Raw genomic sequence first — 72,089 nt, 5'->3', positions numbered from 1 at the left:
TATGTTTCAATCTTTTCATTTACCATGTTTGCCAGCAATGTTTGTAGAGCTATTTCAGAACTCTCCTCTGGATTATTCATTATCTGTCCTGTCCCCTGATTATCATGAGTGGGAGTTGAGATACCTGGACTTGCCATTTTCTTGTTTTTCAGCTTACTCTGCCCATTTGGGATGAAAGTAACACCAGTTTTGTCCTAGAACACTATCTTAAGGCAAGCATCAACCAGTCTGTACATGCACAGTCAAAAGTCTGCAGGTACAATCTAGTTCAACAGATATATCTATTCAACATCAAACAACTATATATTAATGGGATATGAACCACAAAGGAGAATTTGGCAATCTAGAAATTATTAGATTTTGGAAGAGATGTGGGTAAAAATAGGGATAGAGAGATGTGAGAAGGTACAGGGAGAGTTAACTTAACTAAGTCCTAATCTCAAAGCAAGAAATAGGTTGGATAGGATGAGAGTAAATAGAGAGAAAAAAAGAAAGAGAAAGAGAAAAAAGAGAACAAAAAAATTGAAAATTAAAAATTAAAAATGCAATGCTTAAAAATTATGCAGAATGAAAATGTAATATGCAGAGAAGAACGTAAATATAATGCGTGAAGGGGAGGGAGATAAAAGAGCTGTGAAAAACTTAAAAATAAAAATACTTAAAAAATTATATAGGTATAAAGAGGTAGTACTTCTATTAAGGAATTTAAGTCTAAGAGGTTTTGAATTGAGTAATAAATTTGTGGATTAAATTTGTACACAATGGGGGATAAGGTGCAATAATCAACTGCGGGTATATCTGAGGATGTACAGAACAGTAATTAAGTCACATAAAGGAGAACCAAAGAGAAGAAGAGGTGAAAAGAATGAGAAAGTAAGAAAAAAGATCAGAAGTTCAGTCGAGCTACACAAAAAACAAAAAATATTTTAAAAAATTTTCAAAAGAAAACAAAAAAGAAAGAAAACACACACACACACACCCCAAAAATAAAAATTATAAGAGCAAGAAAACAAAAGTTACTACAAAATAATTTTTTTCAAAATGGTAAAAATTAAAAAAAAGTTTTAGAAAAAAAATTTTTTATTAAAGGTAAAAAAAAAAAGAAAAGGAAAAAAGAGTTCTTTGATTTTTTGGGGAGAGGTTAGCCATTTATTTATTAGAAATATAAATGGGAGAAAAAGTTCTAAGTCACCCTGAGCAGAATCACTTACTTCCAATAAGTGACCAAATGGAGATCTATGGAACTATGGTTCAAATGGTAAAGAAGGCATGAGTGAAAAAGTAGGGGACATTATAGGCCTTGAGTTGAATCATGCATAAAGTAAATTAATTAATATCAGAAGAAACATGTAATGAATACTAGAAGAGAAAAGAAATGAGTGCCATTGTGTCCATATTTTTTTAATATGTGATTCTGTAAAAGAAGTTTAGAATCCATTAAATCAATGTATTAAAAACCATAAGTAATGCTTCCTTATCAAATTAAATCTTGAAATGTGACACATGAAATTGTTCAAGTTCAGAGATTTTCAGAAGTGATAACATTACAATAAATAATCTTACATATATTTACTATACTAAAATCTGTGTGTCAAATTAATAAAACGTGATTAATCAATGATAAAATAACAAGTACTTTAAGGGGATAACTTTTATGCACTACAGACTTTAATCTTAGAAAAAAATTAAAAAGCCATATATTGTAATCATGAATCAAAGTGTATTTTCTGTAACATATACAAGTCATTGCTAAGTTATATTAGGGAAGTAGTGTGAGAAGGAAGAAAAATACAGAGAAGGAGATGGAGAGAGACAAAGAAAAAGACAGACCAGAAGAGAGGAAAAGGTCCCACAAAAGAGACTCAGGATAATTTCAAAAGGAGAATGTGTAAGTAGAAATAAATCTCTAAGAATGATATTAAAATATGCATAGTTGTGAGGAGAAAAATATTAATGAAATGGTTTGGAGGACCCTGAAACACGGTTATGTGCAGACTGGAAGGTAATATGCATAAAATTCAGAAAAGTTATTGAAAAAGACAGTACTGAAAAGACATTAAGAAGAGGGGATGATAGGATTAAGCAAAGATTAAATAGAAGGAACTAAAAATATAGAAGCAAAATTTCATTTTAAATGGTGACCACCATCATGTGTGTCTACCAGTGCAAAGAAAACACACAAATGACCCTTATTCTTTGAAATAAAAATTCCATAATATAAACTACTACAAGAAGAGATGATTACTGTAGATTTAGATCAGATCGTCTGTACACTAATCAACCTGAGTTTAATCATAAGAATGCATATTTCTCATACTATGTTTTTATCCCTAAAACGATATGGAGAAATTTTATTTGGCATTAACAAGATGTTGTAGCACTTTGGAACAAATATACAGCCTAGAAGCCCTGCACTAGAGGCCAAGATGAAGAAAAACTCCACTGCCACCACGACTTTCCCCTTGGCACTGTGGTAGACAGGCAGGAAGGTGAGCCACACACTGCAGAACACCAGCATGCTGAAGGTCAGAAACTTGGCTTCATTGAAGGTGTCAGGCAGGTTCCTGGCCAGAAAAGCCACAGTGAAGCTGGCTATGACCAGGGAACCCAGGTATCCCAAGACACAGTAGAAGGCAGTGATGGAGCCCTTGTTGCACAGAATGATGATAAGGCCATGTTCAGCATATGCATCTGTGTCAATGAATGGAGGAGAGGTTCCCAGCTTGAGTCCACAGAGGGTCACCTGGATCAAAGTGCAGATGGGGATGATGAAGTTAGGAGCCCCAGATACCAGCAGCCACCTTATCCTTCTCCCTGGAGAAGTGGCCTTGAAGGCCAGAACCACAGTCACCGTTTTAGCCAACACTGTGGAAACAGCCACAGTGAACACAACCCCAAATGTGATCGGCTGTAGGATGCAGGTGACTGTGTTGGGATGGCCAAGAAAGAGCAAAGAACAGAGGAAACAAAATGAGGGAGATGAGCAAGATGTAGCTGAGAGTCCGGTTATTGGCCTTGACAATGGCATTGTCTTTGTGTTTCACAAACACTCCAAGAACAACAACAGTTAGCATAGAGAAGGAAAGAGCCATGCATGCCAGAGCCATGCCCAAGGGATCTCCAAAAGCCAGGAAACTTGCAGCTTTTAAGAGGCACTGGTTTCTCTCTGTGTTGGCATACTGAAGATCTGGACACTTCACACATTGCTCCATATCTGGTGAGAAGTGTAAACTACCATTAGTTCTTGTTGTGAACTTCTTTTGCTTCAAATAATTTAAGAAATTTTTCACCTTGTTAGTGTTTCTAAGATAACACAATTTACTTTCATAATAGCATTTTTGATACTTTTAAATCACAACCACCTTCTATTTCCATCTTCTTTTTAGTTAAGGTTTTTATTCAATTTTTTTCCTTCAATGACTCTCACACATATTGATAAAGTATGCATTGGGGTATTATAATATTTGAAACAAAATTTTCTCTGTAAGGAGAAATACAACTTTTGAATTAATTTGTTTGGGTTGAGGACATCTAGGGTAGGAGGAACAATTTCTTAATAAGTCATAGAATTACCTGTGACATTAGCAATCTCATTCTCTGGGCAAAGAGTACAATCAAAGCAACAGGTAGTCCTCTCATCTTGACGAGATTTCCTAAATCCAGGACCACAACTCTTACTGCAGGTAGAGTGAAGAGTCTGAGGAAAATCATGGATGTGTCAATAACTGTTCAGACTTCCACTTAACACTTCACAGAGTCGATTGTTTTTTAATGGATTATTAAACAAAATGTTCCTATGCAGATAAGTGCAGTGAACTAATTGAATTGTGTTATAGAGTCAATACTCCATGATTTGCAGATGCTTATGTGCTAAAACCTTGATTTCAAGCCTGTTGAATCATTGTGAAGTATGGGATTTTTAAAAGGTGGATATAGTGGTGAGAAAGTAATACCTAGTGTACAGCCCTATGGGATTTCCTTGAATTCCTGTCATAACTTGCCTCCTATTCATCTGTAATATGGAGAATAGAAGAAGCAAGACCTCCTTTATGTAGTGTTATCTGAACTTCAGGCCCATGGTATCTTCTTCATTTTCCCATGGCCATGGGGTAGTAATATTCTCAGAGGTGCATTCGAGGATTCCTTTCACCAGTGATGGTTAAGTAGCATGCCAATTATCCATTAAATCAATCTACACAGAATGGAACAAAAGAAACCTTTCAACCCTGGAAAGCAACTCACAGGTACTTTATCGTTGTGTTATAACTCATGATCTTGGTCCCAGATTTGAGCTTTTTTGCTGAAAGTTAGCACTTTAGTACTGGAAACAGAGCTAACTTCCAGATTGTTAGTGGTTAAATGGAATTATCAGTCTCACTGATTTTCCTGTTTGGGCTGATTTTAAACCATGATATTCAGATCTCCACTTCCTGAGTAGCTAGGACTATGGGAGCAAGTTGCTAAAACTCAGCCTGGTATTCACTTAAAGAGAGATTTTTGCTGATTTGTGTGTCCTTAAAAATTATTAGGATTAGATCCAATCCATCTCTGTAGTTCCTATGGCCCACTCTACCAAATCTTCAGATAAAGACAGTTGGTTGCCATGTACAGCATATGGAGAAAACTCTCCTACTTTCACTGCAAGTTCAAGGCCTTCTGGAAAGTTCCAAATATTCAGAATGTCATACTCTGGCTCCAATTTGCTTTTCTCATCCCCAATCACTTGATCTCCAGCAGCATTATAAAACTGGTTGTTTTTCAGGAAAAGGTACAGCTAAAAGAGAGACATTTTATGGTGAAGTACATCCCAGAGTTAAGACAGAAAACATGAAGTAAGAAAGCTCCTGATTCAATGTGGTAGCTATTAACATCCCAACCTCATTCTTCAATGAAATAGAAGAAGCAATCCAAAAATTCACATGGAACGATAAAGTCCTCCAATAGCAAAACAATCCTTAACAGAAAGAACAGTGATGGAGGAATGTGAATATCAAATTTCAAACTCTACTACAAAGCCATAGTAATCAACACAGCTTGGTACTGACACAAGAACAGACCTGATGACCAAGGAAATAGAACTGAACATAGGAATAAAGTCACCTATCTATAACCACTTTATTTTCAATAAGGGAGCTAAAAAACTAGAATGGAAGAAAGACGGCCCTTCAGTAAATGGTGCTGACAAAACTGGTTAAACATCTGTAGAAAACTAAAGCAAGATCTTTATATATCATCCTGCACCAAGTCATCTCCAAATGGAACAAAGACTTCCAAGTAAAGCAGACAGCCTTAAAACTTTACAGGAGGGAATAGGAGAACCTCTAGGCTTCCACGCATGAGCCAAAATTTTCCTAATAAGGACACAGAAACAGAAGAAATCAAAGAATGATTAGACAAATGGGATTACCTTAAATTACTGAGCTTCTTCGTGGCCCAAGGACAGGCTAGAAAGATCAATAGAAAACCCCATGGCTTGCGAGATCTTCAATAGCAAGGACCTAACATCTAACCAATACTCAGAACAAAAAATATTAAATCCCCCAACAACAAATCCTCAAAGAAACAACTGCCTCATTAAAAAATGGGCTAAAGACTTAAAGAGTGCCTTCTCTGAAGAGGAAATAAGAATGTTCAATAGACACATGAAGAAATCATCTTGCCATTAAAAATAATGCAAATCAAAACAACATTGAGATTCCACCTTACCCAAATTTTAATAGCTAAATTCAAGAAAACTAATAACTTCAGATGGTGGAGAGGATGTGGCCAAAAGGGAACCTTGGTGCACTGTTGGTGGGAGTGTAAACTTTTCAACCCCTTTGGAAAGCACTATGGCGTTTCCTCAAATGAATCACATAGAGCTCCCCTATGACCCAGTAATCCCACTTTTAGGCATTTACCCAAACAATAATAAACAAGGCCATAGTAAAATTACGAGTGCAACTATTGCAACATTATTCACCCTAGCTAAGATATGGAACCAACCCAGACTCCCCTCAAGTAAATGTGATATATGAAGGAGTTCCGGGAAGATGGTGGAAGAGAAGCTAGAGGCTAAACAAGCTCTCGCATAGAAATCAGTTTTAGCTTGTTCAACCACTTTGGAAAGCAGTATGGAGGTTCCTCAAAAGACTTCACATAGATCTCCCCTATGATCCAGCAATCCCACTTTTGGGCATTTACCCAAATGTGTACAAACAAGACCACACTAAAGCTACCAGCACAACTATGTTTATTGCAGCATTATTTACCATAGCTAAGATATGGAACCAACCCAGATGCCCCTCAGTAGATGAATGGATCAAGAAAATGTGGTATATATACACAATGGAATTCTATGCCTCCATCAGAAAGAATGACATTTCCCCATTTGTTAGGAAATGGAAAGGCTTGGAAAAAATTATATTAAGTGAAGTAAGCCAGGCCCAAAGAAGCATAGGTCCCATGGTTTCCCTTATTTGCAATATCTAGTATAGGTATGAGTCAAGCGGAAAAGGCCAGATAATGTGATGTTAGGAAAATGAACCCTTAAATATGTATTTTAATGTTTTCGTTTCTTTCATGCATGTGTTTCTAATGCATTTATAAGATTATTTCTTTGTTGCTTTGTATGTCCCTCCCCCACAGTGTAACCCCCGCTTTCACTATATTTGATGTCAGTATATCATGTGGAGGAGATGGGGACAAACAAGTCGTTTAAGGATTCAGGTGGACCTGTTGCAACAATGAGAAGTACAAAATGTCATGTCAAAACCAGCTTTACAATTTCGGTGTGTGGGGGGAGGGGGGTATAATTGGGTGGGGGGAGGGGGGTAAAATTGGGTGGGGGGAGGGGGGAGGCAGGGAAGGGAAGTGAAGGGTAAACAAAGGAGGAGGCTGCAATGCTTGGTAAGAAATGTATGCATTATCCTGCCCATGTAATTGTAGCCCCTCTGTACAGTATGTTCTCAAATAAAATAAAATACAATTTAAAAAAAAAAAAAAAAAAGAAATCAGTTTTAGTGTTCCAGAGAACAGTCCTAGGCCAGAGAATTACACCAAGTGTGCCATCACTGTACAGAGTGTTTGTCCAGAGTGGGAAAATCCAGGCAAGGAGACAGATCTGAGCATTTACCAGCAGCCTTGGCTGTGGTCACAGTGGCAGCAGCGGCGGCTGTGGCTGTAGCCACCATACCTGCAACAAGGAACATCCGGGACAAAGGCACTAGACACAGCGGATGAGCAGATTCTACTCAACACCAGCAAGAACTGACAAGGAGCAGATATCTTCATCCTGCAGATTGCAGACCAGAGAAGACCCAGGAAACAACACTCTGGCCGCATGAGTAGAACCCTGACATCCTCACTCCTTCTCAGGGAGCAGAGGAAGGAAGGCTATGCATCCCCACCCCACTACCAGAGATCTCCATCTTTAATACTGACAAAGGCCCAGCTGAGCTGCTAGCTTCTACTCAGGCCTTTGGAGAAAACAAAGGAGTCATTTAGCAGCTCACAGGAATCTGTCCAGACCTGCCAGGCTCAACTCCACCCAGGAAAAAGTCACTCAGTCCAGGCAGAGAAAGATCCACCCCCGAGGAGTGGCTTTCTTCACTGGGTAAACAGAGCCAGAGGCTGCCTCTCCCTATAGCAGCCTAGAAAAGCAATTGAAATTCAGTAAACATAAACCCTGAGAAAGGCTCCAGGCTGGGCTCTGCGAGTGTCTCAGAAGCTAGCCCCTCAGGGAAAAGCTACTGTTTGCTGAAAGGCTTCAACTCTACCCAGAACCAAGCCTCATCTCAGCATCTCCAAAATACAGGAAACAGCCATTTCTCTCTTGTGATATTCAAAGCAGATCTCCTTCCCACTGAACTATCCTGGGAGGAGGATCACAAAATCCTGAGTAAAGCAGAGAAATTTTCTGCCTGCGCAAACAAACTGACTTAAGTAACAAATCAAGCCACAGGAAAACCAAACACCACAAGCAGACCAGAGGCTCAACCAAGGGACTGGTTATGGACACAAGGGAGATACAGAATCTTCCCATTCCAACCCCCCCCAACCCCCGCAAAAAAAAAAATCAAAGAACTTTCTTTTTTCCATACCTTATTTTTAAATTTTTGTTTTAATTTTTAATTTAAAAAATTTGTTTTCTATTGTTTTTTCTTTTCTTTCTCATATAATTTTATTTGAGGTGTATATGTGTGTGTGCATTCTTTTGTCTCTACTGACCTTTTGACCCTTTTTTCTTTCTTTTCTCTTCGTTCTTTTCTGTGTGACTTAATTGCTGTTCTGCTCATCCTCAGATAGACCTATCATCGAATATTAGATCTTATCCCTCATTGTGTACACACTTAATCCAAAACTTTATTACTAAATTCAAAACATTTTAGACTTAAATTCCTTAATAGCAGTATTACCTCTTCTACCCATATAATATTTTAAACATTTTTATGTTTTAGATTATCATATCTCCTTTCTGTCCCTCCCTTCTTCGCATTCCATCCCCATTCTACTATAAATACTACTTCTTCAAACTTGCAGTTTTTAAGGGTTTCACGTTTTAATTTAAATTTTTTGTTTTTCCATTTTTTCTTGTCTCTTTTTTTCTTCTTTTTTTGTCTTTTTTTCTCTCTCTGCTATCATTCTGTCCAATCCATTTCCCTCTGTGAGATTAGCACTTGGTTAATTCTACTCTCTCCTCACCTTTCCACATCCCTCTAATCCTATTTTTGCCCACATTCTCCCTAAACCTAATTTTGGTTGTCAAATTCTTCGTTGCTGTTCTTAGGAAATTAAGACATAGTTGTTTGATGTTGAATAGATTGTATCTCTTGAACTAGATTGTATCTGCAGACTTTTGACTGTGCAATTATGGACTTTGGTTGATGCTTGTCTTAAAATAGTGTTCAAGAACAAAACTGGTGTTACTCCCAAATGGGCAGAACAATCTAGAAAAACACAAGAAAAATGGCAAGCCCGGGGATCTCAACTCCCACTCATGACAATCAGGGGACACAACAGGTAATGAATAATCCAGAGGAGAGTTTCCAAAAAGCCCTACAAATACTGCAGGTAAATGGGGTAAATGAAAAGAATGACAACGTGCAAAGGTCTCAGTGTGAACATGATAGGGAGAGAGAGGAAGCAAACCAAAGATCAATACAGGAGTCTCATGAGCGTGAGGAAGCTCTTCAAAGATTGATACAGGAATTTCCTGAGCAGATTGAGAACATTCAAAGATAAATAAAGGAATTGCGTGAGCAGGTTGAGATCAGTCAAAGAGATAGACAGCAATTGCATGAGAACCCAGTTGCCACAGCCCCCAAGAAGGTGGATAAAATGGCAGGAACTTCCAAATACCTCTTAGTCCTATCTCTTAACATTAATGGGCTTAACTCTTCAATTAAGCGACCAAGACTGTCTAACTGGATTAAAAAGCAAGATCCTTCTATCATCTGCCTTCAGGAGACACACCTTCCCCATAAAACCAAACACATTTTGAATGTGAAAGACTGGAACAAAATCTACCAAGCAAATGACCCCCATAAACAGGCAGAAGTTGCAATCCTAATATCAGATAAAATAGAATTCAAATTAAAATTAGTTAGAAGAGATAAAGAAGGTCCTTACGTACTAATTAAGGGATCACATCTTCAGGAGGATATTACAATTGTAAATCCCTATTCGCCAAACAATGGAGCACCCAAATTTATCCAAGAAACACTACTTTCTCTCAAATCTCATATAGATCCAAAGACATTAATTGTTGAGGAATTTAACACACCACTGTCTCCACTAGATAGATCAACTCAGCAAAAACTCAACAGAGAAATCGCATTCCTAAACAACTGCATAGATCAACTAGATTTAACAGACATCTACCGAATATTTCACCCAACAGCATCAGAATACACATTCTTCTCAGCAGCACATGGAAAATTTTACAAAATAGACCACATTTTAGGTCACAAAGCAAATTGTCCAAAATCAGAAGCATTGAAGTTATACTTTGCATTCTCTCAGACCACGGGGGAATAAAATTAGAACTCAACATCAAAAGCCACCAAAGAAATTCCTGTAACACATGGAGGCTGAACAACACACTGCTGAAGCACGAGTGAGTCATGGAAGAGATTAGAAAGGAAATTCAAATGTTCATGCTATTCAACAAAAATGAGCACACAAATTACCAGCTCCTCTGGGACACAACAAAGGCAGTACTCAGGGGCAAGTTTATAGCTCTGATTTCCTACATCAACAATTGGAGAGATCTGAAACCAACAATTTAAAGAGAAATCTGAGCTACCTTGAAAAAGAGCAGCAAGCTAAACCCGAATCCAGTAGACGGAAAGAAATAATTAAAATTAAATCAGAATTAAATGAATTAGAATCCAAAAAAAAAATAGACAGTATCAACCAAAAGTTGGTTCTTCGAAAAAATTAACAAAATAGTCAGACCATTAGCAGATCTTATCAGGAAAAGAAGAGAACACATCCAAATAAATAAACTCAGAAATGAGAATGGAAATATCACCACAGAAACAACCAAGATTAGAACATTATAAGGAAATACATCTCAAATTTTTATGTTAATAAGTTTGAGAACTTGGCAGAAATGGACCTTTTCCTAGCAAATATCCACATGTCACATCTAAACCAAGATGAGTTAAACCATCTTAAGAAGCCCATATTAAGCATTGAAATAGAAACAGCAATAAGAGACTTCCGATCTAAAAAAAGTCCAGGACCAGATGGTTTTACAGCAGAATTCTACAATGCCTTTAAAGCAGAGTACACACCAATACTCCTCCAACTCTTCAATGAAATTGAAAGAGAAAGTTGACTATCACACTCATTCTACGAAGCCATCATAACCCTCATCCCAAAACCAGGCAGGGACTCATCAAAGAAAGAGAACTATAGACCCATTTCTTTGATGAACATTGATGCAAAACATCTTAACAAAATTTTGGCCAATCGACTTCAACAATTAATCCAAAAAATCATACACCACGATCAAACAGGATTCATTTCAGGGATGCACACCTGGTTCAATATGCATAAATCACTTAACATAATTCATCACATCAACAAGAGCAAGGATAAGAAAAACATGGTTATCTGAATAGATGCAGAAAAAGCATTCGACAAGATCCGACACCCCTTTATGATGAAGGTTCTGCAGAGCTTCTACATGGCAAAGGTCATAGCTAGCAAGATCAATAGAAAGCCCATGGATTGGGAGATCTTTACTAGCCATACAACAGACAAGGGTCTCATATCTAAAATATACCTGGACTTAAAAAATTAAATCCCCCAAAAACAAATCTTTAAACAAACAACTGCCCAATAAATAATTGGGCTAAAGACTTAAAGAGAAACTTCTCTGAAGAAGAAAGAAGGATGGCCAATAGACACATGAAGAAATGCTCAACCTCCCTAGCCATAAAAGAAATGCAAATCAAAACAACATTGAAATACCACCTCACCGCAGTTAGAATGGCTAAAATCAAGAACTCTAATAACAACAGATGCTGGAGGGTTTGTGGACAGAAGAAAATCTTACTGCATGGTTGGTGGGAGTGTAAACTTGTTCAACTACTTTGGAAAACAGTATGGAGGTTCCTCAAAAGACTTCACATAGAGCTCCCCTATGACCCAGCAATCCCACTTTTGGGAATTTACCCAAATGATCACAAACAAGACTATACTGAAACTACCAGCACAACTATGTTTATTGCAGCATTATTTACCATAGCTAAGATATGGAAACAACCCAGATGCCCCTAAGTAGATCAAGAAAATATGGTATATATACACAATGGAATTATATGCCTCCATCAGACAGAATGACATTGCCCCATTTGTTATGAAATGGAAAGACTTGGAAAAAATTATATTAAGTGAAGTAAGCCAGGCCCAAAGAAATGTAGGTCCCACGATTTCAAGTATTTCCAATAACTAGTATACATCTAGGATAATCTTAGCAGACAAGCAGAAATGTCAAAAGGTATGTACATATGAATATACAATATGATGCTAAGCGAATTTTACCCCAAGGTAGAGACACGAGGTTTTATGTTTGTTGATGTTGTTTCATCTTTGTTTATGTTATTTTTGTACTATGTGATTATTTTTGCTTCATTCCTATGTTTGTCCCACATGTTATAACCCCTGTTTTCATTGTAATTGTTTCCAGTGCCCTGCATCTTGTATATGCATTTCTCTAATATGGGGAGAGGAAGGAAAATAATAAAATAATGAAATAAGGATACAGGTAGACCCATTGTAACAATGAGATGTGCAAGAAACTATGTTGAAAACGAACTTAACTTAGCGGTGCAGGGACTGATGGGTAGAAACAAAGAAGATAACAATGCTTGATAGGAAATGTAACCAGTCTGTACAGAGTAGTCTGTACAGTCTGTACAGAGTATCTTTGCAAAAAAAAATATATTAAGAAAGAAACCAAGACACGTATGTCTTATGATTAAAAACACTTATGTAAATGTGTGTATGTATACATATACAAATACATGGATATATGCAGAAATTTAGAAATTCATAGATTAAGAATCCTCTCAACAAGAGTCTTTGTTAATGGTGTTTGCCTCCGAAGTAGAAGAAATTACCTGTGTAGGAGAAGGCACTGTTCCTTTGCTATTTCTGATTATGTGAACTTCTGTTTGAAGAAGAAGCATCTCATGGAGAGCCTGGACCACAGCATACACAGTTTTGTATATATTATAGCTGTATCCAGACATAGTCATGTCAAAAATATGCCCAAGCAACCAATCCAAAGAGGCGTCATGAGGACAGTTGTCCAATGTTACACTGTCAGACTCAGCATCTGAGCAATTAAATGACAGATACCACAGCCTAGCAAGGAAAATGTCTTCTGGGTATTTGGAAGGATTGACTACCTTGACAAAATCTGTGAATCCAGAAACATCTACATGATGGTGTGTAAAAATAAGAGGTACATGCAATAAGCCTAGCACGAAATATCTCGTTTTCATGGTGAAATCCCACTGTAAATTCATGACACAAACTTTGCCTTGCATTAACATTTGCTCAAGAGTCATCATTATTATTATTAGGGAATCTTTATCAACATATATGATGAGGACACTTGCTGAAGAATTATTGATCTTGATATAAGCTGCCATGACTCTTAAAAAATGTGATATGTATTGGCATGAGACAACTAGCTCATAGGCTACACAAACCCTGTTTTTGGCCATCTCTTCTTCCAATTCAGCCAGAAACCATGAAACATTCTCATCCTGTGAGGTCAACAGCCCCACCCAGTTCCAGTTGAAGTGAAGCAGTAAGGAGACAATGGCTATGGCCATTGATGTGTCCTGTGGGACCATCTGATACAGAGCAGAAAACTTGTTATGGTCACTCAGGGCATGATCAAAAGGCCCAAAGGTAAACTGAAGGGAAAGAAAATTCATGAATGAGGAGATTTCCATGCAACACTATCTCAGGCTTGAAGTATGCTAAGAACAAGTTGAAGCAGGAAGAAGATTGTTTTTGTTGTTTCTAAAATCATAATTTAATTATTTATAAAATGTCTGTTGATCTTTATCAATATTTCTATCAACACTTTCCATCTATATCAACCCAAACCATCCTTGACGTTCCTAATTCCATTTCCAAATATGTACAGTGAACATTAAGTTGTTTTTCCCACCTGTCCATTTTTTTATTCATCTGTCTGTTTCCCTTAACATCTAATCCAATCAGAAAAAGTGTAATTCATTTTTCTAGTATTCTTTTTTATACTGTTAGTAGATCAGAAAAGTGAAACCATGGTCTTCCATTCCTAAGTATAGTATATTTTAGTCAGATTGATCATGTATGTATGTAAATGGCCATGTGCATATTCTATATTTACTTCACATTAATATTCATATTTTTGATGTAACTTTCCCATATGAGTCAACACATTTACCCTTTCTTATTCTGATGCTGATTTTCTTCATTCAACATGTATCTTCCCGTGTTGGTGTGTGTGTGTGTGTGTGTGTGTGTGTGTGTGTGTGTGTGTGTGTGTGTGTGTGTGAGTGTTTATGTACATACCAGTAGAGGTATACAAACACATGGCCCCTTGCACTGTCTTGGCTTTTTTCCCTCTAGACTGGTACTCTACCATTTGAGGAACATATCACTTTGTGCTCCCTGTTGGTTAATTGAAGATATAAGTTTTCTGAGTAGCCTAGCTTAAATGTGTGAACCATGAATACCTTGCTCAACATATCTGCACACTGCAAAGTCATCTTCCAGTTCCTAATTTATTAAAGAAATTTATTAATAATAATTTGTCTGCTTGAACTCTTCCAATTTTCTTTTCCAAACAGTGGACTATATATATCTCACTCTCTTTAAGTGTTTATTCTTTGATATCACATAATTTAATATTTTTATGAATTGAGTTTCTTCCTTTCCTCCTCTTTTAGCTCCTGAAACGGCACCAAATTAGACATTTTTATAAACTTCCACACCTCCCACCCTCACCTGTGGAAATCTGTAGAGTCCTAGCAATGTCCCGATCTGGTCAGATGTTATTCCTGAGGGTCCTATAAGTACTGCTGTAGATCTCCTGTCTCTCATACAAGAGTAGTTTGGAATCTTGTATTTTTCAAAGAGCCAAATGAAGGGATTCTTAAACAGTGTCCAAGCTCTGAATTCAACATCATAGATATCAAGTCCCAGAGTCATGTTATGTAAAAGAACAGGGTTTTTGTTGATTTCCTCAATAGCAAAAGCCAAAGCTAAAACAAACTGATAGTTCTTGAAGATCCTACATAATGAGCATAGAAAGTGATAAGTATTTCAAAACAGGTGACTTTGCTGGGTTGAATGCTTGCTTCTTTGCTAATGAACATATTATATTAGGCTTAATTAGGAAAAAAATCTGAACATGTAGTGTTTTATGCCTGTATATTGAACTAGGTAAGACATGAGGGGAATTTGTCATGAATGCGATTCAGAAACTTATTTAAGATGAGAGAGAGATAGAATGAGAGAAACAGCACGTTTCCCACCCACTACTACATGGATCACTGGAAAAAGCAGTAGTCCTTCAAATTAGGTTTTCTTGAGATAACAAATATTTTCTTGCCTTTATCTTAGAGCGACTAGGTCCATCTTTGTGATAAATAAGTTTATGTTATGTGTTGATGTGGCAAGCTAGTCTAACTATCAAATGTTCAATTTAAGAGCAACTTTTATAAACAAGTGTTAGTTATGAAAGATTCAATACCAAAGTCTTCTCACAGTTCCAACATATTGAACAGCTCTTCCTGCAATATCAACCCGAACAAGAGCTCAAATAAAGGCGAGGGAAGTTTATTTTTATATATGTACCAAAACAAAAGGAATGCATCCAACTCCAATGAAATCATTATGGTGAGGGGAACCTCAAATACAGTGGATGAGGAGAGAATTGTAAGGAAGCTTTACATTGCAATCTCACTTCCAAGCCCACCAAGGTAAAATACAGTGACGACTACTCTCTTACCAATATATTTAAATTGAGATACTAAAAAACTAACAAACCAGTAGAACAGAAGAAAGAGGGATCAAAAAAATATTTTAGTTTCTTTCTCTGTGTCCTGTCTGTGTGTGTAAGGATGTGTTGTGTGTGTGCATCTTGTATAGAAATTAATATATTGAAATCAACGGGCATTGTTTTAAAAGGAAACAATGGAGGCATGATGGAAACACAAATAAAAGTATTAACTTGTTCCACATGTAGTATAAATATATTTGAAGCAATCATAATGAAAGCCTATCATGTGAGTAAAATCTTGGAAACAGAAGAAAATAGTGAGCTTGAAGGAAAGTTTATTGTACATACACATATGGAGGAATAAACTATAAGTAAGAATGAACATGTGTGAAAATGTTTCGTAAAAGTGGACAAAGCATTTTCCAAAAAGCAAATAATACTGATTTCCGCATGCAGCAAATGGTTAGGAATGCCCAAAGTGTAAATGCCTGTTCTAAAAAGCAATGACAGAATTTCAAATTCCTAGCATTGACAAGGATAAAAGGGAATTTACCTAAATATGAAAGGATCATCAAATCTTTGATCTAAAATCTACACCAAGCTGTCACAAGTTATCACAAGTTAAATATAAATAAATGGTAGATTCTTTACACTAGATCAAAATTTGGAGACAAAGCACATAGCTCTGCCCACCTTTCCCAAACTGCTGATTCGTCAGTACAGTTTGTAAGAGTCAGGAGAATACATTAGTATTACATGTTTTATAGTATCGACACTATTTACAGTATTGATGATAAAAATATTGAATTTTTCACCAGGAATATTTTATGGAAAATAGATATTCTTTGGTAATGAAAGAAGGATTAAGATGTACCCAGACAAGCACAGTTAAAGAATGTAACTCCTGCAGACATTTCCTACAAGAACTATTAAAATAAAATTTTCAGACAAAATGACAGAACTATTAATGAGCAAGAAAAAGATCTAAGAATATATACCCTGTAACCTCTCAATACAATAAACATAGAGTTCAACAGGAAAATGCATCACAGAAAAGACTCAAACTCGTGGAAAATGAACGATTTATTACTGAGTAATCAGTAGCTCTTCAAACATTTAAGAAAAGAAAAATTTTCAATTTTCTCCAACTTCTTGACGTTCAGAGCTATAAATTTTCCTCTGACTACTGCCTTTCCTATGTCCCATACGAAACTTAAATCTCACTGAATGATGTAACCCAGGCTCTGAGAAAAGCAGGAAAACAAAATTCTATATTGTCAGAAACAGACAATAAAATAGACAGAATAAAACAAAGTAAACAATAAAATAAACAATAAAATAGACAGAAATAGATAATAATATAAATCAGAAATCAACAAATTAGAATAAAAATCCACCGAAAGGATGATCACAGCAAAAAGCTGGTCCTTTAAAAGTTAAGAAAATTGACAGACCCTTAGCAACTTCGACTAAGAATACAAAAAACGACACACAAATTAATAAAATCGCAGATGAAAATGGGAATATGATTACAGAACTATGAAGGTTTCACATTATTATTAGAGAATACTCCACAAACCTTCATGCAACTAAATTCAAGAATCTGGGAGAAAAAGAAGCTTAACCAAGGAGATTTACCTTAACTAAATTGACCCATAACAAATAATGCAATTGAAATAGCAATAAAGAATCTCTCATCCAAGGAAAGATTAGTACCAGATAGATTTAGAGCAGTACCCTATAAGGTCTGCAAAGGGGAACTCACTCTCTTACTCCACCAATGCTTCAATGAAATAGAAAGGGAAAGATCGCTACCAAGCTCATTCTATGAAGCAAACATAACACTCATCCCAAAACCAGATAAGAACTCATAATATAAAAGAGAACTATACATCCATTAATTTGATAGACATTGATGCAAAACTTCTCAACAAATTTCTAGCAAAGCAAGTTCAGTAACTAACCAAAAAAAATCACACTTTTTTATCAAATGGAATTCATTCCAGGATTGCAAACCTGGTTCAATTTATGCAAGTCAATTAATGTAATTCATCACATCACCAGAAGTAAGGATAAGAACCACATGATCATCTCAATAGATGCAGAGATGTCATTTGACAAAAGTAAGCACTTTTTAATAAATCCTCTGGGGAAGCTAAAAACACATGGGAGGTTGCTTAATAAAATAAATGCTCTATATGACAACTTAGTGCCCGCATTATATGTAATGGGAAAACCTTTAAACCATTCCTTCTAGAATCAGGAACAAGACAAGGATGCCCACTCTTTCCATTTCTATTCAGCATAGTTCTGGAATTGCGTCCAAGAGTAAATACGGAAGTGGAACACATAAAGGGGATCCAAATAGAAGAAAAAGTGAAGCTATCCCTATTTGGCGATGATATGATCCTCTATTTAAAGAATCCTATGGATTCCTATCCCAAACTACTTGATTTGATTTAAAACTTTGGCAAAGTTCTGAAACTTCATGCAATCCCATTTGTCCAACCTTTCCTTGATTTGTTGTGTTTCTGGGTCTCTATTAAAAAAATTTTGGCCTGTGCCAAGGAGACCTAGGGTTTCTCCTATTCCATCCTGTAATGTTTTCAGAGTGACAGCTTTGACTCCGAGGTCTTTGATCCATTTGGAGTTGATTCTGGTGCAGGGTGATATATAAGGATCTAGCTTTAGTTTTCTACAAGTAGTTAACCAATTTTGCCAGCACCATTTACTGAAGAGGCTGTCTTTCTTCCATTCTATTATTTTAGCTCCTTTATCAAAGATTAGATGGCTATAGGTCTGTAGGTTCATTTCTGGGTTCTCAATTCTATTCCATTGGTCCTGAGGTCTGTTCTTGACCAGTACCAAGCTGTTTTGATTACTATGGCTTAATAATAGAGTTTGAAATTTGGTATTGATATTCCTCCAGCAGTGTTCTTTCTGTTGAGGATTGTTTTTGCTATTCGGGGTCTTTTATTGTTCCATATGAATTTTTGGATTGCCTCTTCTATTTCCTTGAAGAATGAGGTTGGAATTTCGATGGGTATCGCATTGAATTTGTAGATAGCCTTGAGAAGTATTGCCATTTTCACAATGTTGATCTTTCCAATCCAGGAGCATGGAAGTTTTTGCCACTTTCTAAGTTCTGCTTTGATTTCCTTTAGGAAATGGAAAAACTTGGAAAAAATATATTAAGTGAAGTAATCCAGGCCCAAAGAAACATAGGTTCCATCGTTTCCTTTATTTGCAATATCTAGTATATGTCTGAGTCAAGCAGAATAGGTCAGATAAGGTGATGTTAGGGAAATGAACCCTAAGATATGTATTCAAATGATTTTTTTCTTTTATTGGATTGTTTCTTACACATTTATAAGATTATTTCTTTGTTGCTTTGTATGTCCTTCCCCCACAGAATAACCCCTGCTTTCACTGTATTTGATATAGGTTTAATTTGTGGAGGGGAAGGAGAAAAACAAATCGTTTAAATAGGGATACAGGTGGACCCATTGCAACAATGATATGTACAAGTCCTTATGTTGAAAATGAACTTTACAGCTTTGGTCGGGGGGAGGTGGAATGGGGAGGATTGAGTGAGGGGCAGGGGACGGATGGGAAGGGAAGGGAAGGGGAAACAAAGAAGGAGGCTCCAATGCTTGATAAGAAATGTACTCATTATCTTGCCCATGTAATTGTAACCCCTCTGTACAGTATTTTCACAATAACAAAAAGCAAAAAAAACTTTGGCAAAGTAGTGGGTTATAAAATCAACCTACAGAAATCAGTTGCTTTCCTGTGTGCCAACAATGTTGGAATCAGAAAGAAACATCATTTGCAATAGCCTCACAAAAATAATATACTTTGGAATTTACTTCATCAAAAATGGGAAAGGTCTGTATTGTGAAAACTTTAAGACTCTGAATTAGAAATTGAAGCATACTTAATGAAATGGGAAAACATCCTGTGCTCTTGATTTGGAAGAATTAATAGTTTTAAATTGCAATTTGCACAGAGGAATCTATGAATTAAATGCAATACCCATTAAAATCCCAGACACTTTCTTCCAAGTAAGAGATATCAATCCAAAAATTCATATGGAATTTGGAAAGACCCAGGACAACCAAATCAATCCATAGCAAGAAGAACTTGGAAGAATATCAGTATCAATTTTCAAGCTTCAGTAAAAACCATAGTAAGAAAAATAGATTAGTACTGTCGCAATAATAGGCCTCAGGAAAATACAATGAAATAGAAAACACAGAAACAATCCCACAAACATATAGCCACCTAATATTTAATAAAGGAGCCAAAAAACACAGCTTGGTAGAAAGGTATCTTCTCATATAAATGGTGGTAGAAAAATAGAGTATCTATATTAAGAAAAGTGCAACTAGCTACACATATATCACCTTGAATCAGAATCAACTCTTAAGTGGATAAAGGACCTAAACTTAAGGCTGGTTATGCTACAAATATTTCAGAAAGGGTAAGGGAAATCCTAGGCCCTCCAGACATGGGGGAAAACTTCCTAAACAAAGATCCAGAATCACAACAAATCAAAGAAAGCCTGGTTAAATGGGATTGTACCAAGTAAGCAGTTTCTGCCTAGCAAGGGTCATAGCTAAACAAGATAAATAGCCCACACATTGGGAGAACATCTTCATTTGCTACACAACAGATAAAAGCCTCATATCTAAATTATACATAGAGATAAAAAATTCACCCTGCCAAAGAAACCTCCACAAATCAACTACCCAATCAATAATTGGGCTAGAGACTTAAACAGAGACCTCTCAAAGCAAGAAAATGTATGGCCAACAGACACTTGAACAAGTGTTCAACATCTTTAGTCATAAAAGAAGGGAAAATCAAAATAACATTGAGATTCTACCTCACTCCAGTTAGAATAGCTTTTATCAGGAAAACTAACAACAAATGTTGGCAAATGTGTCCAAAATAGAATCCTATGAAACTGTTGGTGGGAATGTAAACTTATTCAACCACTCTGGAAAGCAGTATGGAGGGTCCTTCAAAGATTGAAAATAGAGTTTCTCTATGATCCAACAATTCCACTCCTGGACATTGATCCAAGGGGTCACAAACCAGGTCACACTAAAGCCAAAATCACAGCTATGTTTATTGCAGCATTGTTACCATAGCAAAGATATGGAATCAATGTGGACGTCCCTCAGTGGAAAATAGAACAAGAAAATGTAGTATATATACACAATGGAATGCTACTCATCCAGCAGAAAAAATGATACTATACCATTCATCAGGAAAGGAAGACTTCAAAAAATTATATTAAGCCACATAAGCCACAGCCAGAAAAATATAAGCTACAGCTTTTCCCTCATTTTCTGTAATTCGGATATGTCTATAAATCTACAATTAAACACACTGAGTAAATTGAACATATATATATATATTTTTTTTTTACATATGTGTGTGTGTATGTGTACATACACATACTGGGAGATGATAAATTTTATAGCACACTAGACTATAACATACAGAGGCCAAGGGAGGATGTGCACTGGAGTGGTAGACAAGGACTTGATAGATGTGTGCAGATGACCATGTAAAATAATATATTATGAAGTGAGCTCCAAGAAAAAGAAACAAAAGACATTTTTATTTGTCATTGTTATTGCTTGTTAGTCTCTTTACCTTTTGTTTTGTTTGTTTGTATTTGGGAGGATAAGGGAAGACACATCAATGATGGAATAAGGATGAATAAGTACAACAGTGATACTCACTAGACACTATGAACTGGCCATCTTGTGGGTGAAAACAGGAGCAAAAGAGTGGGAAAGAGCGAGGGAAGGGGAGATATGGTATAAAAGAATTGTCCTCATTACAGATTACTTAACTCATGTAACTAACCCTTCTGTATACCAACTTTACAGTAACAATAAAATTAAAGCCAAATAAAAAACAAAATGAATAAACAGACCCATCTCAAACAATGAGACTGAATTGGCAATAACGAACCTACCTTCGGGAAAAACTCAGGACGTGATGGCTTAATAACTGAATTCTAAAAAACTTATAAAGAAGAATTATCAATTATTCTCAAACACTTCATAAAACAGAAAGAGAACACCATTCTATGGAAACCAGAGAAGTGCAGGTTGTTAAAAGGAATTCAGATCCATCTCACATATGAACATTGATGCAACAGTTCTCAAGAAAGTAGTGGCAAATAGAAGTCAAAGATTGATGAGAAAATCCATACACTATGATGAAACTCGATTTGTCTCAGGAATGCTAATCTGGTTTAACATTTGAGTAAGTTAACATATTACAACAGACCACCAGCATGGGTAAGCAACAAATGATCATCTTGATGGATGCAGAAAAAGCCTTTGATAAGATGCAACATTCCTTTGTGTTAAAAACTTGGAAGAAGGTAGGAATACTTGGAGCATTCCTCAATATAGAAAAGCTGTATATGACAAACCTACAGCCAGCATTATGCTCAATGGTCAGCAAGTAAAGCCATTTTTCCTAAAATCAGTAACACGATAAGGATATCCATTCTCTCGGTCCTCTTCAACAGAGTATTGGAATTCCTAGCAAGAGTGGTAAGCAAGATAAAAGCCCTTATGGGAACCAAATGAGGAAGCAAGAATTAAAACTAACCCTTTGCACAGATGACATTATACTGTATTGAAAGGACTCCAAAAACTCCTCCCCCAAGCTACTAGAATTGTCCTGGAACATTAGCAACATACCTAGGTATGAAATCAACCCCCAAAATGAATTGCCTTTGTTTATGCTGTTGATCAAGGCTGAAATTAGAAAAGGGACCTCATTTACAATTGCCTCAAAATTATAAATTACTGGAAAATTAAGCAATAGGTGAACGATATCTGTAGTGAAAAATTTAAATGTTTGAAGAAGGAAATTAAAGAAACCTTAAGCAGTTGGGAAGATATTTTATGCTCCTGGATTAGAAAAATTAGTCTTGTGGAAATTCACAATACTACCTAAAGCAATTAAAAAATTTAATGCGATACCAATAAAATCCCAACAAAATTCTTCAAATAGAGAGAGAAAACAATGCAAAAATTCATGGAAAATCAAAGGACAATGAACACCAAAGCCATACTTAGCAGTCAGAACAGTGTTGGACAAATAGCTTTATCAAACTTCAAACTCTATTACAGAACCATAGTAATGATGACAAGTTTGTATTAGATAAAATGGTAGGCCAGGGAATCAATAGAACTGAATAGAAGTCCTAGAAAAGAACACAAAGACCTATAACTATCTGATATTCAGTAAAAGAGCCAAAATTATAGGCTGAAAAACTGATGCTGACAAAACTGCACATCGATATACAGAAAACGGAAACTACATGTCCATACATCATCTAGCACCCACATTAATTCAAAATGGATCCGCGATTTCAATGTAATGCCAGATATCATGAAAATTTGTAGGAAAGAGTCGGGGAAGTGTTGGGCTCATAATAACAAATCGTAATTTTTTACAGAAACTTCCAAGATCAGAACAAATGAACAACAGAATTGATAAATGAGTGTGCATCAAACTTAAAAGTTTCTGACCTGCAAAGGCCATACATAACAATCTTAATAGAAAGATCACAGAACGGGAGATGTTCATTTTACCAGCTAACCATCAGAGAAGAGCTTCATATGCAAAATATCCTTCAAGCTCAAAAGTTCCTTAAAGCTCAATAAACATACTTAACCCTTTAAGAAACAATAAGACGAGCAATAAATGAGCTAATGACTTAAAGAGAGATTTCTCAGAAGAAGAAATAAAAATTGTCAATAGACAAATGAAAAAAATGTTCATCATCCCTGGTCATAGAGGAAATGAAAATCAAAACAAAACTTTCATTTCACTTCACCCCTAGTTAGATTGTGCATTATCAAGGTTATAAGAAATGCTGGCAAGGATCTGGCCAAGGGAACTCCACTTCTCTGCAAGAAAAACTTAGTGGATAAATATTGTTATTTATAGTCAATAGCATAGAAACAATGTTATTAACCCAGACCAGACTTTGTTATGTATCTGTGTGTAGCTAAGAAAGATCCATGCCCTTTAACTATACTACCCAATGTGTCTATATTAGCACCTTAAGACAAATACTCAACTACATTTTGGGAAATTAAGAGAATGAAAATTATCTTTACGTGGGTAAATAGTGCAGAACACAAAGAATAAGGTAAGCCAGGCACTAGTGATTCATGCCTGTATTCTTAATTACTGAAGAGATTGAGATCTGAGGATTGTGGTTTGAAGCCAGGTTGGGCAGGGATGTTTGTGAGACTCTTATCTCCATTTAACTACCAAAAAACGCCACAAGTGGAGCTGTGGCTCAAGTGCTAGAATGCTAGCCTTAAGCTATAATGTACAGGGACAGCACCCAGGCCCTGAGTTCCTAGAATCAACACAAAAGAAAGAAAGAAAAACATACCAATGACATATAAGATAAGACATATATCTTATATAGCATGGAAGAGAGTAATTGCTATCATGGGATCACTGCTCTCAGTTGTGGGCAGCTACCCCAGTGTATACCTGTCACACCAGCACTTGAAAAACAAGTGTAAATGGCAGCCAAAATGATATTTTCAGATAGTTTGCTAGAATTTCTTGACTCTGTACAATCATTTTCTTTTCTTATCTTCTTTAGTATAGATACACATTAATGAGACTCTGTATTATGGACAAAAAGGCAAGAACATGCATGAGCACAAAGAAAGTAGAATTCATCCTGGGGAGATTAAATTCTCTTATAAGTGATCTTTATAATGCTATCCTGTCTGATAAGGCATGTGTCATGCAATATATAAAACAGAACCAAGGCTTAGTTTGAAACAGTAACTACTTGCCTGCAGTAAGAATTTGTGTGTGTGTGTGTGTGTGTGTGTGAGAGAGAGAGAGAGAGAGAGAGAGAGAGAGAGAGAGAGAGAGAGAGAGAGAGAGAGAGAGAGAGAGAGAGAGAGAGAGAGAGAGAGAGAGAGACAGACAGACAGGCAGACAGGCAGACAGACAGACAGACAGACAGACAGACAGACAGACAGACAGACAGACAGACAGACAGACAGAGTCCCACAGCATGAAATGAGTTCCTGGAGAGTATCTTTGAGCTTTTTTGGTCCAGGCAAACACTTTGTCACTTCAACCACAAGTTCACTTTCAGCTTTTGGATGGTTGATTGCAGATAAAATTCTCACAGATTTTCCAGCCTGAGCTGGCTTCAAACATTGATCCTCAGTTATCATGACTATGAGTAGTTAGAATTATGGACATGAGCCATCAGCCTACCAAAAGCAATTTTAACAATTTTAACAATGTACTCAAAATAGAGGTGTTATTAATGACAATTTCTCACTAATGGCCGAGGAAGGAAGAAAATGTGGTTTCAGCCTTTTAGTACAGAACTCATGACAGTGACTCAGGTTTGTTGTAATAACATCACTTCATTTTCTGCAATGACAGCTGAAAAGGAGGAAATACAGGCATGCTGGAGTAAAGTGAAGAATTTACTGACCTGTAAAGGAGAAGCTACATAGAAGGAAATAGAGTTGTTTCCTACTACTGGGAAGAAAATCACTCAACAGTTGATGTAAAACAAAATAATGAAACTGAGCTGCTCCAGGTGCAATAGGGACGGAGGTCAGTGGAAAGGGACAGGGAACAGTGATGTGTGCACCCAGAGTTCCCTCAGACATTGCCCATCCTCAGAACAAAAGAGAAAATGAGAATAAAATGATGCCTTACTTATGGTGTGTACTCATCATTTCCCAAAGTGTTGAGAGGGAAAAATCCAGCGATTGTCACATCTCCATCCATGTGTGCTCGGTGCTTCATAGTAGAGAAGCAGCTAGTGCCAGCCAAGGACCTGACCAAGACGGGAAGCTGGAGAAGAATGAGTGTGTAAATCAAATAGAACATCCCTCAAGCATCTCCCAACTGGCAGAAAGTGAAACTCATGTTAGGCATGTACATTCATATATATATATATATATATATATATATATATATTTATATATATATATTTACATATATATATATATATACATGCCTTTTATTACACTATAGCTCCATTTTCATCAAAGCCTCTTGTGAGTTCCCTGAAGTAATGTGTAAAACACTTCTCTGAGGCTCTACATCTGTGGCCTTCATCCAGGAGAAAAACATGAGTTGGAAAACATGTGTGATTATGCCTTCTTCACGCCAGGTGTTATGATTTTATCTAATACCACAGAGAATGAGGACCCAGGGATGGTGTTAACTTGGAGAATTGTTGGTGCAATGTCTGCCATGAAACAATTTATATGAAAGCCATATGGGATGCTGCAACTGATCGCCTCAGAGAACGGCATGTGCTGTGCATGCTGAAATGTCTACACAAAGTCTATGTCTGTGAGATGTCTGTGAGATGTTCTGAGAGCATCATACCCAGATGGTTGATTCCCACACACAATGTCCATTACAGCCGGAGAATGCTGGTGGTAGAATTCCATGTGCAAAGGCCTTCAGAAATACAGCCATTTACTATTGCCTGAGGACACAATGATACTGTTGAAATAAGCAATTCCATGTCAATAACTCATGGTCAATGCTGAAATAGAGTTCCATTTTTGCATTCTGAAATTTTACCTTCAAACATGATGTGCTGGGTTGAGAACATTTGGTTGTAGAGGAAATTCTTTTGTACCACACACTTAAATCAATATCACAAGAAACTCTCTGTTTTCTAATTGTCAATAAATGTTAGACCCAAATTCCATGCAGAGGCTTCAGTGTCACTGGATAATGGTGATTATTCAGGGATGTGAATGTCCTCTACACCGTGTTGCTGTGATTTTGGTACACTTGTTCACAATCATGCACTGGGTATCAGAAAATATACATCACATTTCTTCTTTAACAATGTAGGAGGAGGACTGGGAAGGTGACTCAGTGGTAGACTGCTTGCCTTGCATATGTGATGCCTTGGGTTCAATTCCTAGCAATACATAAGCAGAAAAAGGCATAAGTGGTGCAGTGGCTCAAGTGGTAGAGCACTAGCCTTGAGCTGAAGAGCTCAAGGACAGCACCCAGACCCAGAGTTCAGGCCCCACAAATGTCAAAAAAAATGTAAGAGGAAAGAAAAATCTTTTCTAATGAGATTGCTACTGATCTTTGACAGTTGTATATTCGTTACAATATATATCACTTACTTTGTAAATTCTTACTACCATGTTTTAGCTGGACAGAGGATTTTTGTTAATATATTTTATTTTATTTTTTTAATTGTCAAGATGATGTGAAGAGGCATTATAGTTACATAAATAAGATAGTGAGTATATTTCTTTTTTAAATTTTATTTTATTGAAGATGCTATACAGAGGGGTTATAGTTGCATGAGTAAGGCAATGAGTACATTACTTGTTGATCACTATTGCCCTACTCTTGTTGTTGTCCCACTATCCCTTTCCTCCTTCCTCTGACATTGCTCCCCACCACACTATGTTCCCCAGCCCAAAGTTGTAAAGTTTGTTTCCAGTATACTGTCCTGTGGGTATGATTGTTGCAATGGGTCATCCTATGTCCTTGTTTCTGCCTTTTGTTATACCCCTTTCCCAACCCAGATTAGACAAATGTAAATACAAGATGCAGGGTACCAAAATCAAATACAGTCACATCAGGGGATATACCATAGGAGGAAGACATATAAAGGAAACAAAAAAAATCACATAGTACATTTAGGAAAATAACAACAAAGTCAGACCTCTTGTACTCATATTTTGGGGTACATTACACAGCATCATTTTGTATGGACATATGTACATAGCTTTTGAGCTTTTCACTCATTTGATAAGATTACCTTATATACTTACATATATATATATATATATATATATATGAGTGTGTGTATGTGTGTGTATACACATGCATTTCTTTACAAATGAGGAGGTATCATTTTTTTCTGAAAGAAACATAGTATTCCTAAGTATATATGGAAATATTTATATACATATACATATATATAAAACATTTTCTTGGTCCATTCATCAATGGAGGGCAATCTGGGTTGGCTCCAAATCTTAGGTATGGTAAATAATGCTGTGATTGACATAGTTGTGCTGGTACCTTTAGTATGGCCTTGTTTGTGGTCATTTGGGTAAATGCCCAGAATTGGGATTGCTATATCATAGGGGAGCTCTGTTTCATCTTTTGAGGTACCTCCATACTGCTTTCAATGCAATGCAGATCAATATAAGAACCCTATTCTTTAGTGAAATAGAAGAAGCTATCCAAAACTCAAATGCAATAATTAAAGACTCTGAATAGGGAAAAAAAATCCTTAGCAGAAAGAACAGTGCTGAAAGAAGATCAATACAAACTTTAAACTCTATTACAAAGCCATAGTAATCAAAACAGCTTGTTACTGGCACGAGATCAGACCTAAGGACCAATAGAGTAGAAGGGAATACCCAGAAATGAACCAGCAAACCTATAATCACTCATTTTTCGATAAGGGAGCCAATAAAATTGAATCAAGAAAGACAGCTTCTTCAGTACATGTTACCAGCAAAATTGATCCTTATATACACCTTGCATCACAATCAACTCCAAATGTATCAACAACCTCAAGGTCAAAGCAGACACACTGAAAACATTACGAGAAGGAATAGAAGAAACACTAGGGTTCCTTAGCACAAGTCAAAATCAAAACATTAAATCCCACAAAAGCAGATCCTCAAAGAAACAACTGCCCCATTAATAAGTGGGCTAAAGACTTAAAGGAGACCTCTGCAGAGGAAACAAGAATGGCCAATAGACATAGGAAGAATAGTTCAACTTCTCTGGCCATAAAAAATGCAAATCGAAACAACATTGGGATTCCATCTCATCCCAATTAGAATGGCTATAATCAAGAAATCTAATAACAACAGATATTGGAGAAGATGTGGCCAAAATGGCAAGATGTTGAAAAACAAACTTTAAATTTTAGGTAGGGGGGAGGAAAGGGGGAGAAGGGTATGGGGTATAGTTGTGGAGGTGGGAGGGAAGGGATGGTAGGGGAAAAACAAAGGAGGGGGTGACAATGCTTGATAGGAAATATACTCATTACCTTGCTCATGTAACTGTAACTCCTCTGTATAGTATTTTCACAATAAAAATATATTTATAAAACTCATGGCATTCATGGTTTGAATACTTGCTTATTTGCCAATGAATATATTCAAATATGACTCCAATTTGAATGGAATATGAATGTGGTGTCTGATGGTTGTATATAGATTTAAGTAAGGACATGAATGGAATTTGTCATGAATGAGATTCAGAAAAGTATTCAAGTGGAGAGAGAGCATGCTTTTTCCCAATTACCACATGTACCACAGCCAAAAGCTGTTGTGTGTTCAATTAGGTTTCCATGAGACAGCAAATATGAGTGATGTAAAGAGGTCTTTGGATATTCTAAAACAAAACTTCAATTAAGATGCAGAAAGCCTTAGAAATGGCCAAACAGAAAACAGAGAATTAAATAATCATGTGGATTGTAGATCTGTGCCCCCAAAAATAAGCAGTAGACAGAGTCTTAGATCTGAAAGACACAAGAAATCAAATTGAATGTCATTATAGAGGACAAATCCAAGAAAGAAGAAAGAAGCCTATAGGAATTAACAGAATCCATCTCTAGAGCCAGGTTAAGGCTGATATATAGCCAGGAAGGGGAAGAGCAGACAGTCAAGGACATAGGGAACATAGTTCACAGAATCCTAGCAGAGACACTTTCCAATCCCCATAACAAAGGCCTTTTCAGATACAAAAAGCATTAAGAACACCCAAAATCCCAGATTGGATCATCCCAGATCATCATATTGGCGCATTATAATTCACACATGATAGTGGAGATCCAGGAAAGGAGCCTAAAATGTGTCAAAAAGAAAAAGTTGATAACCTTTCTGAAAAAGAACAGATGTTTTCTGCTGAGAACATGAAAACAAGGAGAACCTGGCATGTTCTGTTCCAAACCCTACAATCAAGAAATTATCAAACAAGAATACTGCACTTAGCAAAGCTCTCCTTCATAACTGAAGGAAAAATTGATATATGCCATAAGAAAACATTGGAAATGATTTATATCCACTAGCACTCCAAAAAGTATTTAAAGCTGTCCTTTGTTTATAAAATCAACAAGAATATGACGTAGGCAAAGAAATTTCCCCTTACCACAGTGGAGTAGTCAAGGCCCCTAGAAAGCAATAGAAAGCAGGTATTACCCGAGGCCTCTCATATCTAACCCTCAACATCAGTGGACTTAACTCTCCAATTAAAAGACAAATATTGACAAGAGCCATCCTTCTTTGTCTACAAGAGACACATTTGGCTGACAAAAGAAAGACATCCTCTTCAGTATATGGTGCTGGCAAATTTGGTTAATCACTTGTAGAAAACTGAAGCTAGATCTTTATAGATCACCCTGCACCAGAATCAATTCCAAATGGATCAAAGATCTCAGAGTCAAAGCAGACAATCTAAAAACATTACAGGATAGAATAAGAGAACCCCTAGGTCTCCTTGGCACAGGACTAAATTTTCTTAAAAGAGACTCAGAAACATAATAAATTTAAACACAACAAAACAAAATCCCCTATGACCCAGCAGTCCCACTTTTGGGCCTTTACTCAAATTATCACAAACAAGACCATACTAAAGCTGCCAGCACAACTATGTTTACTGCAGCATTATTTACCATAGCTAAGATATGGAACCAACCCAGATGCCCCTCAGTAGATGAATGGATCAAGAAAATGTGGTATATATACACAATGGAATTCTATGCCTCCATCAGAAAGAATGACATTGCCCCATTTGTTAGGAAATGGAAAAGCTTGGAAGAAACTATATTAAGTGAAAGTAAGCCAAGCCCAAAGAAACATAGGTCCCATGGTTTCCCTTATTTGCAATAACTAGTATATGTTTGAGACAAACAGAAAAGATCAGGTAAGTTGATATTTGGCGAAATGAACCCTAAGATAAGGATTCAAATGTTTTTTCTTTCTTGCCATTGTTTCTAACATATTTATACGATGTAATGTTGAAAAACGAACTTTACAACTTTGGCTGGGTGAAGCTGGTGGGGGAGTGGGGGGAATGGGTGGAGATGGGAAGGGATGGGAAGGGGATACAAAGGAGGAGGTAACAATGCTTGATAAGAAATATACTCATTACCGTGACCATGTAGTTTTCACCCTTCTGTATGGTATTTTCACGATAAAAAATTAAATATAAAATAAAAAACTTTCAAACTCAAAAAAAAGATGACTCCTTTGTTGCTTTGTATGTTACACCCCCACGATATAAAACCTGCTTTCACTGTATTTGATGTTGGTATAATTTGTGGAGTGGAAGGGAGAAAACAAATTGAAACAATGAGATGTACAAGATATTATGTGGAAAACCGAACTTTACAACTTTGACTGGGTGTGGTGGGGGTGTGAGGATCTTGGCAGAGAAATGGGAACGGATGGGAAGGGGAAACAACGGAGGAGGCAACAACACTTGATAGAAAATATACCCATTACCTTGCCCATGTAATTGTAACGTCTCTGTACAGTATATTAACATTAAAAAAGAAGTGAGGGGAAAGGTTAAAAAAATTCCCATGATGCACTGGTACATTGGAAGTGTCTATTTGTATGATTCAGATGACAGGAAATCCTTCTCCCTCTACACAACTTTATACACTAGCATAAAAACAACTCCCTATTTCCTTCTGCTCACAATATATTGGGTACAGAATCCATGAGGAAAACAGAGAGCAGAGACATTTAAGGGCAGTGAAATGTCTGCACAAGGCTGTAGTGTCAGATACAGTCTATGACATGGCATATCCATGATCATGCAATGTGAAGCAGAAACTGAATTAAAAGGTAAGTAATGTACTAAACAGCATAATGGCATGTTGTTATGCCTCATACACTGTGTGATGCGGCTCACTAATGCAGCATGTTATTAGAGAAATGGCAGAGGTGGGGAGTGTGGGAATCTCAGGAACTTATTTTCTGCTCAATTTTTATGTAAATTGAATATGACCATGAAAACTCTTGTGGTTCCAAGATAACACTTTATAATGAGTTTACCATTTGTCTCTCATTATTTGTAGCACTTAGTATATAAGAATTTTATCCATTACTTTCAAGCATTTTAATAGCATATATTAGTTTTACTAGGAGCTATTATATGGAGATTTACATATGTGTGCGAAATTGCCCGAATCAGATGCACATCATTCATAATGCTCATCCATTTTCCTCCTTTCCAAAACAATTTCAACAGGTTTCTTGACTCCATTTCCCGTATGTGTATGAAGCATTTTGTCCTTGATCAGTCACCTTCAGCATCTATATTCATCCTCCTCACTCCATCTGTTACCTCCAAGTGACAGCTCCTCAGTTACACCCATATCAATCATTTGAAATGTACAATAACTGTGCAAAGAGGTCTACCTGTGATAATGTCATTCATGCATATGTTATACTTTTGCTAGACTCATATGTTAGTCTCTTTCCTCATCTCTCCTACTCTCCTGCTATCACAGTTATCCCATATCCATGCACATATATGATGTAGATGAATATTATTTTTCTCTGTCTTCCCCATATGTCCTTCAAATCGTACAACGATTGTAAGCAAGCTCTGTGTATGCACAGTATGTACATATGTTTATGTTTAGGTCTAGCTATACAATATTACCAAAACCTTGTGTCCTTTGTCCTCCTGAGCTTGCCCCTCACTGGAAATGAGGCTTTGTGGGTCTATTCATTGTCCTTCAAATGACACAATTTCATTCTTCCTGGGAGCTAACTGTAAGGGGGTGACCTGATCAGGTTATACATAAATAGACAAATTAAATTGAAAGCTCCTTGTAACAAAAAATATGTGTAATAAACTCTTTTCTCCATTTGAAGTTTAATTAATTCAGCTCTAAAGAGAGAGTGACCTATTTTCCATCATCTGCATGTATAGATCCAGTTTTTAGACTTTTATCCAATGATTCATCCCATGTGTATATGGTGTGTGTGTGTGTGTGTGTGTGTGTGAGAGAGAGAGAGAGAGAGGGGAGAGAGAGAGAGAGAGAGAGAGAGAGAGAGAGAGAGAGAGAGAGAGAGAGAGAGAGAGAGAGAGAGAGTGCTGGGCTCCTTTGTCAAATTCATATTGAGGTCATCTGATTTGTTTTGTGGCTCTTCATGTCTGACATTGGCAAGCACAAAACTGGCTTTGTGACTAGGGATCTGTAGTATAAATTGAAGTCTGGTATGGTAATAACTTCTGCATTATTCTTTTTGCTTAAGATGGCTTTGGCTTTGGGGGTCTTTTGTGCTTTTATCAGCTTTAGGATGGAATTTTCTGTTTTAATGAGGAATAACTTTGAGATGTTTATAAGAATTGCTTTTAATATATTTATCATTTTGAATGATATGGGTATATTCACAATATTCTTTTTCTCAATCTATGACCAACAGAGATTTTTTTCTTCTTATGTCTGCTACTTTCTTTCAATCACTAATGGTTTTAGGTAGATCTTTTTCTTTTCCTTGGTTACATTTATTCCTAGGTATTTAAGATACTTTCTGTTAGATACAATTTGGACTTGGATAGTTTCCCTGGCTTCTTCCTCAGTTTAGTGGTTGCTCTGTTTAGATTACTTTGCTGAATGGATTTAACTTATTTATTTGATTTTAAAGATATCACAGTTCTGTCCATTTCTTGGGAGTGACATTTTAATCTAGTATATGGCATTTGATAAGATGTCACTGTAGCAGTCAATCTCTTAGACCCCATTTTCCAGCATAGGTGATCAATGCAATCTTCAATGAAAGTTTTAGAAATCTGAGCCCATGACCCATTTGCCTCATAAGTTCTTACCAAGCTTGTGGTTTTCCTTCATCCAAGTCAACAGTCAACTCAGTTTATTTTGCTCTTGGCCAACATTTTCCTCCTTTGTAGCTGCTGAGCTCTGGTACCACCCACAGCTAAAGGAAAAGTTTAGACATGTAGCTGGCCCTAATGTCCTGCCCACCTGAAACCTTTCACCTTTGTTTCACTGACAGATTTTATGTAGGTGTGGTTATTGTTTCTCTGCTAAGGTCATATATTTCCATGGGTTTGTGCTCCAGCTTGGTTAAGAAATCTCATCACCTTTTGATTTCCAGCTTGGATTGAAAGAAGGCTATTTTGATTCTCAACAAGAGTTATCAGAGTTCACCATTGGTTTTTGGCTTAGTCTTAATTTTTGTATTTCTGCAAACGAGTGTACTGTAGTTTTCAGTGGAATAACATTGAATCTATAGTTTGATTTTGGGAATATAGTCACTTTCTCAGTTTTTATTCTGCCAAACTGAACACAGGATATCTTTCATTTTCTGGTTCCTCTTCAATTTGCTGTTTTGTAGCTTTGCTTTTCACTGTAGATGTCTTTAGAGATCTTTTGATATGTTTTGAGTAGTAGGTATATATGAAATCAACTTTGGTTTCATCTTTCATTTCTTTTATTTTAGTAGATTTTAAAATTAGTTTGTTCCAAAGAGCAAAGAGAGATGCTATTTTTCCAATCTAAATAGATTGATTTTCAAATTTTTGTGTTAGTTTAAATATTTACTAGTGTATATATTTTTTCTTTTTGATATATATTTAATTATAAAGATATTGTACAGAGGGGTTACAGTTTAAAATGAGTTTCATTATGTTACTTTTAAATGGACACATAAATCCTTTTGTCCAAATGCTCTTGTGTCTAATTTATTTTCTCTATAAGTTTAAATTTATATTAATGACCTCAGATATTTCATTTTTACCCATAGATATGAAATGCTTAATATTTGGTAGAATATATCCAAACCTTTGCAAAGGTACAAAAACAGGATAAAAACATAAGGCATTTGATTCCCAATATCAGACCCAAACATACACCTCCCCCGCTCACACACAGAGAAGGAAGTTGAGAAAAACATGACTCAAGTGACAATTCCAGGCTGCTTCTCATGAATAAAGGTTTATTGTAAAACACAAATTCATGTGGACACATGTTCCTTGTTCTCTTCTAACTTACTTCTGAGCTTCTATTTATCCATGAACTGCTCCTTAATATGGCATTTACTTTCTCCTTGTCTCTTATCCATCCAAACTTGCTTCAACACATCAATCAAACCATGGATACACTCTTTTCATTTTTTCATTTAAGGGAAAATGCGTTGTGCAAGTTTCTGAAATCTTAAGTAAAATTAGCTAGGAATACAAAATATTGTGCAAAATCACTCAGATTACATATACTACCAACAATTTATTTCACTTCACACAATGAGGATTCAGTATTTCATTCAATAATATAAACTCAACCTTATTAATTAAATTTCTTCAGTAAATAAGGAAGATAGACAACTCAATAGAAACTGATGAGTATTTTGATTATATTTTGATTATCATACTGAAGAATTTGGAAATTATTTACATTTTCATTTGTTAAATAGCATGCCTTCAACAAAAGTACATGCACACAATATTTTTGGCCTACACATTGTTATATTTTCTACTAAAATTTAATTTATAGAAAGCTATAGAAAGTTACATAGCCATTTATTTATTAGAAATATAAATGTGAGAAAACGTTCTAAGTCAGCCTGGGCAGAATCACTTACTTCCCATAAGTGATCAAATGGACACCAATGGAACTATGGGTCAAGTGCTGAAGAGGAATGAATGAAAAAATAGGGAGCATAATAGGCCTTGAGATGAAGCATGCGTAAATGAATTTAATATCAGAAGAAAGATGTAATGAACACTAGAAGAGAAAAGAAATGAGTGCAATTGTGTTCATTAGTTGTAAATATGTGATTGTGTTAAAGTAGTTTTGAAACCAGTAAATCAATGTATTAAAAACTATAGGTAATGCTTCCTTATCAAATTAAATCTTGAAATGTGACAGATGAAATTGTTCAATTTAAGACATTTTCAGAAGTGATAACATTACAAGAAATAATCTTATATATATTTAATATTCTAAAATGTGTGTCAAATTAATAAAGCATGATTAATCAATGATAAAATAAAAAGTACATCCATGTTTTCATGGGCTAACTTATATGCATTCAGACTTTAATTTTATGAGAAAATCAAAAATTTTATACATTGTAATCTTAAATCAAAGTGTATTTTCTGTAACATATACAAGTCATTGCTAAGTTATATAAGGGAAGAAGTGTGAGAAGGAAGAGAAAGACACAGAAGGAGATGGAGAGAGAAAAAGAAAAAGAAAGACCAGAACAGAGGGAAAGGTCCCACAAAAGAGACTCAGGATAATTTCAAAAGAAAAATGTGTGAGTAGAAATAAACAATTTCTAAGGATGATATTACAATATGCAAATTTGTGAGGAGAAAAATATTAATGAAATGGTTTGGAGGATTCTGAAATATGGTAATGTGCAAATTGGAAGGTTATATGCATAAAATTCAGAAATGTTATTTGAAAAGACATTAAGAAGAGGGGATGATAGGATTACTCACAGAGTAAATAGGAGGAATTAAAAATATAGAAGCAAAATTTCATTTTAAATGGTAATCACCATCACGTGTCTTACCAGTACAAAGAAAATGCAAAAAAGTTCCTTATTCCTTGAAATAAACATTCCAGATGATTACTGTAAATTTAGATCAGATTGTCGTACACTAATCAAACCTCTGAGTTTTATCATGAGAATGCATATTTCTCCTACTATGTCTTTTATCCCTAAAACGATATGGAGAATTTTTATTTGGCATTAACAAGATGTTGTAGCACTTTGGAACAAATATGCAGCCTAGAAGCCCTGCACTAGAGACCAAGATGGAAAAGATCTCCACTGCCACCATGACCTTCCCCTTGGCACTGTGGTAGACAGGCAGGAAGGTGAGCCACACACTGCAGAACACCAGCATGCTGAAGGTCAGAAACTTGGCTTCATTGAAGGTGTCAGGCAGGTTCCTGGCCAGAAAAGCCACAGTGAAGCTGGCCAGGGCCAGGAAACCCAGGTATCCCAGGACACAGTAGAAGGCAGTGATGGAGCCCTTGTTGCACAGAATGATGATATGGCCATGTTCAGAGTGTGCATCTGTGTCCACAAAGGGAGGAGAGGTCCCCAGCCAGAGTCCACAGAGGGTCACCTGGATCAAAGTGCAGATGGGGATGATGAAGTTAGCAGCCCCAGATACCATCAGCCACCTCATCCTTCTCCCTGGAGAAGTGGCCTTGAAGGCCAGAACCACAGTCACCGTTTTAGCCAACACTGTGGAAACAGCCACAGTGAACACAACCCCAAATGTGATCTGCTGTAGGATGCAGGTGACTGTGTTGGGATGGCCAAGAAAGAGCAAGGAACAGAGGAAACAGAAAATGAGGGAGATGAGCAAGATGTAACTGAGAGTCCGGTTATTGGCCTTAACAATGGCACTGTCTTTGTATTTCACAAACACTCCAAGAACAACAACAGTTAGCATAGAGAAGCAAAGAGCCATGCATGCCAGAGCCATGCCCAAGGGATCTCCAAAAGCCAGGAAACTTGCAGCTTTCAGGAGGCACTGGTTTCTCTCTGTGTTGGCATACTGATGATCTGGACACTTCAAACACTGCTCCATATCTGGTGAGAAGTGTAAACTACCATTAGTTCTTGTTGAGAGCTTCTTTTTCTTCAAAGAATTTTAGAAATTGTTCACTTCTGTGATATTCTTAATATAACACCATTTACTCTCATAATAGTATTTTTTTTCTTTTGAAATCACAACCACCTAGTATTTCTATCTCCTTTTGATTTAGGTATTTTTATTCAAGTTTTTTTTCCTTCAATGACTCTCACACGTATTGAAAATGAGTTTTATAATACTTGAACCAAAATTTTCTCTGTAGTCCAAATATACAACTTTTGCATTGATTCTTTGGGTTGAGGACAACTAGGGTAGGAGGAACAATTTCTTAATAAGTCATAGAATTACCTGAGATATTAGCAATCTCTTTCTCTAGGCAAGGAGTACAATCAAAGCAACAGGTTGCCTTCCTCTCCTGACGAGATTTCCTAAATCCAGGACCACAACTCTCACTGCAGATAGAGTTAGGAGTCTGAGGAAAATCATGAATGTGTCAGTAACAGTTCAGACTTCTACCTAACACTTCACAGAGTCCATTGTTTCAATTAATGGATTAATAAATAAAAGTTACTATGCAGATAAATTCAGTCAACTAATTAAATTCTGTTATAGAGTCCATATACCATGATTTGCAAATGCTTTTGTGCTACAACCTTGATTTCAAGCCTGTTGAATCATTGTGAAGTATGAGATGTTTAAAAGGTGGAAATAGTGGTGAGAAAGTAATTCCTAGTGTACAGCCATACGTGAAATCCTTGAATTCATGTTATACCTTGCCTCCTATTCATCTGAGATATGGAGAATAGAAAAGGAAAGACCTCATTTATATAGTGTTATGTGAACCTCAGGCCCATGGTTTCTTCTTCATTTTCCTGTGGCCATGGGGTAGTAATATTCTCAGAGGTGCATTCGAGGACTCCTTTCACCAATGATGGTTAAGCAGCATGCCAATTAACCATTAAACCAATCTCCACAGAAGGGAGCAAAAGTCACCTTTCATCCCTGGAAAGCAACTCACAGGTACTTTATCGTTGTATTATAACTCAAGATCTTGGTCCCAGATTTGAGTTTTTTGCTCAAGGTTAGCACTCTAGTACTGGAAACAGAGCTAACTTCCAGATTGTTAGTGGTTAAATGGAGGTAACAGTCTCACTGATTTTACTGTTTGGGCTGATTTTAAACCATGATATTCAGATCTTCACTATCTGAGTTGCTAGGATTATGGGGGTAAGTTGCTAAAACTCAGCCAGGTATACACTAAAGGGAGACTTTTGCTGATTTGTGTGTCCTTAAATTATTAGGATTAGATCCAACCCACCTCTGTAGTTCCTATGGCCCACTCTACCAAATCTTCAGATAAAGACAGTTGGTTGCCATGTACAGCATATGGAGAAAACTCTCCTACTTTCACTGCAAGTTCAAGGCCTTCTGGAAAGTTCCAAATATTCAGAATGTCATACTCTGGCTCCAATTTGCTTTTCTCATCCCAAATCACTTGATCTCCAGCAGCATTGTAAAACTGATTGTTTTTCAGGAAAAGGTGCAGCTAAAAGAGAGACATTTTATGGTGAAGTACATCCCAGAGTTAAGACAGAAAACATGAAGTAAGAAAGCTCCTGATTCAATGTGGTAGCTATTAATATCCCAACCTCATTCTTCAATGAAACAGAAGAAGCAATCTAATAATTTACATGGAACAATAAAGTCCTCCAATAGCAAAACAATCCTTAACAGAAAGAACAGTGATGGAGGAATATCAATACCAAATTTCAAACTCTAGTACAAAGCCATAGTAATCAACACAGCTTGGTACTGATACAAGAACAGATCTGATGACCAATGGCATGGAACTGAACACACAGAAATGAACCCTCAGATCTATAGCCACCTACATTTCAATAAGAGTGGTAAGAAATATAGAATGGAAGAAAGATGGCCATTTAGTAAATGGTGTTGAGAAAACTGGTTAAACATCTGTACAAAAGTAAAGCAAGATCCTTATATATCACCCAGCACCAAGTCATATCCAAATGGAACAAAGACCTCCAAGTAAAGCAGACACCCTGAAAACTTTACTGGAGAGAATAAGAGAAACACTAGGCTTCCTTGGCATAGACCAAAATTTTCTTTTTTTTTCTTTTTTTTTTTGGGGTGGGGGGGTAAACCGGTCCTATATTTTGGGCCCAGGCATTGTCCCTCATCTCTTCAGCTCAAGGCTAGCACTTTACCACTTGAGCTACAGTGCTATTTCTAGCTTTTTTTTATGCTTATGTGGTACTGAGGAATAGAACCTAGGGCCTCATGCATCCAAGGGAAGCGTTCTACCTCTGAGCCACATTCCCAGCCCCTGAAATTTTCTTAAATAGGATACACAAATGAAAGAAATCACAGAAAGGTTAACAAACGGGATTCCCTTAAATTGCTGAGATTCTGCATGGCTAAGAACATAGCTAGCAAGATAAACAGAAAGAACTTCATATCTAAACAATATTTAGAACACAAAATATTAAATCCCCCAACAACAAATACTCAAAGAAACAATTTTCTCATTAATAAATGGGCCAAAGTCTTAAAGAGAGCCTTCTCTGAAGAGAAAATAACAATATTCATTAGACACATGAAGAAATCATCATACCCTCTGGCCATAAAAAATGCAAATCAAAACAACATTGAGACTCCACCTCACCCAAATTATAATAGCTAAATTCAAGAAAACTAATAACATCAGATGGTGGAGGGGATGTGACCAAAAGGGAACCCTATTGCATTGTTGGTGGGAGTGTAAAATTGTTCAACCGCTTTGGAAAGCACTATGGAGTTTCCTCAAATGATTCCACATAGAGCTCCCCTATGACCCAGTAATCCCACTTTTAGTCATTTACTCAAACTATCATAAGCAAGGCCATACTAAAATCTGAGTATAACTATTGCAGCATTATTCACCATAGCTAAGATATGGAAAAAACCCAGACTCCCCTCAAGAAAATGTGATATATATATATATATATATATATGTAGATATGTATATATCTACATATATATGTAGATATATATGTAGATATATATACATATGTAGACATATCTATGTATATGTATATATATTTATATATATGTATATGTATATATATATAAATATATATACATATACAGATATATCTACATATGTATATATATCTACATGTAGTGGAATTCTATTTTATGCCCCCATCAGAAAGAATGACATTGCCCCCCATTTTTTAGAAAATGGAAAGACTTGGAAAAAAATTAGCTTAAGTAAGCCAGGCACAAAGAAACATAGGTCCCATGTTTACTTTTTTTTTTGCAATAACTAGTATACATCTAGGATAATCTTAGCATGCAAGCAGAAATGTCAAAAGATACATACATATGACCTTACAATATGATGCTAGTGGAATGTACCCCCAGGTAGAAAAACAAGAGGTTTTAACTTTGTTGCTGTTGTTTTTAATGTACTTAAAATGTAGTATGTGATTTTTTCGTTGTAATTGATTCCAGTGCCCTGCATCTTGCATATACATTTTTCTAATATGGGGAGGGGAAGGGAAATAACAAAATAATGAAATAAGGATACAGGTTGACCCATTGTAACAATGAGATGTACAAGACATTATGTTGAAACGAACTTTGGGGGTGGAGGGACTGAGGAGTAGGGAAGGTGGGGAGGGTAGGGCAGTAAGAAAGAAGAAAACAATGCTCAATAGGAAATATAACCACTCTGTACAGTATCTTTGCAATAAAAACATATAGTAAGAAAGAAAAAAGATATGTATGTCTTATGAGTAAAAACACTTACATAAATATTTGTATATATACATATATAAATAAATGGATATATGCAGAAATTTAGAAATTCATAGAGTGAGAATCCTCTCAACAAGTGTCTTTGTTAATAGTGTGTGCCCTCCAAAGTAGAAAAAAGTACCTGTGCAGGGGAAGGCACTCCTCCTTTCCTATTTCCCATTGTGTAAACTTCTGTTTGAAGAAGAAGCATCTCATGGAGAGCCTCGGCCAGAGCATACACAGTTTTGTATATAGTATAACTGTATCCAGACATAGTCATGTCAAAAATATGTCCAGGCAACCAATCCAAAGAGGCTTCATGAGGACAGTTGTCCCATGTTACACAGTCAGACTCAGCATCTGAGCAATTAAATGACAGATACCACAGCCTAGCAAGGAAAATGTCTTCTGGGTATTTGGAAGGATTAACTGCCTTGACAAAATCTGTGAATCCAGAAACATCTACATGATGGTGTGTAAAAATAAGAGGTACATGCAATGAGCCTAGCACGAAATATCTCGTTTTCATGGTAAAATCCCACTGTAGATTCATGACACAAACTTTGCCTTGCATTAACATTTGCTCAAGACTCAATACTATAAATATTACGGAATCTTTATCACCGTATATGATGAGTACACTTGCTGAAGAATTATTGATCTTGTTATAAGCTGCCATGACTCTTAAAAAATGTGATATGGATTGGCTTGACACGACTAGCTCATAAGCTGCACAAACTCTGTTTTTGGCCATCTCTTCTTCCAATTCAGCCAGAAACCATGAACCATTCTCATCTTGTGAGGCCAACAGCCCCACCCAGTTCCAGTTGAAGTGAAGCAGTAAGGAGACAATGGCAGTGGCTATTGATGTGTCCTTTGGGGCCATCTGATAGAGAGCAGGAAGCTTGTTATGGTCTCTCAAAGCATGATCAAAAGGCCCAAAGGTAAACTGAAGGGAAAGAAAATTCATGAATGAGGAGATTTCCATGCAACAAAATCTCAGGCTTGAAGTATGCTAAGAACCAGTTGAAGTAGTTAGAAGATAGTTTTGTTGTTTGTGAAATGATAATTTAATTATTCGTAAAATGTCTGTTAATCTTTTTCTATATCTCTATCAATACTTTCCATCTATATCAACCCATCCACTCCCTGACTTTCCTAATTCCATTTCCACATAGGTACTTTGAATATTAAGTTTTTTTTCCCACCTATCCATTTTTTTATTCATCTCTCATCTTCCCTTAACATCTATTCCATGAGACAAGGTGTAATTCTTCTTTCTGCTACTCTTTTTTATACTGTTAGTAGATCAGAAAAGCTAAACCAGGGTGTTGCATTCCTACGTATAGCATATTTTAGTCAGATTGATAATGTATGTATGTAAATGGCTATGTGCACATTCCATGTTTGTTTCACATTACATCTTCATATTTTTGTTGTAACTGCTACACATGAGAGAACACATTTACCCTTTCTTGTTCTGATGCTGATTTCTTCATTCAACATATATCTTCCCGTGTGTGTGTGTGTGTGTGTGTGTGTGTGTGTGTGTGTGTGTGTGTGTGTGTGTGTGTTTGTGCGCATGATTAAGTGCATGCCAGTAGGGGGATAGAAACACATGGCCTATTGCACTGTCTTGGCTTTTCCCCTCTAGACTAGTCCTCTACCATTTGAGTCACACATCATTTTGTGCTCCTTATTGGTTAATTGAAGACACAAGTTTTCTGAGTACCCTAGATTAAATGTGGGAACTATGAATACCCTGCTCAACATAGCTGCACATGGCAAAGTCAGCTTACATTTCTTCATTTATTAAAAAAATTATTATTATAGCTTGAAACAATAAATTAGCATTTGTCTGTTTGAACTCTTCCAATCTTTTTGAAACACTGGACTATACATATCCCACGATCATTGAGTATTTATTCTTTGATATCACAAAATTTAATAGTTTTATGAATAGAGTCTCTTCATTTCATCTTCTTTTAACACCTGAAATTGCACCAATTAGACATTTTTATAAACTTCCACACCACCCACCCTCACCTGTGGAAATCTGTAGAGTCCTAGCAATGTCCCAATCTGGTCAGATGTTATTCCTGAGGGTCCTGTAAGTACTGCCATAGACCTCCTGTCTCTCATACAAGAGTAGTTTGGAATCTTATATTTTCCAAAGAGCCAAATGAAGGGATTCTTAAACAGTGTCCAAGCTCTGAATTCAACATTATAGATATCAAGTCCCAGAGTCATGTTATGCAAAAGAACAGGATTTTTGTTGATTTCCTCAATAGCAAAAACCAAAGCCAAAACAAACTGATAGTTCTTGAAGATCCTACATAATGAGCATAGAAATTGAGAAGGAGTATTTCAAAACTTATGACTTTGCTGTATTGAATTCTTGCTTCTTTGCTAATGAACATTAATCTCAAGTAGGAAGGAATGTGAACATGCAGTGTCTTATGCTTCTATACTGAACTAGGTAAGAACATGAGGGAATTTGTCATGAATAAGATTCAGAAACTTATTTAAGATGAGAAAGAGATAGAGTGAGAGAAAGGTACTTTTCCCCCACTATCACATGGACCGCTGGAAAAAGCAGTTGTCCATTGTATTAGGTTTTCTTGAGATAGCAAAAATTCTCTTGCCTTTATCATAGAACAACTAGGTCCATCTTTGTGAAAAATAAGTTTATGTTATGTGTTCATGTGGCAGGCCAGTCTAACTATCAAAAGTTCAATTTAAGAGCAACTTTTATAAACAAAGTGTTAGTTATGAAAGATTCCATAGCAATGTCTTCTCACAGACCCAATCTATTGAACAGTTCTTCATGAAATATCAGTCAGAACAAGAGCTCAAATAAAGGCGAGGAAAGTTTATTTTTATTTATGTACCAAAACAAAAAGGATGCATCCAACTCCAATGGAATCATTATGGTGAGGGCAACCTCAAATACAGTGGATGAGGAGAGAACTGTAAGGAAGCTTTACATTGCAATCTCACTTCCAAGCCCACCATGGTAAAATGCAGTGCTGACTACTCTCTTGCCAATATATTTAGTTTGATATACTAAAAAAAAGTAGCATGGAAGACACAGGATCAAAATATTTTAGTTTCTTTCTCTGAGTTCTGTGTGTGTGTGCATGTGTGTGTGTGTGTGTGTGTGTGTGTGTGTGTGTGTGTGTGTGTGTGTGTGTATAAGGGTTTGTTTGTGAGTGTTCATATTTTATAGAAATTAATATAATGAAATCAACTTGCATTGTTTTAAAAGTAAACAATGGAGGCATGATGGAAACACAAATGAAAGTATTAACCTGTTCAACATACAGAATAGTACATGTGAAACTACCATAATGAAAGCCTATCATGTGAGTAAAATCTTCTAAATAGAAGAAAATATTGAGCTTGAAGAAAAGTTGATTATAGATACATATATGGAGGAATAAACTGTAAGAATGAAGATATGTGAAAATGGTTTGTAACACTTGACAAACCATTTTCCAAAAATCAAATAATACTGTTTTTCACATTCACCAAATGATTGGGAATGCCTAAAGTTTTAAATGCCTGTTCTAATAAGCAGTGACAGAATTTCAAATTCCTAGCATTGACAAGGATAAAATGTAAGTTACCTAAATATGAAAGGATCATCAAATCTCTGATCTAAAATCTACACCAAGCTGCCTAATGATCAAATTCTCACAAGTGAAATATAAATACATGGTACATTCTCTAGACTAGATCAGAATTTGGAGACATCGCACATAGCTCTGCCCCTGTTTCCCAAACTGCTGACTCGTCAGTAAAATCTGTAAGAGTCAGGAAAATATGTTAGAATTACATGTTTTATAGTATTGACATTATTTATAGTATTGATAATAAAAATACTGAATTTATCCATCAGGAGTATTTTATGGAAAATAGATACCCTTTGGTAATGAAGGAAGGATTAAGATGTACCCAGACAAGCACAGTTAAAAAATGTAACTCCTGAAGACATTTCCTACAAGAACTATTAAAGTAAAATTTTCAGACAAAGTGACAGAACCATTAATGAGCAAGAAAAAGATCTAAGAATATATACCTTGTTTCCTGTCAATACAATAAAAGTAGAGTTCAACAGGAAAACCCATCACAGAAAAGACTCAAACTCGTAGAAAATGAAGGAGTCATTACTGAATAATCAGTAGCTCTTCAAACATTTAAGAAAAACACTGCAATTTTCTCCAACTTCTTGACGTTCAGAGTTATAAATTTTCCTCTGACTACTGTCTTTCCTATGTCCCATTCGAAACTCAAATCTCATTGAATGATTCAACATTGGCTCTGAGAAAAGCAGGACAAAGCCAAATCCTAAATTGTCAGAAACAAAATAAAATAGACAGAATAAAATAAAATAAACAATAAAATAAATAAACAATAATATAGACAGATATAGATAACAAAAATAAATCTGAAATCAACTAATTTGAGTAAAAAAAACACAGAAAGGATGAACACAGCAAAAATCTGGTCCTTTAAAAAAGTTAACAAATTTGACAGACCCTTAGCAACTTCAACTAAGAAAAGAAGACACACAAATTAATAAAATTATAGATGAAATGGAAATATGACTACAGAACTATGAAAGATTCACATTATTACTAGGGAATACTCCATAAACGTTCATGCCAGTATATTCGAGAATATGGGGGGGGGGGAAGGAAGCATCTCTAAAAACCACTGATAGTCCCAAACTTAAGCAAGAAGATTTACCTTAAGTAAATAGACCCATAACAAATAATGCAATTGAAATAGCAATAAGGAACCTCTTGTCCAAGCAAAACTTAGTACCAGATGGATTTTTTAGAGCAGTATGCTATAAGGTCTGACAAGGGGAATATACTCTCTTACTCCACAAACCCTTCAATGAAATAGAAAGGGAAAGATCACTACTAAGCTCATTCTATGAAGCAAACAGAACACTCCTCCCAAAACCAGATAAGAACCCCTAATATAAAAAAGAACTATACATCCATTTCTTTGGTGGACATAGATGCAAACTTCTCAACAAATTACTAGCAAAGCAAATTCAATAACTAATGAAAAAATCATACTTTATTATCAAATGGGATTCATTCCAGGATTGCAAACCTGGTTCCATTTATGTGAGTCAAATTAATGTAATTCATCACATAACCAGAAGTAAGGATAAGAACCACATGATCACCTTAATAGATGCAGAGAAGTCATTTGACAAGGGTCAGCACCCTTTTGAATAAATCATCTGGGAAAACTAAGAATACATAGGAGGTTCCTCAAGGTAATAAATGCTCTATATGACAATATAATGCCAGCATTGTATTTAATATGAAAACTTTTAAACCATTCCCTCTGGAATCAGGAATAAAACAAGGATGCCCGGTCTTTGCATTTCTCTTCAGTATAGTTCTGGAATTGCTTCCATGAGAAAAGAGGGAAGAGGAACACATAAAGGGGATCCAAATAGAAGAAAAAGTAAAGCTATCCCTATTTGCTGATGATATGATCCTCTATTTAAAGAATCCTATGGATTCCTAACCCAAGCTACTTGAGTTGATTTAAAACTTTGGCAAAGTAGTGGGTTATAAAATCAACCTACAAAAATCAGTCACCTTCCTGTGTGCCAACAAAGTTAAAATCAGAAAGAATCATTTGTAATAGCTTCACAACAAATAATATACTTTGGAATTTTACTTCATCAAAGATGGGAAGGATCTGTATTGTGAAAACTTTAAGACCCTGAATTAGAAATTGAAGCATACTTAAGCAAATGAGAAAGCATCTTGTGCTCCTGATTTGGAAGAATTAATACTTTGAAAATCTCAATTGTGCACAGACGAATCTACAAATTAAATGCAATACCAATTAAAATCCCAGAAACACACACATACGGGAGATGATAAATTTTATTGTACCGTAGATTTTAACATATACAGGCAAAGAGAGGATATGTACTGGAGTGGTAGACAAGGACCCGATAGATGTGTACAGATGACCATGTAAAATAATCTATTAAGTGACCTTCAAGAAAAAGAAACAAAAGACATTTTTATTTGTCATTGTTGTTGTTTGTTAGTCTCTTTACCTTTTGTTTTGTTTTTTTTTTTTGTATTTGGGAGGATAAGGGAAGGCACTTAAATGGTGGAACAAGTATGAACAAGTACAACAGTGATACTCACTAGACACTATGTGGAAAATGAACTGGCCATCTTGTTTGTGAAGACAGGAGGAAAACAGTGGGAGAGAGCGAGGGAAGGGAGACATGGTATAAAAGAATTGTCCTCATTACGTATTACTTAACTCATGTAACTAACCCTTCTGTATACCAACATTATAGTAACAATAAAAATAAATCCAAATAAAAAATAAAATGAATAAACAGACCCATCTCAAACAATGAGATTGAATTGGCAATAACAAACCTCCCTTCCAGGAAAAATGCATGACCTGATGTTCTATGAAAACCAGAGAAGTGCATGTTGAGAAAAGGAATTTCAGATCCATATCCCATATGAACATTGATGCAAAGGTTCTCAACGACATACTGGCAAATAGAAGCCAAACACTGATGAGAAAATTCATATACTATGATGAAACTCGATTTGACCCAGGAATGCTAATCTGGTTTAGCATATGTCAGTCAGTTATCATATTACAACACATCAACAAAAGCAAGTGAAAGAACTAAATGATCATCTTGATAGATGCAGAAAAAGCCTTTGATAAGACCCAACATACTTTTGTGAATAAAAACTTGGAAGAAAGTAGGAATACTTGGAACATTCCTCAATATCAAAAAGCTGTATATGACAAACCTGCAGCCAGTTTTATGCTCAATGGTCAGCAAGTAAAGCCATTTTCCATAAAATCAGTAACACAATAAGGATATCCATTCTCAATCTTCCTCTTCTACAGAGTACTGCAATTCCCAGCAAGAGTTTTAAGCAAGATAAAAGCACTTAGGGGAAGCAAAACTATCTAAAAGGGGATGTAAAAGTAACCCTTTTCACAGATGACATTGGACTGTACTGAAGGGACTCCAAAAGCTCCTTCTCCAAGCTACTAGAATTGACGTGGAACTTTGGCAACATACCTAGGTATGAAATCAACCCCCAATATTAATTGCCTTTGTTTATGTTGTTGATCAAGGCTGAAATTAGAAAAGTGACCTCATTTGCAATTGCCTCAAAATTATAAATTACCTGGAAATTAAGCAATAGGTGAAGGATCTCTGTAGTGAAAACTTTAAATGTATGAAGAAGGAAATTGAAGAAACCTTAAGCAGCTGGAAAGATAGTTTGTGCTCCTGGATTAGAAAAATTGGTCTTGTGGAAAATCACAATACTACCTAAAGCAATTTACAAATTCAGTGCAATACCAATAAAAATCCCAAAAATTTCATCAAATACAGAGAGAAAACAATGCAAAAATTCATGGAGAATAAAAGGACAATGAACACCAAAGCCATACTTAGCAGTCAGCACTGTTTTGGACAAATAGCTTTATCAAACTTCAAACTCTATTACAGAACCATAGTAATGATGACAGGTTGGTATTGGATAAATGGTAGGCCAGAGAATCAATAGAACAGAATAGAAGTCCCAGAAAGGAACACAAAGACCTATATCTACCTGATATGCAGTAAAAGAGCCACAATTATAGGCTGATAAACTGATACTGACATAACTGGACATCCATGTATAGAAAACGGAAACTACATGTCCATACATCATCTAGCACCCACATCAATTCAAAATTGATCTGCGATTTCAATGTAAAGCTAGAAATCATGAAACTTATAGGAAAGAGTACGGGCAGTGGTGGACTCGTAAGAACAAACCAGAATTCTCTGTAGAAGCTTCCAGGATCAGAAGAAATGAACATCAGAATTGATAAATGAGTGTGCATCAAACTTAAAAGTTGCTGCCCTGCAAAGGGAATAGGCAACAAGCTTAATAGATCACAGAACGGGAGATTTTTGTTTTACCAGGTATCCATGAGAGAAGAGCCTCATTTCCAAAAGATCCTTCAAGCTCAAAATATCCTTAAAACTGAATAAATATACTTAGCCCTTAAAGAAACCAACAAGCTGAACAATAAATGAGCTAATGACTTAAAGAGAGATTTCTCAGAAGAAGAAATAAGAATGGTCAATAGACACATGAAAAAGTGTTCAACATCCTGGGTCATAAAGGAAATGAAAATCAAAACACTTTCATTTCACTTTGCCCTAGTTAGATTGTCCATTATCAAGAAAACCATAAGAAATGCTGGCAAGGATGTGGCCAAGAGGAACTTCACTTATCTGCAAGAAAAACTTAGTGGATAAATGTTGTTATTTGTAGTCAAATAGCATAGATACAATGTTATTAACCCAGAACTGACTTTGTTTTGTATCTGTGTGTAGCTAAGAAAGACCCATGGACTTTAAGTATACTACCCAATGTGTCTATATTAGCACCTTAAGACAAATACTGAAATATAGCTTGAGATATGAAGAGAATGAAAATCATCTGAATGTGGATAAATAGTGGGTCAGTCAGGTACTAGTGATTCATTCCTGTAGTCTTAATTACTGAAGAGGCTGAGATCTGAGGATTGTGGTCTGAAGCCAGGTTGGGCAGGGATGTTTGTGAAACTCTTATCTCCACTTAACTTGAGCTGTAGCTCAAGTGCTAGCACACTAGCCATAAACTAAAATGTTCATGTTAAGCCCCCAGGTCCCGTGTTCCCAGGATCAACACAAAAGAAAGAAAGAAAGAAAGAAAAACATACCAATGACATATAAGATAAAGACATATATCTTATATCTCATGGAAGAGAGTAATTGCTATCGTGGGATCACTGCTCTCTACCTCAGTGTATACTTGTCACACCAGCACTTGAAAAACAAGTGCAAATGATAGACACAATGACATTTTCAGACAGTTTGCAAGAATTTCTTGACTCTGTACAGTCATTTTCTTTTCTTATCTTTTTTAGTATAGCCATTTATTAATGAGACTGTGTTATGGACAAAAAGGGAAGAACATGCATGAGCACAAAGAAAGTATAACATCCTCTGGAGATAAAATTCTCTTATAAGTGATCTTTATAATGCTATCCTGTCTGGTAAGGGATATGTCATGCAATATATCTGACATAAAACAGAACCAAGGTTTAGTTTGAAACAGTAAAAACTTGCCTACAGTAAGAACTTGTGTGTGTATGACTAGAGAGACAGACAGACAGACAGACAGACAGACAGACAGACAGACAGACAGACAGACAGGCAGGCAGAGGCCCACAGCATGAAATGAGTTCCCGGACAGTATCTTTGAGCTTTTTTGCTCCAGGCTAACACTCTGTCACTTCAGCCACAGCTTCACTATCAGCTTTTGGCTGGTACATTGCAAATAAAAGTCTCTCAGATTTTCCCAGCCTGGACTGGCTTCAAACCTCGATTCTCAAATGTCATGACTATGAGTAGTTAGAATTATGGGCATGAGCCATCAGCCTGCCATAATAAATTTTATCAATGTACTCAAAATACGGGTGTTATTAAAAACAATATTTCACACTACTGGCCTAGGAAGGAAGAAAATGTGGTTTCAGCCTTTTGGTACAGAACTCATGACAGTGACTCAGGTTTATTGTAATAACATCACTTCATTTTCTGCAATGACGCTGAAAAGGAGGAAATACAGGCATGCTGGAGTAAAGTGAAGAGTTTACTGACTTGTAAAGGAGAAGCTACATAGAAGGAAATAGAGTGGTTTCCTACTACTGGGAAGAAAATCACTCAACAGTTGATGTAAAACAAAATAATGAAACTGAGCTGCTCCAGGTGCAATAGGGACGGAGGTCAGTGGAAAGGGACAGAGAACATTGATGTGCGCACCCAGAGTTCCCTCAGCCATTGCCCATCCTCAGAACAAAAGAGAAAATGGGGATAAAATGCCTTACTTACGGTGTGTATTCATCTTTTCCCAAAGTGTTGAGAGGGAAAAATCCAGCGATTGTCACATCTCCATCCATGTGTGCTCGGTGCTTCATAGTAGAGAAGCAGCTAGTGCCAGCCAAGGAGCTGACCAGGACGCGAAGCTGGAGAAGAATGAGTGTGTAAATCAAATAGAACATCCCTGTAGCCTCTCCGAGAATTCCAAAAACTAAAGCCCATATGTTAGTCATGTATCCTCATTCATATTTTAATATAAGCATGTGTGCCTTTTTATTTTATAGTGATTTACACTACAGCTCCAGTTTCATCAAAGCCTCTTGTGAGTCCCCTGAGTTAATGTGTAAAACTCTTCCCTAAGGCTCTACATCTGTGGCATTCATCCAGGAGAAAAACATGATTTGGAAAACATGTGTGGATTTGTCTTCTTCACACCAGGTGCTATGATTTTATCCAATACCACAGAGAGTGAGGCCTCAGAGATGGAGTTACCTTAGAAAATTGTTGGTGCAACTTCTGTCATGAAACAATTTACACGAAAGCCATTTGGGATGCTGCAACTGATCGCCTCAGAGAATGGCATGTGCTGTGCATGGTGAAATGTCCACACAAAGGATATGCCTGTGAGATGTCTGTGAGATGTTCTGAGAGCATCATACCCAGACAGTTAATTACCATACACAATGTCCATGACAGCCACTGAATGCTGGTGGTAGAATTTCATGTGCAAAGGCCTTCAGAAATATAGCCATTTACTCTTGCCTGAGGAAGCAATGATGTTGCTGAAACAAGCAATTAAATGTCAATAACTCATGGTCAATGCTGAAATTGAGTTCCACATTTGCATTCTGAAATTTTACCTTCAAACATAATGCACTGGGTTGAGAACATTTGGTAGTAGAGGAAATTCTTTTGTACCACAAACTTAAATCAACATCAAAAGAAACTCTGTTTTCTACTTGTCAACATATGTTAGACCCAAATTCCATGCAGTGGCACTGGATAATAGTGATTCTTCAGGGATGTGAACATACTCTACATCCTGCTGCAGTGTTGGATGTGGATTTTGGTACACTTGTTCAAATCATGCACTGGTACCAGAAAATATACATCACATTTCTTCTTTAACAATGGAGGAGGAGGACTGGAAAGGTGACTCAGTGGTAGAGTGCTTGACTTGCATGCATGATGCCCTGGGTTCGATTCATCAGCACCACATAATCAGAAAAAGGCATAAGTGGCACTGTGGCTCAAATGATAAAGCACTAGCCTTGAGCTGAAGAGCTTAGGGACAGCAACCAGACTCAGAGTTCATGCCCCCAAAAAAATGTAGGGGGAAAGAAAAATCTTTTCTAATGAGATTGCCACTGATCTTTGATAGTTGTATATTCATTACAATATATATCACTTACTTTGTAAATTCTTATACTACCATGTTTTAGCTGGACAGAGGATTTATATATATATATATATATATATATATATATATATATATATATATATATATGTTTTTTGTTTTTTATTTTTTATTGTCAAGATGTTGTGAAGGTTTATACTTACATAAATAAGATAGTGAGTACATTTTTTGTTTAAAAATTTTATTTTATTGAAAATGCTGTACAAAGGAGTTATAGTTACATGAGTAAGGCAATGAGTACATTACTTATTGATCATTATTGCCCCTACTCTTGTTGTGGTCCGATTATCCCTTCCCTCCCCCCTCCCACATTGCTCCCCACCCCACTATAATCCCCAGCCCAAAGTTGTAAGGTTTGTTTCCAGTATATTGTCCTGTGGCTATGGTTGTTGCAATGGGTCCTAGTTCCAGCCTTTTCTTATTCGCCTTCCCCAACCCAAATTAGACAAATATAAATACAAGATGCAGGGTACCAAAATCCAGTACAGTCACATCAGGGGATATACCACAGGAGGAAGAGCATACAAAGGAAACAAAAAAATCACACCGTACATTTCGAACAATAACAACAAAGTCAGACTACTGGTATTCATATCTTGGGGTACATTACACTTAGCACCATTTTATATGGACATATGTACATAGCTTTTGAGCTTTTCAACTCATCTGATAAGATTACCATATATACCTTTATATATAGATATATATAGAGAGATATATACATGTGTGTATGTGTGTGTATACACTAATGCATTTCTTTACAAATGAGATGGTATCATTTTTTTCTGAAAGAAACATAGTTTTCCTAAATACATATGTAAATATTTATATACTTGTACACATATATAAACATTTTCTTGGTCCATTCATCAATTGAGGGGAATTTGGATTGGTTCCAAATCTTAGGTATGGTAAATAATGCTGTGATTGACATAGTTGTGCTTGTACCTTTAGTATGGCCTTGTTTGTGATTATTTGGGTAAATGCCCAGAATTAGGAATGCTACAACATAGGGGAGCTCTGTTTCATCTTTTGAGGTACCTCCATACTGCTTTCAATGCAATGCCCATCAATATAAGAACCCCATTCATTAGTGAAATAGAAGAAGCCATCTAAAACTCAAATGCAATAATAAAAGACTCTGAATACGGAAAAAAAATCCTTAGCAGAAAGAACAGTGCTGAAAGAAGATCAATACAAACTTTAAACTCTATTACAAAGCCATAGTAATCAGAACAGCTTGTTACTGGCACAAGAGCCGACCTAAGGACCAATAGAGTAGAAGTGAATACCCAAAAATGAACCAGCAAACCTATAATGACCCATTTTTCGATAAGGGAGCCAATAAAATTGAATCAAGAAAGACAGCTTCTTCAGTACATGTTACCAGCAAAATTGATCCTTATATACACCCTGCACCACAGTCAACTCCAAATGTATCAACAACCTCAAGGTAAAAGCAGACACACTGTAAATATTACAGGAAGGAATAGAAGAAACACTAGGGTTCATTAGCACAAGTCAAAATCAAAAAATTAAATCCTGCAAAAGCAGATCCTCAAAGAAACAACTGCCCCATTAATAAGTGTGCTAAAACTTAAAGTAGACTTCTGTGCAGAGGAAACAAGCATGGTCAATAGACATAGGAAGAATAGCTCAACTTCTCTGGCCATAAAAAATGCAAATCAAAACAACATTGGGATTCCATCTCACCCCAGTTAGAATGGCTATAACCAAGAAATCTAATAACAACAGATATTGGTTAAGATGTGGCCAAAAAGGCAAGACTACTATTTATGAATAAGATTTTATTGTTACATGAAAGAAAAATAATTTCATATGGGTACATTTTCCTTTTTCTTACTTCTGTCCTTCTATTTATCTTTGAACTTTTCTTCTATGGGCCAATATCCTTCTTCATGCCTGGTATCCAAACACTTGCTTCAACACATCAATCCATCCAAACATCCTCTTCATTCCTTCATTGAGGAAAAAAGAGAGTTGGGTAAGTTTACTGAAATTCCAAACAAGAAGAAAATAGCAAGGAATGCACAATATTTTTGCAAAAGCTGTAAATATTCTCCCAACAAATTCACAACAAACAATGAGGATTCAGTATTTTACACAATTATATAAACAGGTTTAATAATGATATTGTAAAATAAATAAGAAAGATAGAAAAATCTCAATAGACCCTGGTAAGTATTTTGAGGATATCTTGATTACCATACTGTGGGAGTTGTTAAAAAACAAAAACAGGTTCCTTGCGCGGTGATGGAATTTGGCCAGCGTCCCTAACCGTGGTGTCTTAGGCGACCTTATGGCTGCACCAGGCAGCTGACCTTAGGGAGCCCTGAACCCTCGTTCTTCAGCCTTAGGGAGGGAGGGTGCCACTTTTGCCGGTGGCGGGTGGAGACCGGAACAACCCTGCTGCCTCTGCACCCTTCCTTGTGCCGGAGGAGCTTCGCCTCGAGCTCAGGACGTGGTTCCTGGCTGCAGGAACTTTATGAGAATTTCAGTATATGAAAAATGCTTCATTTCCTAAGTGGAATGTATCCAGAGGTCTCAGCATAATATCAGGACCTACATATTTTCTGCCTGCTCAATAGCCTTGAACTTAATGAATTCTAAGGAAGCACCATGGCCTGTGCTGCTGTCTTGATTCCCAGGTTATTGCGAGGCTCTGTTGGTGCCATTTGCACTCAGTCTGCTTTGTGTAAGTTGGCATCCAGAACTTTGCATCACCTTGCACAAACCAGCTTAATGAAATCCAAAAGGAAAACTGATCATTTGGAGAGAACTGGGAGTGTCATTCTGCCGGAGGTCGTAGCTGCAGCTAAAGTGTGTGGAGCTGCCAATGAGTCACCATCAGTGAAGAGCCTGCACTTGCTTGTTGCTGATCAAGAGTTTTCCTTTAAAGCTGGTCAGTGGATTGATTTCTTCATCCCAGGAGTATCCGTGGTTGGTGGGTTTTCAATATGCTCTTGTCCCAGACTGCTAGAACAAGAGAGAATTATAGAACTGGCAGTGAAATATGCAAACCATCCTCCTGCTCTCTACATTCATAAGAAGTGTACACTTGACTCTGAAGTGGAGGTGAAAGTGGGTGGAGATTTCTTTGTTGACCCTCAACTTGAAGATGCCCCTAGGAACCTCATGTTGATTGCAGGAGGGCTTGGAATTAACCCTTCGCTTTCCATCCTGCAGCACTCAGCAGACCTTCATTGAGAATGAGCAAACAAAGGATGTGGCTATGAGATAGGAACAGTCAAACTGTTCTACAGTGCAAAAAATACCAACGAACTTCTTTTTAAGAAAAATATCCTTGATTTAGTAAATGAATTTTCTGAGAAGCTTGCATGCAGTTTGCATGTTATAAAATAGGCTACACAAATCAGTGCGGACTTTAAGCCATACATCACGGAAGGAAGAATAACAAAGAAGGAGATAAGAGTTCATATTTCAGAAGAGACTTTGTTTTATATTTGTGGCCTACCTCCAATGACAGACTTTTTCTCCAAGCAACTAGAAAACAACCATGTGCCCAAAGAACACATTTGCTTTGAGAAGTGGTGGTAGCAGCAGGCCAAACAACAAAACAAAAAGACTGACAGACATTTGGGAGAGTAAGAGATGCTATTTAATAGCATCTACCTCTACTTGAGCTGTCTTTAGGACTGAAGTGACCACTGGTGGGAAAAAGAAAAGCAAGCGAGCCCCACACTTAAATGTAAACTTTTTGGGAAGAATTAATTGATCAAACTATTTTTTTATTTACCATATTTATTTTCTTCTAATTTCCTGTTTAATTATCACAGGATACACTCTGAGTTGGGTATTACAGTGTTTTTTTTTTTTCCTTTTGCCCTTAGAGGAAAATGAAATGGGTATATTTAATCATGGGAAATAATAAGTTTTTGTGGGAAGTGTTTAAATTATTTGGCAGCAATTTATATACCCTATGTTCATTGAAATTATCATTTCAACATATTCTTTATTTAAAAAAAAAGCCTGGGCAGTTCCGGGAAGATGGTGGAAGAGAAGCTGGAGGCTAAACAAGCTCTCGCATAGAAAGCAGTTTTAGAGTTCCAGTGAACAGTCCTAAGCCAGAGAATCACACCAAGTGTGCCATCACAGGTCAGAGAGTTAGGCCAGAGAGGGAAAATCCAGGCAAGGAGACAGCTCTGAGCTCTTGCCAGCAGCCGCCACCACCTCAGCAGCAACATTGGTGGAGGTGGCCATAGACACCATACCTGAATCACAGAGAGTCCGGGATGAAGGAGCCAGACACAGCTTGTGAGCGGATTCTACTCAACACCAGCAAGAACCGACAAGGAGCGAACATCTTCATCCTGCAGTTCGCAGACCAGAGACAACCCAGGAACCAAGACTCGGTGTGAGTAGAAGCCTGACGTCCTCACTCCTTCTCAGGGAGCACAGGGGGGAAGGCCAATCCTCCTACCCAGTACCAGAGATCTCCATCTTGGATACCGACAACGCTCAGTGGAGCTGCTAGCTCCAACTCAGGCCTTGGAATAAAACTAGAGTCATTTAGCAGGTCACAAGAACTTAACGGTAGCGTGAACTGCCAGACTCAGCTCCACCCAGGGAAAAGTCACCCAGCTCAGGCGCCAGCCCTAGAAGTGGCTGTCTTCACTGGGTAATCAGAGCCTGAGGTTCCCCTCCCTTTAACAGCCTCGACAATCAATTGAAATTCAGTAAAGAGAAACCCTAAGAATGGCTCCAGGCTGGGCTCTGTGAGTTTCTCACAAACTAGCCCCCGGGAAAAGCTACTGTATGTTGAAAGGCCTCAACTCTACCCAGAACCTAGCCTCATCATAGCATCTCCCTCTTTTGTGATACTCAAAGCAGATCTACCTCTCATTGAACTAGCCTTGGAGGAGGATTGCAAAATCCTGGGTAAAGCAGGGCATTTTTCTGCTTGTTTGAACAAACTGACTTAAGAAACCAACCAAGCCACAGGACCACAAGCAGACCAGAGACTCCAACAAGAGGCTGGTTACGGACACAAGGGAGATACAGGATTTTTCCCACCCCTCCCAAAAAAATCAAAGAACTTTTCTTCTCCTTCTTCTTCTTCTTCTTCTTCTTCTTCTTCTTCTTCTTCTTCTTCTTCTTCTTCTTCTTCTTCTTCTTCTTCTTCTTCTTCTTCTTCTTCTTCTTCTTCTTCTTCTTCTTCTTCTTCTTCTTCTTCTTCTTCTTCTTCTTCTTCTTCGTCTTCTTCGTCTTCTTCTTCTTCTTCGTCTTCTTCTTCGTCGTCGTCTTCTTCTTCGTCGTCGTCGTCTTCTTCTTCTTCTTCTTCTTCTTCTTCTTCTTCTTCTTCTTCTTCTTCTTCTTCTTCTTCTTCTTCTTCTTCTTCTTCTTCTTCTTCTTCTTCTTCTTCTTCTTCTTCTTCTATTTCTTCTTTTTTGGTACCTTTTATAATTTTTTTTTCTTTTCTAAAACTTTTTTTAATCTTTAATTTTTACCTTTTTTGAAAAAAATTGGTTTCCAGTAACTTTCTTTTTCTCTTATAACTTTTATTTTAGGGATACATGTGTGTGTGCGTTTTGCGGTTTTTTTTTGTTTGTTTTCTTTCTCTTTTTTTTAAATTATCTTTTTGTTTTTTGTTTAGCTCTACAGAACTTCTAATCCTGTTTTTCTTCCTTTCTTATCCTTTTCACCTTTTCCTCTCTATCGTTCTTCTTTATGTGACTTAATTGTTGTCCTGGACATCCTCAGATAAACCCGTAGTTGACAATTAGACCCTATCCCACATTGTGTACACACTTAATCCACAAATTTATTATTCAATTCAAAACCTCTGAGCCTTAAATTCCTTAATAGCAGTACTACCTCTTTATACCTATATAATATTTTAAGCATTTTTATTTTTAAGTATTTCACATCTCCTTTATATACCTCCCCTTCTCTCATTATATTCCCGTTCTTCTACAAATAGATTGTTTTTGCTCTGCATAATATTATTAATTTTTACTTTTCTATTTTTTCTGGTCTCTTTTCTTTTCCCGTTCTCTTCTTTTTTTCTCTCTCTCTACTTTCATCCTACCCAACCTATTTCTTGCCTTGAGATTAGGACTTAGTTAACTCTCATTGTGCCTTCCCACATCACTCTATTCCTATTTTTTTACCCACATCTCTCTGTAAACCTAATAATTTCTGGTTTTCCAAATTCTTCTTTGCGGTTCGTAGCCCTTTGATATATAGTTGTTTGATGTTGAATACATGTATCTCTTGAACTAGATTGTATCTGTAGACTATTGACTGTGCAAATTCAGACTTTGGTTGATGCTTGCCTTAAAATAGTGTTCTAACACAAAACTGGTGCTATTTTCATCCCAAATGGGCAGAGTAAGCAGGAAAAACACAAGAAAAATGGCAAGTCCGGGTATCTCAACTCCCACTCTTGATAATCAGGGGACAGAAAAGATAATGAATAATCCAGAGGAGAGTTTCCAAATAGCTCTACAAACACTGCTGGCAAACATGATGAATGAAAAGATCAAAAATATACAAAGGACTCTGTATGAGTGTGATAGGAAGAGAGAGGAGGCAAACAAAAGGTCAATGCAGGAAAAGATTGAAACCTAAAAAGCACTCTGTATGAGCATGATAGGAAGAAAGAGGGGCGATCCAAAGGTTTATACAGGAATATCATGAGCGTGAGGAAGCTACTCAAAAACTGATACAGGATTTGCATGAGCAGCTTGAGAACATTCAAAGAAAAAGGCAGGAATGGCGTGAACAGGCTGAGAATATTCAAAGAGAACTACAGGAATGGCATGAAGGGGAACAGGAGGAAGCTAAGCTAAGAGTGATACAGAAATTTAGAGAGCAGGATGAGAATACACAAAGATCACTAAAGGCATTCATGGGATCCATTAACAAAGAGCTGAAGAAAGTCAAGGAGACAACAAAGGGATTGCTGAATGGAACCCAACAGAAGGAATGGGAGTCCAAGGAAACAATAACCAATCAACTAAGTGATTTGAGAATAAACACTGACCACCAACTTAAGGATGTAAAGAAGTACATACAAGATCTGAAACAAGGCTTCAACAAAGAATGTGAAGCCATCAAAGCTGACCAATTAGAAGGAAAAGAAATAAAAAAAAATTAGAAAGTCTTGACAGCAGATTAGACCATGCAGAAGATCGAATCTCAGGGATTGAAGACAGCCTAGATATTATAGAGAAAGAACATACAACCATCCAAGACAAGTCCAAGAAATATGATAGATCTATCCAACACCTGGAAGACACCATCAGAAGTCCTAATCTAAGGATAATGGGTGTAGAGGAGCACCTAGAAACAGAAGTTAATGGTCTAGGAAATTTGTTTAACAGGATCCTAGCAGAGAACTTCTGAAACAAGAAAAAGATAGGCCTATTCAGATACAAGAAGCTTTTAGAACTCCAAATAGACCAGACCAGAATAGGACATCCAATCATCACATTATAATCCACACAGGATCAACTCACACCAAGGAAAAGATTCTGAAAGCTGTCAAGGAGAAAAGATCAATCACCTATGAAGGGAAACCAATTAGAATCACCTCAGGTTTCTCAGCAGAGACAATCAAAGCAACAAAAGCCTGGAATGATGTATGCCATGTCCTAAAATCAAAATCTATCAACCAAGAATACTGTACCCAACTAAACTCTCCTTCATAACTGAAGGCCAAATAAAAACCTTCCATAGCAAAGAAAAATTGAAACAGTACATCTCCACCAAACCGGCCCTACAAAAGATTCTTAAAGATGTCCTACACATAGAAAACCAACAAGAACACAATAAAGGCCAAGAAACTGCACCCAAACTGAGAATCCAAGAACCATAGGAAGAACCCAGTTTTCGCAGGCCCCAAGAAGGTGGATAACATGGCAGGAACTCCCAAATACCTCTCAGTCCTATCTCTAATCATTAACGGACTTAACTCTCCAATTAAGTGACACAGATTGCCTAGTTGGATTGAAAAGCAAGATCCTTCTATCTGCTGCCTTCAAGAGTCACATCTTGTCCATAAAAAACTCATTTTCAATGTTAAAGGCTGGAGCCAGATCTACCAAGCAAACGGCCCCCATAAACAGACGGGAGTTGCAATCCTAATATCACATAAAATAGACTTCAAATTAAAATTCATGAGAACAGATAAAGAAGGTCGCTCCATACTAATTAAGGGATGTCTCCTTCAGGAGGATATTACAATTCTAAATATTTGTTTGCCAAACAATGGAGCACCCAAATTTATCCAAGAAACACTACTTTCCCTCAAATCCCACATAGATCCAAAGACATTAATTGTTGGAGATTTTAAAACACTACTCTCCCCACTATATAGAACAACTTGGCAAGAACTCAACAGAGAAACCAAAGATCTAAACAGCTGCATAGATCAACTAGATTTAACAAACATCTACCGAACATTTCACCCACCAGCATCAGAATACACCTTTTTCTCAGCAGCACATGGAACATTTTCTAAAATAGAATACATTATAGTCCACAAAGCAAACTTATCTAAATTCAGAAACATTGAAGTTATATCTTGCATTTTCTCTGACCACAAGGGAATAAAATTCAAACTCAACACCAAAAGCCACCAAAGAAAGTCTGGTAACACCTGGAGGCTGAACAACAAACTGCTGAATCACGAGTGGGTCATGGAAGAGATTAGAAAGGAAATCCAAATGTTCATGCTATTCAACAAAAATGAACACACAAATTACCAGCTCCTCTGGGATACAGGAAAGGCAGTAAACAGAGGCAAGTTTATAGCTCTGAGCTCCTACATCAACAAATTGGAGAGATCTGAAACCAACAATTTAATGACACAACTAAACCTCCTTGAAAAAGAGCAGCAAGATAAACCCCAATCCACTAGATGAAAAAAAATAATTAAAATTTAATCAGAATTGAACAAAATAGAATCCAAAAAAACTATAGAAAGAATCAACAAGACAAAGAGTTGGTTCTTCCAAAAAATTAACAAAATTGACAGACCCTTAGCAAATCTTATCAGAAAAAGGAGAGAACACACCCAAATTAATAAACTCAGAGATGAGAATGGAAACATCACCACGGAAACAAACAAGATTCAGAACATTATAAGGGAATCCTTCTCAAATCTTTACCCAAGAAGTTTGAGAACTTGGCAGAAATGGACCTTTTCCTAGCAAATATTGACTTGCCAAAACTAAACCAAGATGAGTTAAACCAGTTTAATAGGCCCATATCAAGCATTGAAATAGAAACAGCAATAAGAGACCTCCCAGCTAAGAAAACTCCAGGACCAGATGATTTTAGAGAGGAATTCTACAAGGCCTTCAAAGCAGAGCTCACACCAATACTCCTCCAACTCTTCAATGACATTGAAAAGGAAAGTTCACTACTGAACACATTCTATGAAGCCATCATAACCCTCATCCCAAAACCAGGTAGGGACTCATCAAAGAAAGAGAACTATAGACCTATTTCTTTGATGAACATTGATGCAAAACTTCTCAACAAAATTTTGGCCAATCGACTTCAACAATTCATCCAAAAAATCATAGACCACGATCAAACAGTGTTCATCTCAGGGATACAAAGCAGGTTCAATACATGCAAATCAATTAATATTATTCACCAGATCAACAGGAGCAAGGATAAAAACCACATGGTTATCTCAATAGATGCAGAAAAAGCATATGACAAGATCCAACACCCCCTTATGATGAAGGTTTTGGAATAATTAGGAATCCATGGAACATTCCTCAATACAATAAAGGCTGTATATGACAAACCTACAGCCAGCATTATACTTAATGGTGAAAAACTAAAGCCTTTCCCTCTTAACACAGGAAGAGGACAAGGATGTCCAATCTCTCCACTTCTCTTCAATCTAGTATTAGAATGCCTAGCTACAGCAATAAGACCAGATGCAAATATAAAGGGGATCCAAAAAGGGAAAGAAGAAATAAAACTCTCCCTCTTTGCAGATGACATGATCTTGTATTTAAAGCATCCCATAGACTCCACTCCCAAATTACTCAAGCTGATTCAAAACTTTGGCAAAGTAGCAGGATATAAAATTAATCCTCCAAAATCAATGGCTTTTCTGTATGTCAACAATGAGAAAAGCGTGGCTGAAATTAGGAGAGCAAATCCATTTTTAATAGCCCCACTAAATAAAAATACCTAGGAATTAACTTAACCAAAGAGGTGAAGGGCCTTTATGATGAAAACTTTAAAAATTTGAAAAAGGAAATCAAAACAGAACTTCGAAAATGGCAAAAACTCCCATGCTCCCAGATTGGGACAATCAACATCGTGAAAATGCCAATACTTCCCAAGGCTATCTACAAATTCAATGCAATACCTATCAAAATTCCAACCTCATTCTTCAAGGAAATAGAAGAGGCAATCCAAAAATGCATATGGAACAATAAAAGATCCCCATTAGCAAAAACGCTCATCAATGGAAAGAACACTGCTGGAGGAATATAAATACCAAATTTCAAACTCTAGTATAAAGCCATAGTAATCAAAACAGCTTGGGACTGGCACAAGAACAGACCTCAGGACCAATGGAATAGAATTGAAAACCCAGAAATGAACCTACAGACCTATAGCCATCTAATATTTGATAAGGGAGCTAAAACAATAGAATGGAATAAAGACAGCCTCTTCTGTAAATGGTACTGGCAAAATTGGTTAACTACTTGTAGAAAACTAAAGCTATATCCTTATGTATCACCCCGCACCAGAATCAGCTCCAAATGGATCAAAGACCTCAGAGTCAAAGCAGACACTCTGAAAACAGTACAGGATGGAATAGGAGAAACCCTAGGTCTACATGGCACAGGCTGAAATTTTCTTAATAGAGACCCAAACACAACAAATCAAAGAAAGGTTGGACAAATGGATTGCATGAAGTTGCAAAGCTTCTGCATGGCAAAGGACATAGCTAGCAATATCAATTGTAAGCCCAGGGATTGGGAGAAGATCTTCACTAGCCATACAACAGACATGGGTCTCATATATCAAATATACTTGGAACTCAAAAAATTAAATCCCCGGGAGTTCCGGGAAGATGGCGGAGGAGAAGCTGGAATCTGAACAAGCTCTCGCATAGAAAGCAGCTTTAGAGTTCCAGTGAACAGTCCTAAGCCAGAGAATCACACCAAGTGTGCCATCACAGGACAGAGAGTTAGACAAGAGAGGGGAAGCCAAGGCAAGTGGTCGCCAGCTGCCGCCACGGCGGCGGCGGCGGCGACAGGGTCGCAAGCGGCAGAGACCACAGCCGGGGGCCATACCTGAGCGCTCACACAGAGAGTCCGGGACGAAGGAGCCAGACGCAGCGGCCGAGCAGATTCTACTCAACACCAGCAAGAACCAACAAAGAGCGGACATCTTCACCCTCCAGCTTGCAGACCAGAGACGACCCAGGATCCAAGACTCGGCACCAGAGACGACCCAGGACCCAAGACTCGGCGTGAGTACAAGCCCGACATCCTCACTCCTCAGGGAGCAGAGGAAGGAAGGCCACCCCTCCCCCCCCCAGCACCGGTGATCTCCATCTTGGATACCGACAAAGCTCGGAGTTGCTGCTAGCTTCAGCTCAGGCCTTGGAATAAAATGAGTCATTTAGCAGGTCACAAGAACTTAACGCCGAAGTGACCTGCCAGACTCAGCTCCATCCAGGGAAAAGTCACCCAGCTCAGGCGCCAGCCTAGCCTCACTGGGTAACCAGAGCCAGAGGCTGCCCCTCCCTCTAGCAGCCACCACAATCAATTGAAAAACAGAAACCCTGAGAATGGCTCCAGGCTGGGCGCTGTGAGCTTTATCACAAAATAGCCCCAGGGAAAAGCTACTGTTTGTTGAAAGGCCTCAACTCCACCCAGAACCTAGCCTCAACACCACATCCCCCTCTTTTGTGACTCTCAAAGCAGACCACCCTCCCAGAAAACTAACCTGGGAGGGGGATCTCAAAATCTTGGGTAAAGCAGAGCATTTTTCTGCATCTTCCAACCAACCGACTTAAGAAACCAATCAAGCCACAGGACCTGAAGCTGACCAGAGACTCCAAGAGAATGGTTGCAGACAAAAGGGAGATACAGGATTCTTCCCACTCCTCCCCCCCCCAAAAAAAAAAAATCAAAAGACTTTTTTTTTTCTTTTTTTTTTTCTCTTTTTTTCTTCTTCTTCTTTTCTTTTTTTTTTGCTTGTTTTTTGTTTTTTGTTACCTTATATATATATATATATATATATATATATATATGTATATAAATTTTTTTCCCTTCTAAAACTTTTATCAATCTTTAATTTTTGCCTCTTCTGAAAAAATAATTGTTTTCCAGTAACTTTTTTTTTCTCATCTTATAATTTTTATTTCAGAATTACGTGAATGAGAGTTTTCCTTTCTTTTCTTGTCTTCTTTCTCTTTTTCTTTCTTTCTTAATTATCTTTTTGTTTTTTATCTAGCTCTACTGAACTTCTGATCTTTTCTTCTCCCTTAAAGCTTTTCACATCTCCTCAATGTCCCTCCCCTTCTCTGAACATATTCACATTCCTCTCTAAATAGACGGTCTTTTAACTTCTATAATAACATTAATTTTTACGTTTCTATTCTTTTTCTGGTCTCTCTTTATTCCCCTTTCCGTCTCTTCTTTTTCTCTCTCTCTCTACTTGCATCCTACCCAACCCATTTCCTGCACTGTGAGTAGGACATAGTTAACTCTCCTTGTGCCTCCCCACACCAATCTATTCCTATTTTTTACCCACATCTCTCACTAATCCTAATAATTTCTGGTTTTCCAAATTCTTTTCTGCGGTTCGAAGTCCTTTAACATATAGTCATTTGATGTTGAATAGATGTATCTGTTGAACTAGATTGTATCTGTAGACTATTGACTGTACAAATGCAAACTTTGGTTGATGGTTGCCTTAAGATAGTGTTCTAGCACAAAACTGGTGCAATCTTTATCTCAAATGGGCCGAGTAAGCCGGAAAAACACAAGAAAAATGGCAAATTCGGGTATCTCAATTCCCAACCTTGATAATCAGGGATTAGAACAGATAAAGAATAACCCAGAGGAGAGTTCCCAAATAGCTCTACAAACACTAATAGCAAACATGATAAATGAGAAGTTTGACAATGTACAAAGGACTCTGTATGAGCGTGATAGGGAGAGAGAGGAGGCATCCCAGAAGTTTATACAGGAATATCATAAGCGTGAGGAAGCTTCTCAAAAACTGATACAGGATTTGCATGAACAACTTGAGAATACTCAAAGAGAAAGAGAAAGGGAGGAATGGCGTGAGCAGGCAGAGAACACTCAAAGAGAACTGCAGGAATCCCACAGAAGGGAGGAAACTAATCAAAGAGTAATTCACGAATTAAGAGACCAGGTAGAGAATACACAAAGATCACTAAAGACATTCATGGAATCCATTAACAAAGAGCTGAAGGAAGTCAGGGAGACCACAAAGGGAATGTTGAATGGAACCCAACAGAAGGAATGGGAGTACAAAGAAACCATAACCAATCAACTAAGTGATTTGAGAACAAACACTGAACACCAAATTAAGGAAGTAAAGAAATTCATACAAGACCTAAAACAGAGCTTCAACAAAGAACTTGAAGCCATCAAAGCTGACCAATTAGAAGGAAAAGAGATAAAAAACAAAGTAGAGAGTCTTGACAGCAGGTTAGACCATGCAGAAGATCGAATCTCAGGGATTGAAGACAGCCTAGATATTATAGAGAAAGAACATACAACCATCCAAGACAAGTCCAAGAAATATGATAGGTCTATCCAACACCTGGAGGACACCATCAGAAGGCCCAATTTAAGGATAATGGGTGTAGAGGAGCACCTAGAAACAGAAGTTAATGGTCTAGGAAATTTGTTTAACAGGATCCTAGCAGAGAACTTCCCAAACATACAAAAAGATAGGCCTATTCAGATACAAGAAGCTTTTAGAACCCCAAATAGACCAGACCAGAATAGGACATCCCACCGTCACATTATAATCCACACAGGATCAACCCAGACCAAGGAAAAGATCCTTAAAGCTGTCAAGGAGAAAAGGTTAATCACCTATAAAGGGAAACCAATTAGATTCACCTCAGATTTCTCAGCAGAGACAATCAAAGCAAGAAGAGCCTGGAATGACGTATGCCATGCCCTAAAAACAAACAACTATCAACCAAGAATACTGTACCCAGCTAAACTCTCCTTCATAACTGAAGGCCAAATAAAAACCTTCCATACCAAAGAAAAATTGAAACAATACATCTCCACCAAACCAGCCCTGCAAAAGATTCTTAAAGATGTCCTACACATAGAAAACTAACAAGAACGCAACAAAGGCCAAGAAACTGCACCCAAACTGAGAATCCAAGAACCTTAGGAAGAACCCAGTTTTCACAGCCCCCAAGAAGGTGGATAACATGGCAGGAACTCCCAAATACCTCTCAGTCCTATCTCTTAACGTTAACGGACTGAACTCTCCAATTAAGCGACATAGACTGTCTAGTTGGATTAAAAAACAAGACCCTTCTATCTGCTGCCTGCAGGAGTCACATCTTGCCCGTAAAAACAAACATATTTTCAAGGTTAAAGGCTGGAACAAAATCTACCAAGCAAACGGCCCTCATAAACAGGCGGGAGTTGCAATCCTAATATCAGATAAAATAGACTTCAAATTAAAATTCGTGAGAAGAGATAAAGAAGGTCGCTACATACTAATTAAAGGATCTCTCCTTCAGGAGGATATTACAATTCTAAATATCTATTCGCCAAACAATGGAGCACCCAAATTTATCAAAGAAACACTACTTTCCCTCAAATCCCAGATAGATCCAAAGACATTAATCGTTGGGGATTTTAACACACCACTCTCCCCACTAGATAGATCAACTCGGCAAAAACTCAACAGAGAAACCGCAGATCTAAACAGCTGCATAGATCAACTAGACTTAACAGACATTTACCGAACATTTCACCCAGCAGCATCAGAATACACGTTCTTCTCAGCAGCACATGGAACGTTTTCTAAAATAGACCACATTTTAGGCCACAAAGCAAACTTGTCTAAATTCAGAAACATTGAAGTTATACCTTGCATTCTCTCTGACCACAAGGGAATAAAATTAGAACTCAACACCAAAAGCCACCAAAGAAAGTCCGGTATCACATGGAGGCTGAACAACACACTGCTGAATCATGAGTGGGTCATGGAAGAGATTAGAAAGGAAATTCAAATGTTCCTGCTATTCAACAAAAATGAACACACAAATTACCAGCTCCTCTGGGACACAGCAAAGGCAGTACTCAGAGGCAAGTTTATAGCTCTGAGCTCCTACATCAACAAATTGGAGAGATCGGAAACTAACAATTTAATGACACATGTAAACCTCCTTGAAAAAGAGCAGCAAGATAAACCCCAATCCAGTAGACGGAAAGAAATAATCAAAATTAAATCAGAATTAAATGAATTAGAATCCAAAAAAACTATAGAAAGAATCAACAAAACAAAGAGTTGGTTCTTCGAAAAACTTAACAAAATTGACAGACCCTTAGCAAACCTTATCAGAAAAAGGAGAGAACACACCCAAATTAATAAACTCAGAGATGAGAATGGAAACATCACCACGGAAACAAACAAGATTCAGAACATTATAAGGGAATACTTCTCAAAACTTTATGCTAATAAGTTTGAGAACTTGACAGAAATGGACCTTTTCCTAGCAAATATTGACATGCCAAAACTAAACCAAGATGAGTTAAACCAGCTTAACAGGCCCATATCAAGCATTGAAATAGAAACAGCAATAAGAGACCTCCCAGCTAAGAAAAGTCCAGGACCAGATGGTTTTACAGCGGAATTTTACAAGGCCTTCAAAGCAGAGCTCACACCAATACTCCTCCAACTCTTCAATGAAATTGAAAGAGAAAGCTCACTACCAAACACATTCTATGAAGCCATCATAACCCTCATCCCAAAACCAGGCAGGGACTCATCAAAGAAAGAAAACTATAGACCCATTTCTTTGATGAACATTGATGCAAAACTTCTCAACAAAATTTTGGCCAATCGACTTCAACAATTCATCCAAAAAATCATACACCATGATCAAACAGGATTCATTTCAGGGATGCAAAGCTGGTTCAATATACGCAAATCAATTAATATTATTCATCACATCAACAGGAGCAAGAATAAGAACCACATGGTTATCTCAATAGATGCAGAAAAAGCATTTGACAAGATCCAACACCCCTTTATGATGAAGGTTCTGGAAAAATTAGGAATCCATGGAACATTCCTCAATACAATAAAGGCTGTATATGACAAACCTACAGCCAGCATTATACTCAATGGTGAAAAACTAAAGCCATTTCCTCTTAACTCAGGAACAAGACAAGGATGCCCACTCTCTCCACTTCTCTTCAATCTAGTATTAGAATGCCTAGCTACAGCAATAAGGCAAGATGCAGACATAAAGGGGATCCAAAGAGGGAAAGAAGAAATAAAACTTTCCCTCTTTGCAGATGACATGATCTTGTATTTAAAGAATCCCATAGACTCCACTCCCAAATTACTCAAGCTGATTCAAAACTTTGGCAAAGTAGCAGGTTATAAAATTAACCCCCAAAAATCAATGGCTTTTCTATATGCCAACAATGAGAAAAGTGTGGCTGAAATTAGGAAAGCAACTCCATTTGTAATAGCCCCACAAAAAATAAAATACCTAGGAATTAACTTAACCAAAGAAGTGAAGGACCTCTATGATGAAAACTTTAAAATCTTGAAAAAGGAAATCAACACAGAACTTAAAAAATGGCAAAAGCTCCCATGCTCCTGGATTGGCAAGATTAACATCGTGAAAATGGCAATACTTCCCAAGGCTATCTACAAATTCAACGCGATACCTATCAAAATTCCACCCTCATTCTTCAAGGAAATAGAGGAGGCAATCCAAAAATTCATATGGAACAATAAAAGACCCCGAATAGCAAAAACGCTCCTCAACGGAAAGAACACTGCTGGAGGAATATCAATACCAAATTTCAAACTCTACTATAAAGCCATAGTAATCAAAACAGCTTGGTATTGGCATAAGAACAGACCTCAGGACCAATGGAATAGAATTGAAAACCCAGAAATGAACCTACAGACCTATAGCCATCTAATCTTCGATAAGGAAGCTAAAACAATAGAATGGAAGAAAGACAGCCTCTTCAGTAAATGGTGCTGGCAAAATTGGTTAACTACATGTAGAAAACTAAAGCTAGATCCTTATATATCACCCTGCACCAGAATCAACTCCAAATGGATCAAAGACCTTGAACTCAAAGCAGACACTCTGAAAACATTACAGGATGGAATAGGAGAAACCCTAGGTCTCCTTGGCTCAGGTCGAAATTTTCTGAATAGAGACCCGGAAGCACAACAAATCAAAGAAAGGTTGGACAAATGGGATTGCATAAGATTGCAGAGCTTCTGCAGGGCAAACGACATAGCTGGCAAGATCAATAGAAAGCCCACCGATTGGGAGAAGATCTTTACTAGCCATACAACGGACAAAGGTCTCATATCTAAAATATACTTGGAACTCAAAAAATTAAACCACCCAACAACAAATCCTCAAAGAAACAACTGCCCAATAAATAAGTGGGCGAAAGACTTAAAGAGAAGCTTCTCTGAAGAAGAAAGAAGGATGGCCAATAGACACATGAAGAAATGTTCAACATCCATAGCCATAAAAGAAATGCAAATCAAAACAACATTGAGATATCACCTCACTCCAGTTAGAACAGCAAAAATCAAGAACTCTAATAACAACAGATGCTGGAGGGGATGTGGACAGAAAGGAACCTTACTTCATTGTTGGTGGGAATGTAAACTTGTTCAACCACTTTGGAAAGCAGTATGGAGGTCCCTCAAAAGACTTCACATAGATCTCCCCTATGATCCAGCAATCCCACTTTTGGGCATTTACCCAAATGTTTACAAACAAGACCACACTAAAGCTACCAGCACATCTATGTTTATTGCAGCATTATTTACCATAGCTAAGATATGGAACCAACCCAGATGCCCCTCAGTAGATGAATGGATCAAGAAAATGTGGTATATATACACAATGGAATTCTATGCCTCCATCAGAAAGAATGACATTTCCCCATTTGTTAGGAAATGGAAAGGTTTGGAAAAAATTATATTAAGTGAAGTAAGCCAGGCCCAAAGAAACATAGGTCCCATGGTTTCCCTTATTTGCAATATCTAGTATAGGTATGAGTCAAGCGGAAAAGGCCAGATAATGTGATGTTAGGAAAATGAACCCTTAAATATGTATTTTAATGTTTTCGTTTCTTTCATGCATGTGTTTCTAATGCATTTATAAGATTATTTCTTTGTTGCTTTGTATGTCCCTCCCCCACAGTGTAACCCCCGCTTTCACTATATTTGATGTCAGTATATCATTTGGAGGAGATGGGGACAAACAAGTCGTTTAAGGATTCAGGTGGACCTGTTGCAACAATGAGAAGTACAAAATGTCATGTCAAAACCAGCTTTACAATTTCGGTGTGGGGGGGGAGGGGGGTATAATTGGGTGGGGGGAGGGGGGTAAAATTGGGTGGGGGGAGGGGGGAGGCAGGGAAGGGAAGTGAAGGGTAAACAAAGGGGGAGGCTGCAATGCTTGGTAAGAAATGTATGCATTATCCTGCCCATGTAATTGTAGCCCCTCTGTACAGTATGTTCTCAAATAAAATAAAATACAATTTAAAAAAAAAATTAAATCCCCCAACAACAAATCGTGAAAGAAACAATTGCCCAATAAATAAGTGGGGTAAAGACTGAAAGAGAAACTGCTCTGAAAAAGAAGGAAGGATAGTAGCCAATAGACACATGAAGAAATTCTCAACCTCCCTAACCATAAAAGAAGTCAAATCAAAACAACATTGAGATACCACCTCACCCCAGTTAGAATGGCAAAAATCAAGAACTCTAACAACAACAGATGCTGGAGAGGATGTGGACAGAAGAGAATCTTACTTCATTGTTGGTAGGAGTGTAAACATGTTCAACCACTTTGGAAAGCAGTATGGAGGTTCCTCAACAGACTTCACAGAGAGCTCCCATATGACCCAGCAATTCCACTTTTGGGCATTTACCCAAATGTTTACAAACAAGACCACACTAAAGCTACCAGCACATCTATGTTTATTGCAGCATTATTTACCATAGCTAAGATCTGGAACCAACCCAGATGCCCCTCAGTAGATGAGTGGATCAAGAAAATGTGGTATGTATACACAATGGAATTCTATGCCTCCATCAGAAAGAATGACATTGCCCCATTTGTTAAGAAAAGGAAAGGCTTGGAAAAAATTATATTAAGTGAAGTAAGCCAAGCTCAAAGAAACATAGGTCCCATGGTTTGCCTTATTTAGAATATCTAGTATATGTATGAATTAAGCAGAAAAGGTCAGATAATGTGATGTTAGGAAAATGAACCCTTATGTATGTATTTTAATGTTTTTTTTCTTTCATGCATTTGTTTCTAATGCATTTTAAGATTTTTTTTTGTGTTTTGTATGTCGCTCCCCCACAGTATAACCCCTGCTTTCACTATATTTGATGTCAGTATAATTTGTGGAGGAGATGGGGAAAAACAAGTCATTTAAGGATACAGGTGGACCTGTTGCAACAATGAGAACTACAAGTTGTCATGTCGAAAATGAACTTTA

At 37.1% G+C, this 72,089-nt stretch overlaps 2 protein-coding genes and 1 pseudogene across 2 annotated transcripts; 1 reads left to right on the top strand and 2 right to left on the bottom strand.

The window, feature by feature from the left end:
* Positions 1–2,311: 2,311 nt before the first annotated feature.
* LOC138814261 (vomeronasal type-2 receptor 116-like) lies at positions 2,312–7,190 on the bottom strand. Its single transcript, XM_070003264.1, is given in 5 exon segments — positions 2,312–2,972; positions 2,974–3,214; positions 3,574–3,688; positions 4,538–4,774; positions 7,059–7,190. Coding segments are annotated over 5 exon segments (1,386 nt in total).
* Positions 7,191–12,560: 5,370 nt separating this feature from the next.
* On the bottom strand, positions 12,561–53,370 carry LOC138814260 (vomeronasal type-2 receptor 116-like). Its single transcript, XM_070003263.1, has 9 exons — positions 53,365–53,370; positions 50,919–51,052; positions 42,998–43,283; positions 41,094–41,900; positions 38,469–38,696; positions 37,499–37,622; positions 36,210–37,146; positions 14,503–14,788; positions 12,561–13,418 (listed from the first exon to the last, which is right to left on the bottom strand). Exons 1-9 carry the CDS (start codon positions 53,368–53,370, stop codon positions 12,561–12,563), a joined length of 3,666 nt encoding a protein of 1,221 aa, XP_069859364.1.
* Positions 53,371–54,963: 1,593 nt separating this feature from the next.
* On the top strand, positions 54,964–55,902 carry LOC138813458 (oxidoreductase NAD-binding domain-containing protein 1 pseudogene; annotated as a pseudogene).
* Positions 55,903–72,089: the final 16,187 nt, after the last annotated feature.

Source organism: Dipodomys merriami, unplaced genomic scaffold, assembly GCF_024711535.1.
Source record: "Dipodomys merriami isolate MVZ:Mamm:240054 unplaced genomic scaffold, mDipMer1.0.p SCAF_6, whole genome shotgun sequence".
In the NCBI taxonomy this organism is placed as follows: domain Eukaryota; kingdom Metazoa; phylum Chordata; class Mammalia; order Rodentia; family Heteromyidae; genus Dipodomys; species Dipodomys merriami.
The sequence above is the reverse complement of the archived record's forward strand: the minus strand, read 5'-3'. Positions and strand labels throughout refer to the sequence as shown.

Excerpts from the sequence above, each read along its gene's own strand:
- LOC138814260 (XM_070003263.1), bottom strand. Across the intron at positions 43,284-50,918 it reads GGAAAAGATGAATACACACC|GATCTTCAAGAACTATCAGT; the intron begins GTAAGTAAGGCA and ends CTCATTATGTAG. Across the intron at positions 41,901-42,997 it reads GACTCTACAGATTTCCACAG|TTTACCTTTGGGCCTTTTGA; the intron begins GTGAGGGTGGGT and ends CTTTCCCTTCAG.